The sequence below is a fragment of the Pituophis catenifer genome, unplaced genomic scaffold (genome assembly GCF_029215685.1).
Source record: "Pituophis catenifer annectens isolate HBS135680 unplaced genomic scaffold, rPitCat1.0.hap2 SCAF_18, whole genome shotgun sequence".
Taxonomy (NCBI): domain Eukaryota; kingdom Metazoa; phylum Chordata; class Lepidosauria; order Squamata; family Colubridae; genus Pituophis; species Pituophis catenifer.
In genome coordinates, this window is record NW_027256898.1 from 5,772,702 (window position 1) to 5,843,557 (window position 70,856).

At 45.6% G+C, this 70,856-nt stretch overlaps 2 protein-coding genes across 2 annotated transcripts; both read left to right on the forward strand.

Moving 5' to 3' along the window:
* Positions 1-17,982: 17,982 nt before the first annotated feature.
* H6PD (hexose-6-phosphate dehydrogenase/glucose 1-dehydrogenase) lies at positions 17,983-29,111 on the forward strand. Its single transcript, XM_070956171.1, has 4 exons — positions 17,983-18,615; positions 23,341-23,458; positions 25,354-25,623; positions 26,145-29,111. Exons 1-4 carry the CDS (start codon positions 17,986-17,988, stop codon positions 27,500-27,502), a joined length of 2,376 nt encoding a protein of 791 aa, XP_070812272.1. The 5' UTR covers positions 17,983-17,985; the 3' UTR covers positions 27,503-29,111.
* Positions 29,112-32,750: 3,639 nt separating this feature from the next.
* SPSB1 (splA/ryanodine receptor domain and SOCS box containing 1) lies at positions 32,751-54,135 on the forward strand. The gene is made up of 3 exons (XM_070956170.1): positions 32,751-32,915; positions 47,235-48,022; positions 52,108-54,135. Exons 2-3 carry the CDS (start codon positions 47,329-47,331, stop codon positions 52,233-52,235), a joined length of 822 nt encoding a protein of 273 aa, XP_070812271.1. The 5' UTR covers positions 32,751-32,915; positions 47,235-47,328; the 3' UTR covers positions 52,236-54,135.
* The last annotated feature ends 16,721 nt before the right edge of the window (positions 54,136-70,856 follow it).

Genomic DNA, 70,856 nt, shown 5'->3' on the forward strand with positions numbered 1-70,856 from the left:
CGCACTCAGCAAAATGCTCCCCCCACCTTCTCCTGGCTGGAGAGGAGCAGGGGAAGAGATCCAGGTGTTTTCACAGCTGCAAATGCAGCACCTCGGCTGCAAAGGACGTGACTCCCTCCCTGCGCGGTTTTGTCCCTTAAAAACTCTGGCGGGGCTGAATCCCGTCACCCTGAAAATTTAACAGAGTAGCAGAGCCGGAAGGGGCCCTGAAGGTCATCCAGTCCAGCCCGCTGCCTGAGCCAAACTGAATCTTTACTTATATGCATTTCTAACCTATATACCTACCTACGTACTATTTTATTTTTGAATTTTCTCATATCCTACAAGTCTATAATTAAACATTCCCCCCCCCAAAAAAAAAAGGTTTATGAAAAGATAACGCAGAGGGGTGCTCCATCACTGGAGGGTTGTTTTTTTGTTGTTGTTGTTTTTTTGAAGAAGAGACTGGTTTGAAATGGTATCTGGTTTCCTGCTTGAGAAGGGGGCTGGACTAGAAAGCCTCCGAGGTCCCTTCCCGCTCTGAAGATGAGGAGGATGGATGAGAGACCGCTAAGCAATTCTAAGTTATCCTGAATGTTCTGTTATTCTGAAAAAGGTTAGCCCTGCAAGGAAGTCTTGGTAGTACAGTGGTCTAAGGCACCCTGTTATTAAGCTGGTTATTAAGACCAGCTGCCTGCAATTACTCTTTTATAAAAGATTTTTAAAATTTTAAATATCTTTTAGTATTTATATATTCAATTTTAAATTGGTTTTAAAAGTTTGGGGTTTTAAATTTGTCAGGGCCAAAATTATTTAATTTGATTTTATTCTATTTTTTAAATTTTGTATTGCATGTGTTTTTATTGTTTGGCTGTGCACCGCCCTGAGTCCTTCGGGAGTAGGGCGGTATAGAAATCTAATAAATAAATAAATAAATAAAATAAATACTGCAGGTTCGAATCTCGCCAAGGCTCAAGGTTGACTCAGCCTTCCATCCTTTCTAAGGTAGGTAAATTGAGGACCCGGTTTGTGGGGGCAATAAGCTGACTTTGTATAAATATACAAAAGAATGAAGGCTATTGCTTAACGCATTGTAAGCCGCCCTGAGTCTCCGGAGAAGGGCGGCATATAAATCAAATTTTAAAAAAAAAGAAAAGAAAGAGAAAGAAGGAAGGAAGGAAAGGAAGGAAGGAAGGAAGGAAGAAAGAAAGAAAGGAAGGAAGAAAGGAAGAAAGAGAAGCTGACTTTGTATAAATATACAAAAGAATGAAGGCTATTGCTTAACGCATTGTAAGCCACCCTGAGTCTCCGGAGAAGGGCGGCATATAAATCAAATTTTTAAAAAAAAGAAAAGAAAGAGAAAGAAGGAAGGAAGGAAGAAAGAAAGAAAGAAAGAAAGAAAGAAAGAAAGAAAGAAAGAAAGAAAGAAAGAAAGAAAGAAAGAAAGAAAGAAAGAAAGAAAGAGAAGCTGACTTTGTATAAAATATACAAAAGTATGAAGGCTATTGCTTAGCGCATTGTAAGCCGCCCTGAGTCTCCGGAGAAGGGCGGCATATAAATCAAATTAAAAAAAAAAAAGTCAACTTGACAAGTCGGAACAATTAATCAGTGGAACAGCTTGCCACCAGAAATTGTGGGTGCTTCAACGCGGGAGGTTTTTTTTGAAGAGGAGACTGGACAGCCACTTGTCTGAAGTGGTATCGGGTATTGAGTCTTCGGAGAGGGGCGGCATATAAATTTAATTAATTAAATTAAGTTAAATTAAATTACTCTGGATTGGAAACTTTTGAGACGCGCAATCGAAATACGCGGAGAACAGCTACAATCGATTGCAACAGCTTCTTCGACTTACCACAGTTTGAAAGTTACGACAGCACTGAAAAAAAAAGGACCGCTTGTCACACTTACGACCGCTGCCACATCTCCATAGACCCGTGATCAAAATTCGAACGCTTGCCAAGTGGGGTTCATATTTACGACGGCTGCAAGCGTTCCGGGGGCGGGGGTCCTGTGATCCCCTTTTTAATGACCTTCTGACCAGCAAAAACTCCACGGGGGAATCTGGATTCCCTGAACCACCCACGAACAAACGCCAATGATTCCCTTTTAACGACGGTGGCACAAAACGTCGTAAAACGGAGCACAAAACTCACTGAAGAAAGGTTTCGCTCCGCAATATTAAATGTTGGGGCTCCATTCTGGTCGTAACTCGAGGACGAGCTGCAGCGAGCCAAGAAAGGACAGCCTTTGTCTCTTTATTAGGCCAATCCATCCGTTTGATAGGTAGTCCTCGACTTACGACCACAGTTGGGAACAAAACGTCCATCGCTAAGCGAGGCGAGTTGGTGAGTTGAGCTTTTTTCACCACTTTGGTTCGTTTTAACTACAATGAATCCAGGGGTGAAATCCAATTTACTACCGGTTCTGTGGGTCTGGTCTGGCTTGGTGGGCGTGGCTTGGTGGGCATGGCAGGGGAAGGATACTGCAAAATCCCCATTCCCTCCCCACTCCAGGGGAAGGATACTGCAAAATCTCCATTCCCACCCCACTCTGGGGCCAGCCAGAGGTGGTATTTGCCAGTTCTCTGAACTACTCAAAATTTCTGCTACCAGTTCGCCAGAACCTGTCAGAACCTGCTGGATTTCACCCCTGAATGAATCCCATGGTTATTGTGCAAATCTTGTCCCCACCATTGACTTTGCTTTGCCGGAAACCCTCTGGGAAGGTTGCAGGCAGGGATCAAGGGATCTCTGGATCTTGCAACCCTCATAAATTGGGTTGCCAAGGGCCTAAATTTTGATCACGTGATCGTGAGGATGCTACCCCCTGTTATAAGTGAAAGGAGCGGTTGCAAGCCGCCATAGATTGCATACACTATAACACTATGCGAGAATTAAAAGTTGCGTGCCCAGCAGGAAATCAATCAATCTTTCTCACACGGGGCAATTTTAAGACAGGTGGACTTCAACTCCCAGAAGTCCCCAGCCAGCCTGGAATTCTGGGAGTTGAAGTCCACCCGTCTTAACGTTGCCAAGTTTGAGAAATACGGCAAGCAACCATAGCTGGATATGGAAGGCGGTGTAAATCCAAGGACTGTTTACAAGCAAAGCTAGCGAGCTGTGGTTTATTCAGCAAACCACAATTTAGTGAAGTGCATCGTTGCGAGAGCCAGATCACTGTCTATTGATCTTTTCAGTCCGAGGAGATGCATGTAAAAAAGAGAGAGTGAGAGAGAGAGGGAGGGAGGGAGAGGGAGACAAAGAGAGAGAGGGAGGGAGGGAGACGGAGGAAGAGAGAGGGAGAGGAAGAAGGGAAGAAAGGAAGAAGGGAGAGGGAGAGGGGATAGAGAGAGGGAGGGAGAGAGAGGGAAAAAGGGAGGGAGAGAGAGAGAAGGGAGAGGGAGGGAGGGAAGAAGAGAGATGGAGGAATGGAGGGGGAGGGAGGGAAGGAGGAAGGGAGAAGGAGGGAGAGAGATAAAGAGGAATGGAGGGAGGGAGAGAGAGGAGGGAGGGAGGGGGAGGGAGGGAGGGAAGGAGGGAGGGAGAGGGAGAGTGGGGAGAGAGAGAGAGAGATGGAGGGAGAGAGGGAGAGGAGGAAAAGGGAGGGAGAGAGGGAGGGAGGGAAGAAGAGAGAGGGAGAGAGAGAGAGAGAGGAATGGAGGGAGGGAGAGGGAAGGGGAGAGGGAAAAAGGGAGGGAGGGAGAGAGAGGGAGGGAGGGAAGGAGGGAGGGAGAAGGAGAGGGGCGAGGGAGAGAGAGACAGAGAAATGGAGGGAGAGAGAGAGAGAAAGAGATGGAAAGATGGAGGGAAGAGGGAGGAGGGAGGGAGAGAGGGAGGGAAGAAGGGAGGGAGAGGGAGAGAGAGAGAGAGAGAAAGAAAGAATCTGCAAAGACCAGGTTAAAAAAAACCCTCACAGTTGATTTAATTAAAAAACTCAATTTCCTATCCCGAATCCCCCGCCCACCTATTGTCCCTGGGCACGGTGAAGAAATGCTTTATTTTTATTTTTTTTAAAAAAATAAACCCTGGTTTGTTGCAAGCATTGGATGCGCAGGCTTGTTCGCTGAGTTACGAAGGGGGGGGGAGAGAAAAAAATTGATCCCTTAGAATAAATGCGGTGGCTGAGAAACCCGGGGGGGGGGGGGGCTGGCTGAAAATTGAGACGGGCAGCCAATCCCTCCACGGGAAAGAAAAAGGCACACTTAACGTCCAGCGGGACGAAAAAACCCCACTTTGTGTCCGAGCACTCCTGGGCGAAGGCAGCAAGCCCGAGTGGGGAAGGATGGGAGGCTCTGTAAGAATTCGCCCTACTCTCCTTTTCTACAAATCAATTGGGAGTTTTGTTTTTATTTTGTTTTTTGTTTTTTCATTCCCCTTCTGGTGCTTTTAATGCATTTTTTTTTTTTTTAAATGTAATATCTGCTTTTTTTTCTTGTTAGGCTGTCCAGCCAAGCAGAGATCGCAACCTTACCAATCTCAGAGAGCTTTGGGTACATTTAATTTCGTTGTGGTGATGGCTGCTTTTTGCTTCCTTACCAATGCTTCCTTACCAACCGAATGATTTGACCTTCGGTGGGGGAACGGAACTGGTAAGATACCCGAGTAGGGTATGCGGGCGACACCGTGCCACGTATCACAGTTTGTGCAGAGTGGCCTGGCTAAGCCCACGAGAGCCTCCCTCCCACAATCAGGGCTTAATTCAACCCCAAACATGGTTAAAATGAGGCACGGCTTAAATTGCAACGTTGGCATCGGTCCGACGGATTTCTGGCTGGCAAAAGGGACGAACGAGGCCCGCCATCCCTGTGGGGGAAATTTAGGGGGTCATGGCTTAGCCTCGAACCCCAAATGGTGGCTTGCTGAAGAGCCTTGGGTGGCGCAGCAGACTAAAGTGCTGTTAAAGTAGCACTTAGCTGCCAGCTGCCTGCAATTACTGCGAGTTCAAATCTCACCAGGCTCAAGGTTGACTCAGCCTTCCATCCTTCCGAGGTAGGTAAAATGAGGACCCGGATTGTGGGGGGCAATAAGCTGACTTTGTATAAAAAAGAAGAACACCGCTTGGGGGGGGCCAAAAGCCCTACTAAACAGGTATATACAAAAGTATGAAGGCTATTGCTTAACGCATTGCAAGCCGCCCTGAGTCTCCGGAGAAGGGCGGCATATAAATCGAACCAATAAATAAATAAATAAATAAATAAATAAATAAATAAATAAATAAATAAATAAATAAATAAATAGCGGTTTTGGGGAGGACCTTGTGCAGGAATCCAGGAATGGATGAAGGGAGAGAAAAGCGGTTCAGTTTTAAGAGGGGTTTCTTAAAACGCTTTTTTGTCGCCCCGGTGCGCCCCCCCCCCAAAAAAACGGGATTTTTGAGAACGTGAGAAAAGCGGAGAAATAGGAAAAAAAAAAAAAAGGCCCAGATTTTTTTTCCCACTAAAATGTATAAGATGATGAGAAGGGGGGCGGAGGGAGAGAGAAAAAAAAATGGAGGGAATGAAAAACTCACTGATTTGAAGTTGTGACGGAATGGGGCAGCAGAAAAAGTGTGTGTGTGGGGGGGAAATATTTGCAGAGACGCACACACAATCCCACAGAAAAACCCAATCCCAAGCAGGGGAATTAACTTGAATCTTGAACATCGGAGCATCCTGGTAGACTGCCTCGGAATAAGGAGGCTCTACATAAGACTCTATTTGCACACTTAGGCATCCTATCCCCTTTTAAAGCCATTCGGCTACCAGCCCAGACCCAAAAGCTCCAGAAGGCCCCGTCCTATCCACACACACACACTTCTGATGCACCACTCTTCCTCCTGTTGGGGCTACATCTCCCATAATCCCCAGCCCCTCCCCTATTAAGAGTCCTAGAAAGACACACCCCTAGATGCCACTTTTCCCTCCCCCGAGTCCTGAGACCCCCCCCCAACAATCTTCACACGCCTGACTTTTCAACTGATTTTTCTCAAAAACTGCAAAAGATCCAGAAAGAAAAAAGGAAGAAAATAAAGAAGAAAAAAGGAAGAAGGGGAAAAAAAAAAACAAGTAAGAATAAATGGGCTGCTGGAGGACCCTGACTTTTTCCCCATCTTTATTTTTTATTTTATTTTATTTTATTAGTCCAATTTATATGCCGCCCTTCTCCGTAGACTCAGGGCGGCTTACAATGCATTATAGCAATAGCCTGCATACTTTTTTTGTATATACCTGCTTATTAGGGCTTTCGGGCCCCCCACTAAGCGGTGTTGTTCTCTACAAAGCTGGCTTATTGCCCCCACAATCCGGGTCCTCAATTTACCTACCTCGAAAGGATGGAAGGCTGAGTCAACCTTGAACCTGGTGAGATTCGAACTCGCACTAATTGCAGGCAGCTGGCAGCTAAGTGCTAGCACTTAACAGCACTTAGTCCGCTGCACAACCGAGGCTCCTATACTTGCATATATAAACATCTTCTTCATTTATCCCTAAATTCTAACAATTCATTCTTTTTTCCTAATATATTTATATTTGTATATAACTATACATAATCTCTTCTCTTCTCTCCTCCCTCCTTCCTTCCCTCCTTCTCTTCCTCCCTGCTTTTTTCTTTTCTTCCTTCCTTTTCTTTCTTTCTTTCTTTCTTTCTTTCTTTCTTTCTTTCTTTCTTTCTTTCTTTCTTTCTCTTTCTTTTTTTTCTTTCTTTCTCTCTCTGTCTCTCTCTTTCTGTCTCTCTCTCTCTCTCCCTCCCTCCCTCCCTCCCTCTCTTTCCTGCAAGCCAAATCTTGGTCATGCCTTCTGCTTCTGCAGCAATGGTATGTGGGGAGAGAAGTGTATGTGTGTAGGGTGTGTGAGTGTGTGTTTGTGTATTTGTGTGAGTGCTCTGCAGCTTCCCTTTCCCCTCTGCAGCGAGACTGCATCAAAAATCGGGGAGGGGGGGGGCTGGAGAGAATCAGCAAAACGGAGCCACAATTTCTCCCCGATGCTGTGGGAAGTGGGGGTGCTGATGGGGGGGGAAATTCCTTCAAAGCCGTCATCTCCCTCCCTCGAGAGAAAGTGGGGAGGGGGGGACAGGGTCTTCTGCCCGCAAAGCCCGCCCCTCAAGGTCAGCAAAAGTTGGCATTCAAAAAAAAAAAAAGGGGGGGGGGAAAGTAATTCAGATCCGAAGGATGAGTTGGTGGGTGTGTATGAGAGACTCCTGAAAACGAGAAGGAATCATCTAAAACAGGAGATAAGAAATTTGGGGCAGGGAGGGGGAGACACCAGGTCTAACCGACTGGCCTGGCCTGGATAAGTTTTTCGGGCATGAAACAAGGATGCCCGCAGCCTGCTCCCACCCACCCACTCACGCACCGGTACCCATCCCACTACCCCAATTACCTGCTTCCTCGTCGGGACACCGTTATCTTCTCTCTAACCGGATGCTTCAGAAGTTCCTGGGAGGCTGAAAAGGATTCCTCACGGTGATTGATAGCCAACTGAGGAAAATCGGAGGAGAATGGGAAAGGGGGGAAAAAAAAAAGGAGGAGGGAGGTATTAAATAGATTGAAAAAAAACTCTATTTTTGGAGAGGGAGGGGGGGATAATTGCTTCCGGTGAATGCCAAGAATCCTGCAATTGAAGCCGCATGCAGGATTTCCATCCACCTGTCCAACAAGGTTAAAAGTGGGATCACAGACTCTGCTCCTAAATCCTTATGTTCCCCTTACGCTGGGTAGCGCTTCTTCCTTCCTTTTTTTTCCAGAAGAGATTGGACAACCCTTTAGAACAGAATAGAGCTGGGAGGGCCCCTTGGAGGTCTTCTAATCCAGCCCCTTGCTGAAGCAGGAGAACTGGGGAATAGCTACATATAAGTTACTAACCACTTAAATCAGTTGTAATGGAGAAGAAGTTTCAACTAGCCAAAATAAAATATTTTGGGTATCATAAAGTATAGGTGGAAATGTGGAAGAAATTTTAAAGTGAATGGATTTTGAAATGTTTTTAAGAGAGGAGTAAAATATTTTACGTCGGTCTTTAGATGTGATTTTGAAGAAACGCGGATTTGATCCGGGTCTTTGAAGTAAGGAAAATATATGAAATACTGATTGTTAAAAGGATAGGATAGGATACGATAATTTTATTTCTATACCACCCCTCTCCCGAAGGACTCGGGGCGGTGTACAGCCAGGTAAAAACACAATACAAATATCACAAATTTAAATTTAAAAATTATTAAAAGTATTACATTCAAGGCCAATTAGCTAAAAAACCCAAAAATTTAAGAACTCCGAATTTAAAACTCAATTATGAAGCTAGCCCTGCCTGTCAGAAGAGCAGGGTCTTAAGAGCACAGCGGAAAACTGATAAATGATAAATGGATATTATAAAAAGTTGTTTAGATTTAGAATTTAAGATTTAGGGTGATATATAGTAGAATGTTAAATGCTAGACCAAAATGTTAGATTGAATGATAAGAATTGGGTTTAGATTTGTTCTCTTTTTTTCTTTCTTTTTCTTCTTTAAGATGTTAATGGATGAAATTTGGAATTTATACTTATTTTATACCGGATCAAACCTTTGCTCTAAAAAGATGTGTTTTATGTTTAAAAAAAAAAATTAAAAAAAAAATTTCTTTCTCCAGATCCTTTCTATGCATCTGGGGAGGGCGAAAACAGCCTTCCCCATCCTCTCGGAGACCTGAAACGGCCTGTTTCCCAACTTCTGGTTGGACAGGAAGTTACGTTTTTTGCTGTCCCCAGCCTCGAGAGACTCCGACGCATGCGCACCGGAGCTGAACTGGCGTGTCAGGTGACATGGCTCTGCGCGCCGCTTGTGGCACGCGTGCCATAGGTTCGCCATCACCTTAGTTGCTTGGTATGAAATGGTATCTATAGGCTTTTCCTGCCTGAGCAAGAAGTTGGATTAGAAGACCTCCAAGGTCCCTTCCAGAATATTCTGGTATTCTTCTCTTGTAGGCAACTTAAGCGGGTCTGGAACAGGGGTGTCAAACTCGATTTCATTGAGGGCCGCATCGGGGTTGTGTTTGACCTCGGGAGGGGCGTGGCCAGCTCGATGTCACTTGTGTCGGGGGCACCTGTGGTGGCTCGAGCGGCCTGCCTGCAAAAACGAACCCCAAATAATCCACCTCCCAATGAACTGGTGATCCTGGTTCTTGCTAGGATTGCCAGCGCAGAGAGAAAATAACAGAAATAGCAGAATAATAGAGTTGGAAGGGCCCTCGGAGGTCTTTTAGTCCAACCCCCTGCTTAGGCAGGAAACCCTACACCACTTCAGACAAATGGTTATCCAACATGTTTTTAAAAACTTCCAGGGTTGGAGCATTCACAACTTCTGGTGGCAAGTTGTTCCACTGGTCAATTGTTCTCACAGTCAGGAAATTTCTCCTTAGTTCTAAGTTGCTTCTCTCCTTGATTAGTTTCCATCCATTGCTTCTTGTCCTGCCCTCAGGTGCTTTGGAGAATAGTTTTGACTCCCTCTTCTTTGGGGCAGCCCCTTAAATATCGGAACGCTGCTATCGGGTCACCCCAAGTCCTTCTTTTCACTAGATTAGACGCTTAATCTCACAGTCAACCGTATATTTTAAACCGGACCTGGCATTGTTACCCGCCGACCGACTCCTTTCCATGGACCTGAGACAGGCAGGTGTGCTTGTCCGAGGGTGCGAGAGCTCTACGATTGTGATTTCCAGCTCCCGCACAACCAGAGTGTGCTTGTGATGCCTTAACCCCATCTAGAAATTGAAGGAGGCGGGAAGGACATATTTAATTCATTGTTACTATTATATATATATATATATATATATATATATATATATATATATATATATATATATATATATATATATGTATATTAACTATCCTGCTGGAACTGCAGCATTTCTGAGCTGCAGAGAATGCAGTTCTGGACATGTTAGCTGGCTGCGCAGTTCACTGCAGTCTGCTGCAGGCTGGTGGGGGGGGGAAGCTTGCAGGCCCACCGTCTCATTGCTGAAGAGGCTTTGGAGGTCAAACGGCTTTTGCGGTTCCTAAGAAGGACAGAGAAATGCAGGGCTAAGAATGCAAGGCTGTCCTTTGGCCACAAACCATCATCTATTGAGAGTTTGCATAATGCCCTGCACAAAACTGACTTTTGCGGCCGGCAAGCCACGGTTTAAGAAGGAATAACTTCTTCGGGAAGCCAATGCATTGTGGCTTGTTCTGTTAAAGGTGGTTAAATCAATCCCGGTTGGCACTGAGCTCAGCTTGTCCCCTTTTTCCCCCTAAATAAAGGAGAAATTAATCTGAATGCTCCATTTGGCGTTTGTTCACACAACGTTCCTTAAAGGTAGACCTGGGAATCCTACCTCTAGCACGGTCCACTTATTCCCTGTAGGGTTAAGTTACAGGGGCTTAGCTTGTTTTTTTAGTATCTGTCTGGCCCCAAATGATGGTTTGACGCCCACAGGGCTGTACTTAGCAATGCACTAGACCACAATGAGGCAGAGTTGCGTAAGTAGCAAATGTGAACGCAGCTAGTCATGCCAGTTCCTCAGAGCTGCTGCTAAATGCTTCTTGGAGAAATAGTAAGTAGTAAATACTAAGCCTGCACTACTATTAATCTTCCCATCGTTCCCACCACCCATCTCCTTCCACTTATGACTGCAGGACTGTAATTTTGTTGCTTGTATCCTTACGATTTATATTGATATTGTTTCCTGATTGCTAATTTGTACCCTATGACTATCATTAAGTATTGTACCTTATGATTCTTGACAAACGTATCTTTTATGTATACTGAGAGCGTATGCACCGAAGACAAATTCCTTGTGTGTCCAATCACACTTGGCCAATAAAAAATTCTATTCTATTCTATTCTATTCTATTCTATTCTATTTTATTTTCTATTCTATTCTGAATCCTATTCTATTCTTTTTTTTATTTTAAAAACAAACTTTATTGAGTTTAAAAAATTTAAAACACAAAAAATATACAAATTTTTCTCAATCATAAAATTACATATACAATACACAACCCCACAAACAAACTAAATATATGTAATTGTATGTACATACGTATATAAGAGTGATTTATTTCCTATTCTATCTACCTGACGGTGCTTATTTGTTACATTTGATTTTTCCTAAATTTGGTCTTTACCCTTTTTTCTTTTGGATTTATCCACTTACACCATCTATTCCATACTTTAAACTATTTTGAGTCTTCCTTATCTTTTAATTTTAAAGTCAATTTATCCATTTCTGCACATGCCTAAATTTTTTGAATTATCTCCTGGTCTGTTGGCAAGTGATCTCTCCCACCAACTGGAAGGCGCTCCCCCAAATCCCATAAACTATTCAGATCACCCGGGATTGGATTCCTAATTATAAACCCTTACCCCATGTGCTGGTGGATGATGGGACTTGGAACTCCATACCTGGCGTCTGGTTGGGAAGCCGAGAAGAGGGGATTGCTTTTACGTATAACTGCGCGGATAACTTCCATGTCGGGCCCAAGTTTATACTTTGTTGCCGCTGAAGAAATACACCGGGGGGAAATTCGGATGTGAAAATCAGAATAAAATAAGAAACAATTAGGAAGAAGACTTTGCTTCCTCCCCCGCCCGCTTCACAATCGGCCGCTCCGGCTCGACGCGAACCGCAAGCTTTTTTTCCCCCCCTCCCTCCTACTTGCCATTAGGAAGAAGAGGCGGAGCTGGCCGGCCGAGAGGAGGCGAGGGAGGAAATCTCCACGTTGGCGCCCGTCTCCCGTTTTCTCGGATTCCGCCTTTGGGCTTCTCCAACGGGAGGGAGGTGAGTGGGTCTTCTTTTCCCGCGTGGGCCGACAGCAAAAAGGCAGGGGGGGGTGGAAGGAGGGATGAGCTATCCAAGAGGGGAGGGGGGGGGCTTTCTACACCCTTTTCCTGTTGCAAAAATCCAATCTGAGCGTGCATTTTTCCCTTGCGCCCTTTTGCAACAAGGCGCCCGCTGGAAAAAAAATAAATAAAGGGGGGGGGGGACGCAACCAGCTTGCACGGCTGTGCTTTATTGGGGATCCGGTCCAAAAAAGCCACTCGCCAAGCCTGCTTCCGCCTTGCCAGCCAGCAGATCAGCTTGTTAGAGGGAGGGAGGGGGGGTAAAAGGAGAGGGGTGGATGGGGTGGTATAGATTGAGGTTGGGTGCCCCCCCTTTTTCTTCCAGGTTTGCACCCAGATCTGCCCCCCACCTTCCTCCTGGACTGGGGGAAGCCTGGACAATCCACCTCCACCCCCTTTTCCTGGCTTTGTACATGCAACCCCCAGCTTCCCGCACTTTGACCCTAAATTTGTCTTTTTCAACATTTGTTTTTTTTTTTTTAATTTGATTTATATGCCGCCCTTCTCCGGAGACTCAGGGCGGCTTACAATGTGCTAAGCAATAGCCTTTGTATATTTAATACAAAGTCAGCTTCTCTTCCCTTTCTTTCTTTCTTTCTTTCTTTCTTTCTTTCTTTCTTTCTTTCCTTCCTTCCTTCCTTCCTTCCTTCCTTCCTTCTCTTTCTTTTCTTTTTTTTTTAAATTTGATTTATATGCCGCCCTTCTCCGGAGACTCAGGGCGGCTTACAAAGTGCTAAGCAATAGCCTTCATCCTTTTGTATATTTATACAAAGTCAGCTTCTCTTTCTTTCTTTCTTTCTTTCTTTCTTTCTTTCTTTCTTTCTTTCTTTCTTTCTTTCTTTCTTTCTTTCTTTCTTTCTTTCTTTCCTTCCTTCCTTCCTTCCTTCCTTCCTTCCTTCCTTTCTCTTTCTTTTCTTTTTTTTTTTTAATTTGATTTATATGCCGCCCTTCTCCGGAGACTCAGGGCGGCTTACAATGTGCTAAGCAATAGCCTTCATCCTTTTGTATATTTATACAAAGTCAGCTTCTCTTTCTTTCTTTCTTTCTTTCTTTCTTTCTTTCTTTCTTTCTTTCTTTCCTTCCTTCCTTCCTTCCTTCCTTCCTTCCTTCCTTCCTTCCTTCTTTCTCTTTCTTTTCTTTTTTTTTTTTAATTTGATTTATATGCCGCCCTTCTCCGGAGACTCAGGGCGGCTTACAATGTGCTAAGCAATAGCCTTCATACTTTTGTATATTTAATACAAAGTCAGCTTCTCTTTCTTCCTTCCTTCCTTCTTTCTCTTTCTTTTCTTTTTTTTTTTAAATTTGATTTATATGCCGCCCTTCTCCGAGATTCAGGGCGGCTTACAATGCGTTAAGCAATAGCCTTCATACTTTTGTATATTTATACAAAGTCAGCTTATTGCCCCCACAAACTGGGTCCTCAATTTACCTACCTTAGAAAGGATGGAAGGCTGAGTCAACCTTGAGCCTTGGCGAGATTCGAACCTGCAGTCATTGCAAGCAGCTGGTCTTAATAACCGGCTTAATAACAGGGTGCCTTAGACCACTGTACTACCAAGGCTCTTAATTTCTTCCCCAAAGCTAGGAATTCCAGCCATCATCATCATCATCATCATCATTGACTGAGTTGACTTGAGTCAATTCAGTTGACTGAGTTCCATGTTTAATGAATAAAGCAGATGATGATGATGATGATGATGATGATAATAAGATCATTCACTGGAAATTGTGCCAGAAGTTTGGATTTGAGTACAGCAAAAACCCACTGGGAACATCAGGTGTGAGAAAGTTGTAGAGAATGAGAAACTCAAGTTCTTGTGGGACTTTAGGATTCAGACTGACAGGCACTTATTTATTTATTTATTTATTTATTTATTTATTTATTTATTTATTTATTTGTTTATCTTATTTATTTATTTTATTTTTTATTTATTTTATTTTATTTCCAATTTATATACCGCCCTTCTCCCTGAGGACTCAGGGCAGTGTACAGCCAAAATTAAGAACATGAAATACAAATATTAAAAAACAATGAATATATATATAAATTTGGCCCAAGAATTAAAAATCACAAACCAATTTAAAACTTTTAAAAATTTCTTCTTGAGCCAGCCCGGCTTGCTGGAAAAAGTGGGTTTTAGTGGGTTTTTTTATTTCTATACCGCCCTTCTCCTGAAGGACTCAGGGCAGTGTACAGCCGGATTAAAAGCACTAAGACAGACAAAATTTTAAAATAATTAAAATTATTAAATAATAGGCTCAATTATAAAACCCCGAATTTAAAATCCCATTTTTAAAACCAATTTAAAACCAATTAAAATCTTTACATTGATAGCCCGGCCTGGCGGAACAACAAGGTTTTGAGGGCACAGTGAAATACTGTAAGGTCGGAGATCTTACGAATTTCTGGGGGCAGTTCATTCCAAAGGGCAGGGGCTCCCACAGAGAAGGCCCTCCCCCTGGGTGTCGCCAGCCGACATAATTTGGCCGATGGCACCCTGAGGAGACCCTTCTCTGTGGGAGCGGACTGGCCGGTGGGAGGCTACTGGTGGCAGAAGACGGTCTCGAAGGTATCCAGGTCCTATGCCATGGAGCGCTTTAAAGGTGGTGACCAACTCCTTGAATCGCACCCGGAAGACCACTGGGAGCCAGTGCAGCTCGCGCAGGAGGGGTATCACGTGGGCACAACAAGTTGTGCCCATAACCACCCGCGCGGCCGCATTCTGGACCAGTTGGAGCCTCCGGGTGCTTTTCAATGGGAGCCCCACGTAGAGAGCATTACAGTAGTCCAGTTATTATTATTATTATTATTATTATTATTATTATTATTATTATTATTATTATTATTATTGACTGACAGGCACTTGGTCCACAACACACCTGACATAACAATAATTGAAAAGAAAAAAAATATGGTTCATTGACATTGCAATACCTGGTGATGCACGGATTGAAGATAAGAAAAAAATCACAAAGTACCGGGACTTGCAAATTGAAGTTGAGCGACTGTGGAAAAAGAAATTGTGTGTTGTCCCGATTGTAGTCGGAGCCCTTGGAGCAATACCCAAAGGGCTACCCCGCTATTTAGAAATTCTAAATTTGCCGGACTTGAACATTTTGACTCTACAAAAAACCACCTTACTCAGAACAGCTTACATCCTCCGACGATACCTTAACAGTTCCTAGGTCCTTGGTTAGGACTCGAGCTGCTGAGCTATTAACCAGCCTCAAAGGCTGTGAATCTCACTAAAGATTAACTAATAATAATAATAATAATAATAATAATAATAATAATAATAATAATAATGTGGCAGCAACCCCTATGAGCCATTAGTACCAGTCAATTATATTTGTGACACATTTTTAAATGTTCAGTTGACTTGAGTTTCATGTTGAATGAATAAAACGGGGAATAATAATAATAATATTTAAGAAGATACTTGGTTGATCCCTAGGACGCTGGCAGCAACCCGTATCAACCATTAGCATCAGTCAATGGTATTTGGGATGCATTTTTAAACGTTCAGCGGACTGAGTTTCATGTTGAATGAATAAAACAGGGAATAATAATAATATTTAAGAAGATACTTGGTTGATCCCTAGGATGCTGGCAGCAACCCGTATCAACCATTAGCACCAGTCAATGGTATTTGTGATGCATTTTTAAATATTCAGTTGACTTGAGTTTCATGTTTAATGAATAAAAGAATAATCATAAAAATTGGGGGGGGGAGGGAATTGTGTATTCTGGTTTCTATCAGAAACTTTGATGTGTAAACACACCTTGTGTGCTCCATTTAATATGTCAGCAATTAACCCAGCCATCCTCTTGGCATATCCTGGTGGATTTATTTGAACATCAGCAGAAAAGTGGCTCGCTCCAGCATGAAGTTTGGGACCTTGGGCAAGACCGAATAAACTGGTTTTTCTGCTCCGCTGAAAACGGGGAGGGAGCTTGAAAATTTCCAGTTTCAGCAAAAAAAAAAAAAAAAAAAAAAAAGCTACCGAATTTTTTTTTTCCCCAGACTTCCAAAAAATCACCCTCCGGTACCAGGCAGAAGATGCTTCAGGTCAGCCAGCTCGGCTCTTGCAAAACAGAGTTTGTTGAAGGCGTATGTTGCAGTCTGTGTGCTAAGCCAATCCCCTTCTCCGATATTGTGGGGTTGTGAATTGTGGTGAAATTGTGGTTGTGTGCCAAAACAGGCTGTATTTATTTATTTATTTATTTTGCGGCAACCCTTTCGCAACTGTCATTCTCAACCTTCGGCGCAAAAAGGCAGTTTTTCAATCCCGTGTCTAATGGCAAAAGTTGGTGCCCAACCCTTTTGCTAGCTCAGTCTCATTATACCGTGTTTCCCCGAAAATAAAACCGAGTCTTATATTAATTTTTGCTCCAAAAGATGCATTAGGGCTTATTTTTCTAGTTAGGTCTTATTTTGGGGGGAAAATACGGTACTAAATGCATCCATCTGGCTGACGATCTTAACTGGGGCTTATTTTAAGGGTAGGGATTATATTGGACTCTCTAACTCAGGGATGGCGAACCTATGGCACGCGTGCCACAGGTGGCACGCTGAGCCATATCGGTGGGCACCTGAGCGTTGCCCTAGCTTAGCTATGGCGTGCATGTGTGAGCCGGCCACCTGATTTTCGGGGTTCTGGGTTCACCGGAAGTCAGGAAATGGGCCGTTTCTGGCCTCCGGGAAGGTGGGGAAGGCTGTTTTTGCCCTCCCCAGATTCCAAGAAAGCCTTTAGAGTCTGGGGAGGGCAAAAAACGGGCCTACAGGCCCACCATGCCATTGCATGCCAAAAGCAGGGGGAGTGCAGGGGGGTCACGCGCGCATATGTGGGGGGGCCAGGGCGCATTGAATTATGGGTGTGGGCGCACGCACCGCGACCCCCCCCCCTGCACTCCCCCCACTTTTGGCACGCGATGGCAAAAAGGTTAGCCATCACTGCTCTAACTGCTGTTTAATCTATTTCTTTTCTTGGCCTTCCGAGAGGGTGACTTCTCGCACCAGGAAATGCCGATTTATTTATTTTTTTAATCTACGGGGTTTTTGTTTGACTAACCGTTGGACGGTTGTAGTGTTGAAAGCATTTTATCCCCGCTGTGGAAAACCAACTTGTCAAACAAGGAAGTACTAATTGCCAGTTTCTCTGTAAGGCTGACAAACCTGCCCTTTACGTAAATTCAAAATACATATAATATACAATTACAGGAAGGAGAGATTTTGATTGAACCTCAGTAGAGGTGTTGACAAGCTCCCGGAGAGGTAACAAACAAAGTTTGGACCTTAGCTAGTAAGGGATGATCCTGCCTTTTATTTCCTACATCGCATCTATGCCAGAGATGGTATTCAGCCGGTTCATACAAGTTCGGACGAGCCGGTTCGTACCGGTTCGGGAGAACCGATTTTGTAAATCGTTGGTGGATCTGCCCACCCGCCCCAGCTCTATGTTTCCTATTTAGGAAACCGGATCATGACTTAATGCGGACAAGACTGACCTTTTGCCCCCCAATCCCTCCCTTTCCGATCCCCAAATCTCTGCTTCTCATTGGCTATCTTCCAAGTCATTCTTCAGACTTCTTGTCTCGTCATTTCCCAGGAATGTTCCTCCCCCTCTTCATTTCCACGACAACCCGACTTCAAAGGGATTTAGCAGGCAAAAGTTCAGAGCTTATCTCTCTCTCTCTCTCTATGCCAGCGTTGAAGCGCTGACATCCCTTTTGCGACCTTCTGACCAGCCAAGTCAATGGGGAAGCCAGATTCACTTAACAACCAGTTGTTACTAAGTTAACAACTGCAATGATTTACTTAACCATTGTGGCAAGGTTTTAAAATGGGGCAAAACTCACTTAACTGCCGCGTTTAACGACAGAAATTTTGGGCTCCATTGTGGTCATAAGTCGAGGAAGCAAATTTTAATTAAAAAAAAAAAGAATATAAGCAGCGAAGCAGTGATAATCCTGCTATGTCCATTCCTAAAAGAGTTTGTGAGTGCAGTGAGCAGCGATGTGAAATCGTAGAGTTGCCTCATGGGGTACAAAGTTGATATTGAAACAGTCCGAAGCCTTACGGGCCAAAGGCGCAAATTCTGGTTTTTCCCCCTGACTTTTGAAAAAGACTTCACGTTCCATTCCTTCCCTTTCTTTCCAGTCTGACGCCGCTTCCAAGATGCTTTTTAAAGAGACCCTCGCCATAATTTTGCTTTGGGGCATTTTCCCCACCGAAACCAGGGAATCGCAGGGCCACGTTTCTGTCATCCTTCTGGGCGCCACTGGAGATTTAGCCAAAAAATACCTGTGGCAAAGCTTGTTCCAGCTTTACGTCGACGAAGTGTCGAACGGGCACACGTTCACTTTCTATGGGGCCTCTCAAAAGGAACTCGACGTGGGGCGAAAGCTGATGTATGATCCCTTGAAAAACCTGGCCTGCTCGCCGGAGGTGGCCCCCAACAGATGCGCCATGCTAAAGGACCAGTTCTTGAAATTAACGGAGTACCACCAACTTAAAGGAGAGGAAGACTACGCCAGTCTCAACCAGGGCATTAAAACCAGCCTGGCTCAGGAGGAACTTGTGGAAACCGGCCGTATCTTTTACCTGTCCGTGCCACCGTTCGCCTACGCCGAAATTGCCCGGCATATTAACAGCAGCTGCAGGCCGCCTTCCGGCGCCTGGTTACGTGTGGTGCTGGAGAAACCTTTTGGTCATGATTTATTGTCGGCTCAACAACTGGCAGACGAGCTCGCCACCGTCTTCCGTGAAGAGGAGATATACCGGGTGGATCATTACCTGGGGAAGCAGGTGAGGAGAATCTTAACAGGGTTTGAATTATCCACCGCAACATCTGGATCAGGGATGGGTTTTACTTACCTTTACAACCGGTTCGCAACGGGACTGTGCAGGAAGCTTCTGCATATGCGCAGATTGTTTTTGATGATGTCCGGCCGGGTGGGCGGAGCCTCCCGCTGCTTTTACTACCGGTTCGCAAGAACCGGACCAAACCGGGAGCAACCCACCACTGATCTGGATGGAAGAGAGGAGGGATCCTGATTTGATTGGCAGGGAACACAGCCACTGTGTTGTCACTTTTTAAGAGGGGTGACTGGCGGAGATATCTAAAGGCGTTGCGAGTTCAGCGCCCATCATCCCCAACCAGAGGTCCTCGTAGGGTGGTTAAGAGGTTTTAATGGGTATTTATTTATTTGGGCAATTGAGATTGCCGACTGCTTGCTCAAGGCAACTTACAGGAAATACAAACACAATATAAAAGAAATAATAATAATAATAAAATAATATCTCCCCACCCTGGCGACAACACACACTCATACTAGCCATTTAATGGGCTCACATTTTCAGGGCCTTCCAAAAAGTGTCAGTCTAATTTAGGGATGTCAAACTCAAGGCTGGATCCGGGCTGCGGGGGTACTTAGATCTGGCCTGCGGGGTCCCTCTGGAAATAGCGAAGGACCGGCCCGCAGTGGCTTAGCCAGTGAAAACGGAGCTCAGGTGGACCACGCACAGCCCTCCCAGGCTCCATTTTCACTAGCAGAGGGCTGCAGGAGGATCCCCCCCAGGCCACCACAGGTGCCCCCGACACGAATGACATTGAGCTGGCCATGCCCCCCCCCAGCCCCTCTCCGAAGTCAAACACAACCCTGATGCGGCCCTCGATGCAGTCGGGTTTCACACCCCTGGTGTAATTTCTGCAGGGATGTTGTTCCAGAGGGAGGGAGCCATCACAGAGAAGGCCCTTCTTTTAGGTCCCGCCAGATATACCTCCTTAGGGGATGGGACCCACAACATTCCTTGCCTCCCCACTCTGGTGGGTCAGGTGGATGTAACTGGCAAGAGAAGGTCCCTCAGATAGCCAGGTCCCAAGCCATGAAGGACTTAAAGGTGACAATCAACGCCTTGAATTGGACCCGGAAGCAAATCGGGAACCAACCCGCAGGAGTGGTGACAATGACAAATGGGCACACCGAGGTTTGCACGAAACCGAACGGGCCGCTGCCTTTGGGTTGGGAATGAAGAGAGGCCGTGCCACAAGGAAAGGAAGAGAATTGGGTTGGAAATGGGAGAAGAACAGAACAGAATAAACAGAGTTGGAAGGGACCTTAGAGGTCTTCTAATCCAGCCCCCTGCTCGAGCAGGAAATCCTATACCATGCCAGACAAGTGGTCAATGTCTTTTTTTGACCTTCTTAGAGTAGGAAAAATGTGGGTGGTTTTATTTAATTTGGGGTTAACTCCCCACGCTGGCGAGCTAACCTGCTGCAGTTGTGTGCGGGAGAGTGTGTCAGGGAGTGAGTGCGCAAAAAGACAGAACGGGAAACCAAACCGCCCTGCCAGGAATCCAAGGTTGTCACTTCAGTTTTGTTGAGTAAGGTGTTTTTTTTTTTATTTTATTTTATTTTTTCCTCGTCTCGGCCTCCCATCTCTGCTTGGCTGCCAAAATTTCCCCGCACGAGGCTTTTAATTTGATAAGCCGGCAGCGAGACATGCAATTTTCACTCCCCAGTTTTTCCCCCCTCTCCTCCCCCCGGTTTGAGAAGGATCCGTTGTTCTGCAAGGCAGGGAATCTTAGCAGATGGCCAGTGGTGGGTTGCTACCGGTTCGTACTGGATCGGGCGAATCGGTAGCGGCGGCGATGGGAGGCTCCGCCCACCTGCCCGGACGCTTCTGCGCATGCGCGAGTGTGTGCATGCCCACGAGCGAACCGGTAACGGTGGATTTTGAAACCCGCCCCTGCAGACAGGGATGGAAGGATATTACCGGATAATTTGGCTTTCTGGAGGGCCCAAAAATTGAGATTTCCACTGCTGTAGAAACCTAAAGAAAGCTGGGCCTCTGAGTACGTGCAGAGTGCATTTAGGATGAAAGGGAGGGGTTTGTTGAGCATAGATAATGGAAAAACGCTACAAAAGCTTGACATTTTCTGAATAACTTAAAAGAGTTTTCTCTTTTCTCCAAACACATACATAGATTTTTGTTTGTAGAGGTAGTCCTCGACTTACAACAGTTCACTTAATGAGCATTCAAAGTTGCAACAGCACTGAGAAAAGCGACCGATGTCCATTTTTCAGTTACATTTCCAGCATCCCCAGGATCATGGGACAAAAATTCAGATGCTTGGCAACTAATTCATATCTATGACCATGTTTTACACTTACAACCATTGCAGCATCCCTATGGTTATGCGATCAAAATTTGGACGCTTGGACACTGTCTCGTATTTACAACGTCCGCAGCATCCTGGGGTCACGCCTTTCGCAACCTTCTTTTTTTTTTTTTTTAATTGAAAAAGTTTTACAATTACATTTTCTCCCCAATTTCCCCCCCCAACCCTCCCTGACCCCCCCTAGCCCTCCCCTCCCCCCCCGGACTTCCACAAAATATAATCCAAATCAAAATCCCCTTTTTATAAAACTTGAACCCCTCCATCCCCTGTATATTTTTCACAGCTTCACAAAATTCAATTATTCTATCCCTATATAATACTTTCAGTTAAAAGCTATCTGATATTTCCTAGTTTGATATTTATTCTGCACATAATCTATCCACTTTTTCCACTCCCATACATAAGACTCTTGAGTTCGGTCTTTTAAATATGCTGAAATATTCGCCATCTCTGCAAAACTGGCCATCTTCAAAGTCCATTCTTCAATAGTGGGCATAGCATCATTTTTCCAATATTGACCTATCAGTAATCTCGCTGCTGTAATCATATACAATATCAGCTTTGTTTCACCCAAAGTGAAACCCTTAACTATACCCAATAAAAACAGTTGTGGAGAAAACTGAATTTTTTTCTTTAAAACATTCTGCATAACCCACCAAACTTTTATCCAAAAAGCCTTCACTTTCTTACAAGTCCACCACATATGATAATATGTGGCATCTAGGCAATCACATCTCCAGCATTTTGGTTGAACATTAGGATACATACACGATAATTTCTTAGGATCTAAATGCCACCTATAAAACATTTTATAAAAATTTTCCCTCAAATTCTGCGACTGTGTAAATTTAACATTCTGAACCCATATATTTTCCCATGTTTCCAACATCACTGGTTCTGCAAAATTTTGTGCCCACTTTATCATACAATCTTTAACCAATTCAGTTTCTGAATCCCTTTCTAGCAAAACATTATAAACCCTTTTAATATGCATTGGGCCTTTCTCTTTTATATGTCTAACCAGTTCTTCTTCATGCATCATTATACCAGTTTTTTTGGTCCTCTTTCCATCTCAATTGAAGTTGATTATACTGTAACCAAGATAAGTTAATTCCCTCTTCCAACAGCGTTTCTAATGTCTTCAGTTGCCATCTGCCCGCATCTGTAAAAAGAACTTCTTTATATAAACCCCCCCCCCCGAGTGACATATTTGTATTCCACATGATATGACCAAGATCCAGCCATAACGGTATTTTGTAATCCCATTTGAATCGGTGCTTCTTCCAAACTCTCAGCCTTTTGCAACCTTCTGACGGGAAGCCGGATTCACTTAACAACCAGGGTTGCTAACTGAACAACGGCGGTGACTCAGTTAACAACCGTGGCAAGAAAGGTTGAGAAAGCTCATTTAACGAACGCCTCGCTTAGCAACAGAAATGTTGGGCTCGATTGCGGTCGTAAATCGAGGACTACCTCTGATGGAGAAACTTAGCTTCCCCGAATGTTTGAATAAAGCTCCTAATTCATCGGGATCCAATTAGGTATATTTCTGATGGGGGAGTTAGGAAACCACTCGGCTAACTTTTGGTCCTCCAAATTTCATCCACAACTGCCTGGATTGAACCAAATGCAACTTTTATTGATAAAGACCTAATCCACAATTTGGGGCTCTGATATGATTAAATCATCGATTTAATTGAGGATTGGATGAGATCTCCGATTTAATTGAGGATTGGATGAGATCTCCGATTTAATTGAGGATTGGATGAGATCTCCAATTTAATTGAGGATTGGATGAGATCTCCAATTTAATTGAATCGCGAAATGGATCGGAGCTGGGTCTCTTAGAACTTTGGCACAATTTGTTGGCAAGACCCCCTAGAACAGGGATGGCGAACCTTTTTGGCACCAAGTGCCCAAACTGGAACGCATGCGTGTGCCGGAAACCCAAAGTTCAGCTGGTCGGCGCTCATGTCCGTGCCAGTCAGCTGGTCTTCGGGTTTCCGGCACGTGCATGCATTCCGGTCAGCTGGTCTTCGGGTGCACCGGACCACTGGAAATCTGAAGACCAGGTGGCCAGCGTGCACTTGTCTGTTTTTTTGTCGATTTTGGGTGTTTTGGGGGCCGTTTTAAGGCTGTTTGGGGGCCATTTTCAGGCCGATTTTCAGGCCGATTTCAGGGCTCCGGCGCCCTATTGGCCACGATGCGCGTGCCCACAGAGAGGGCTCTGTGCCATAGGTTCACCATCACAGCTCTACAAGAGAGAGGGGCCTCCGGTATGTTTTTATTTCCCCCCCCAAAAAATGGGGGTTTCTATAATTTTTTCCCCTTCTTTTCCCCCTCTTGAAGGCAGTGGCTCACATTTTACCTTTCCGGAATCAAAACCGAGAAAAATTGGATCCAGTCTGGAACCGCCATCACGTGGAGCGGGTGGAAATTGTTCTGAAAGAGACCGTGGATGTCAAAAGTACGTCAGCGTGAGTTTGGGTTGGGAGCGGTGGTGAAATCCAATTTTTTTTTACTACCGGTTCTGTGGGCGTGGCTTGGTGGGCGTGGCAGGGGAAGGAGACTGCAAAATCTCCATTCCCACCCCACTCCAGGGGAAGAATATTGCAAAATCTCCGTTCCCACCTCCCTCTGAGACCAGCCAGAGGTGGTATTTGCCGGTTCTCCGAACTACTCAAAATTTCCGCTACCGGTTCTCCAGAACCTGCTGGATTTCACCCCTGGTTGGGAGGAAGAATCAGAGAGAGGTAGACTTACGGTTTTATTATTAATGTAAACAAATTCTCCACAAGCAATCCTGATTTCCAATTTATTTATTTTTTTCTTCCGGACAGTTCGGGCTTTCCACATTGAAATTCCCTTAAGTTTTCAACTTAATTTCATTTTTTTTTTTTTTATTTAAGTTAAGTACCTGCAGTTTCGGGTCATCAATTAAACTTTTTTTATTATTATTTTCTCTCAATCTAGGAATAATCTTTTTTAGCAGCCCAAAAGAACTCCCCGACGACAAAAGCTGCGAAAACAAGTCCCGTGTTTTTTTATTTGATCGCCTTTTTTATTTTATTTTATGCATGCCGGTTGCTTTCCACGATCGATTGGAATTCCAGTGGCCTGAGTCCGTGAGAGGATATCCTGTGTGATTGTGGAAATCAGTCCTTTATTAAAAATGATGAGGACTAGTGACTTAACCTTAATTACACAGGAAGAGCCGCGGCTGAATGATAATGCGCCTTCATTGTGCACACAGAAAGTCGTCCATGGAGAAATAGCTTGAGAAACCTCGGAAAGTCACTGTTGTGGCTAAAACTCACAACGCTGCTGTGTTCCCACACCCGGCACCCAGCACTCACCTGATGTTAGCTTCCTTTTTTTCTGCAGCCTCAGAAATGCGCCTGGGCTGCGCACGGTGCCAGCAACACATTATGTTATTAAAAGCGACAATCGTCTGTTTCCTAAAATAATCATTTTAAGCTTGGCAAATTCCAGGTTTTTTTTTTTTCCCCTGGCCGAGGAACAAGGAGGAAATTCTTGGAGCGTTGCACACCGGTTTTGCTCGTGCGAGGGCTCGTTTCTAGAAAATGGGCCGGGCGTTTGCATGCAGTACCGGCCCTTAAAATGTTTTTCCTTTTTCTTTGAGTTGGAAAAACTAGTTGAGCATAAAAATCGCACCTTTTTTTCTTCCTGGTGTAGTACGAAGCAGTCAAAGCAAAAATGATTTTCTCGTCCTTGCCTGTAGGACACTGCAGCACCAGGAGAGTCTTAACTCCCCTGACTCGTTTCTCAGTCTTTACTGAGCTAGATGACCTTTGGGGTTCCCAAAGGCTAAGTAGGAATGGGCCCCCGGTACTGTAGTCCTTTGAACAGGAGGCCACCAGGTGATCCCTCACTAGGGCGCAGAGCAGCGGTGGGTTTCCAATATTCTATCCACCGATTCGCCGTGCGCACGCTCGCTTTGCGTGCACGCCATCCGCACATGCACCCGGCCTTCCGCGCATGTGCTTTGCTCGCACGCATGCCTTCCACGCATGTGGCCGGTCTCGAAAACGTGGCTAAATAGGACGGCATTACATCCAGGCGGGTGGGCGGGCCTACTCGCAGTCACTGCTACCGGTATGCACGAACCGGCTGAATCCCACCTCTGGTGAGAGGCCAAAGAATCATCTGGGATGACAGCTAGGGGGGGTGGGGTGAATAATGTTTCCTTGCCTGCTTAAGCGGGTCGAATAATTTTGCCGACGGTCGCCTAAGCGCGGCAAGCATTTAATTCTGCAGATTCATCGATAGATTAATCGATTCATCTCGACATAATTTTGGCTCTGGGAGGCTTCTCACGGCTGCTGTTCCTTCTTCGCCCAGATCGCACCGAGTTTTACGAACAGTACGGGGTCCTTCGCGACATGCACCAGAACCATCTCACCGAAATCCTGATGTCTCTCGCCATGGAGCTGCCGGCCAACCTCACCAACTCGGAAGAAGTCCTCCGGAGCAAACTTGGGGCTTTCTCCTGCTTGCGAAGCTTGGAAAAAAACAGCGCCGTGATTGGCCAGTACGAGGCGTACGGCGCCCACGTGAGGGAGGAGCTTCAGAAGGGGCAGGACTTTTTCACCAAGACGCCAACGTTTGCAGGTAAAATCTTGACACCCAAGGCAGGGGGTGGGGTCGGGTGTCACCTTCCTCTTATTTTGAGAGTGCCAGCAGAGGGGAAAAACCAAGTTTCTGGCAAGGGCCAGAATTTTCTCGAGCATCACAACAACCTTATAAGGTAGGCGCCGAGCTCCTGATCAGACCGCCAATTGCTCATGGAGCTTTCTGGCTCAAGGATGGATGGAGACAAGTAGGAATTCGAATTTGACTCTTCCCTCCTTATCTTATGGCAACGCCATTCACAGCCCTATAGAGACATAGGTACAGTCCTTGATAGGCAGCGAATGGAGTTGTTGGTTGGGGATGATGGGGTTTGTAGTTTGGAGAGTTTGGGGTCAGTTGAGCAAAATGGTGGTTTCTGCCTGGAAAAATTATGGTGCGGTTCATCAGCTGTGGTTAATTTTTGAGGCTAATCTATAACTCCCGTGCACCTGGTCTTCCCTGCCTTGGCGGGGAAGATGTGCATCTATGGGTCAGTAGCCACCCGTTTTCTATCATTTTAGGGGTGCTGGTTCATTTGGACAACCTACGCTGGGAAGGGGTACCATTCGTCCTGACGTCCGGCAAAGTCCTCGACGAACGGGCCAGCTACGTCCGCATCCTGTTCAAAAACCAGGCGCACTGCATCCAGACCGAGAGCGCCTGGGAGGCCGAACGCAGCCACTGCAAGCCGAAACAGATCGTCTTCTCCATTGTGCACGGAAAGCTGAACTCACCCACGATCCTAGTCAGCCGCAATCTCTTTAAGCCAGCCATGCCCCGCGGCGCCTGGAAAGAGTTCCGGGATCACCCGCAGCTGCGCCTTTGGGGGCAAAGTCTCTCCGATTATCACGTCTATGTCCCTGCAGCCCAGCGGGACGCTTATTCCTTCCTGCTCTCGGCGATCTACCATGGGAAAAAGGAATCCTTCATCACCACGGAGAACTTGCTGGCTTCGTGGGCGTTTTGGTCCCCGTTGCTGGATCACCTGAGCCACGAATCGCCCCGCCTGTATCCTGGAGGCCCAGAAAACGGGAACCTGTTAGATTTCGAGATGGTCGGCAAGGAAGTGGCTTTCATAGCAAGAGAGACGCTGGAGGTGATCGATCCCGAGGATAAACACACCGCCGACAGATTTCAGACCCTGCTTTCCACCTTTCGAGAGAGCCGGTTGGTTACCGCCTGGGCAGACGACCTCATTGGCCGTCTGGCATCCGACATAGAAACCGCGGCGCTCGACACCATCCGGAGGCGCGGAGAATTCCACTTGGCGCTTTCCGGCGGCTCGAGCCCCTTGGTCTTGTTCAGGCAACTCAGCAGGCATTGTTACGGCTTCCCGTGGAAGCAGACTCACTTATGGATGGTGGACGAGCGCTGCGTCCCGCTCGCCGATCCGGAATCGAATTTCGGCCACTTGCACCAGCACTTACTCCAACATATCCGGATTCCTTATTTCAACATCCATCCGATGCCGGTACATCTCAACCGTCGACTTTGCGTGGAAGAGGACCGAGGGCCGGAGTTGTACGCCAACGAGATCGGGGCCTTGGTGGCCAACTCCAGCTTCGACCTGGTTATCCTGGGAATGGGCACCGACGGACATACCGCCTCTCTCTTCCCATCCTCGGCCGGCCTAGAGGGGGATAAGGACGTCATCTTCGCCGAGAGCCCCACGAAACCTCACCAGCGTATGACGGTCACTCTGCCGCTTATCAACAAAGCCAGACAGGTGTCCGTCTTAGTGATGGGGAAAAGCAAACACGAGACTGTCTCTATTGTTAGTCGAGCAGGGAACGAGCCCCAGAAATGGCCAATATCGGGCGTAAAGCCCCAAAATGGGCAGGTTTCTTGGTACATCGACTATGAATCTTTAATGGGGTGATGTTTCTGAAGCTGTGGGTCGCTCACACACCCTCTGCCCCCAACCTGGCGTTTCTCAGCAGAAATCCTTCAATGTGTGGTGTGAAAATTGTCGGGGGAGGGTGAATTGAGGGGGAAAAATCCCGCCATTTTAAAAAAATATATTTAATGGATCACCGCAGGCTAGGCTGTTTTTCTCCTCATTAAATTGTCTTAATAACAGCCAGCCAGATTTTCTCCACCCAGGAAGTGGCTTACTGTTTGTCAGTAGCCGTGCTTCATTGAAACAACGTGCAGTGCGCTTCCTCCTCCCTTTATTAATTTATCAAATTCTTGTTAATTGAGCCATCAGAGAGGGCATTCATTACCACACCTTGTGGCGCTGAGTTCCACCGGCTAAGATTGGACTCTGGAACTTTTCAAGTGGGGAAATCGGGAGAGGTAGGAGATATTTTTTTTCAGTTCTTTGCTACCTTCCCAGTCAAGGGACAAAAGTTTGCTGTGTGCCTCAGTTTCCCCCTTCGGGAGTTATTTTAAAAAACCTCTGGAAGCTTCCAAGTGGAAAAGTGGGAGAGGTAGGAAATATTTTTTTTTTTTCAGTTCTTTGCTACCTTCCGGATCAAGGAACAACTTAGTGCTGTGTGCCTCAGTTTCCCCCCCTTCGGGAGTTATTTAAAACAAACTACCTCACAGAGTTCAAAATATATACAGTCTGCAAGACTTTCTACTTCCAGAAATTCAGTTTTGGGATAAAATTAAGCAGGTATATCGATGTTCCGGTGTGGACCAATATAGGTTCTGAGATTTTTTTTTGCTCCTTTTGGGTATGGAAAAAAGGCAGGTTGTTTTTGGCCTGTGGAGATTTGGGCTTAGAGGTACAAAAAAAATTGCATCTCTTAAGCAAGCAAAGTTTTGCTAACTTTGCTGTGGCGCCCCTCCGATTCAAATCGGCATAATCCTGCTCTAGATCGGAGATCTAGATCTTGCAATCTGGTTTTGATTTGGGGTCAAAACAGTTGCTAAAACGGGCTAAAATAGAGAAATGTAATTTTACCACCAGGTGGTGCCCTTTCCTAATTTTTAGAATTTTCAGGATAGAATGTTTTGCAAAAAAAAAAAATGAAAAACAGCAAAAGATGGCCGGGTGGGGGTGATAGGGACTGTAATTCTTTTAAACCCAGGAGGGCAGCCAATTACAGAAGTCTATGCTAGCATTAAAAAAAAAATGGGACAAATCATGTTTGTTTCTTCTGAATTTAAACTAGAGATGATCGATGTTTGACGGAATTATTGCAATAATAAGAAAGTGCCTTAAAGACCTATTTCCTGCTAAAGTGTTTTCAAGCTTGGCTACTTTAAGGGGTGTGTGGACTTCAACTCCCAGAATTCCCAAGCCAGCCTGGGGAATTCTGGGAGTTGAGGTCCACACCCCTTAAAGTGGCAGTGTTTGAAAAAAAAAAAAACCTCTTGATTTAAACCGATATTTTCCACTTGCCATTTTCAATACTACTGATATTTTTAAACTGAAATCTTCCTGTTTTGTCCAAAAGGATCGATGTTCGGTATTTATACGCCTGAAATAATAATTTTTTAAAAGAAATTTTTGTAAAAAGAAAATTGTAATAAATCGTTTGTTCTCTTGCATTCGCTGGCTTTTGCTCTTGGGGTTGGGCTTTTGCGATAGACTGCCTGCAGCCAAGGAGGCTCTTTTGGGGGGGGGGGGTTCTTGCGATTACCCCCCAATTGGGGTGTGAGTTGGGAATTTCCCTCCAATTGGAAACGATCCCCTGCAATGATTGGGGGATCGTTTCCGTTCCAACTAAGCCGGGGGTGTGAGTTGTGTTTCACGTTAAAGCAAGCCAGCTGTTGTGTCTCCAGTGTATGCAAAGCCGGTGCGGTGTTGCGTGGGCGGTTGCGTAGTTTTGACACACAAACACACACACACACACGCTTCTAGCTTGTGCAACAGTGGCGAAAATGTGAAGTCTGTTTTCAAAAAAAAAAAAAAAATGACGAAGAAGGTCAGGCAAAACTCTTGTTTTCCTTGAAACCGGATTGGCAGCTGTCGGTGGCATCCGTCACAAAAGAGCTTTTTGTTAGCGCGCTTGGGGTCTGGCCACGCAAGAAAACAACAAGCTTGAGTGGTACACAACACAACAGTCCTGAACACACAGCTGCTGGGAGATAAGGAAGAACAACCCATTTGTGCCGAAGGGAAGGCAAGAGACGATCTCTGACGCAGGGAAAACATTGGCTAATCGGTGGTGCACACAGCTACAGTGAGAAGACAGCCTCACTCTGTTAACGCCCCATCCATAAAATGGGCATAATATATCTCTTACTTCCCTGCCTAAGCAGGGGGTTGGACTAGAAGACCTCCTGCTAAGTGAAAGTTTTGCTAAGTGAATTTTGCCCCGTTTTACGACCTTCCTTGCCACCGTTGTTAAGTGAAACACCACAGCGGTTAAATTAGTTAACACGGGTGTTAAGTGAACCTGGTCCCTCCCCCCGTTGCCCCCCCAACTGACTTTGCTCATCAGAAGGCCACAAAAGGGAATCACACGATCCGGGGCCGTGGTAAATACGAATCATTGGCCAAGGTCCGAATTATGGTCATAAAAGTGTGAAAAACGGTCATCCCTTTTTTTTTCAATGCCGCTATAACTTTGAACGGTCACTAAACGGACTGTTGTAAGTCGAGGCATACCTGCGTCCCTGAGTAAACGGGGCCCGCCCGCCCTCCTCACACCGTCCCGATCTCACCGACAGTCCGTTGACATAATGTTGTGGCCCGTCAGCGGCCTGTGCAGCTAGTAGCTGATTCCGACAGCGAGGAGGCTGGTGTGGTGCTGCGCCAGCAGCCTGTGCAGCTGGCGCTCGAGTCGGACAGTGAGGAGGCTGGAGAAGATGTGGTGCCAGAGACGGGGATTCAGCCAGGGCCTTCAGAACCTCTAGAAGCTTCCATGGGTGAAGAGGACGAAGAGGAGGAGCCTCTTCTCGATGCACGAGCGCGCAGAGCTGCCAAAAGGCAGGAGTAGCTCCTCAGGAGGAGGTCTCCTCGAGAGTAAGACTTGAGGCTAATTGGCCACTCCCTTAGCCTATTTAAGGAAGAACGCCAACTGAAGCAATTTGCAGGGAACAACTTCGTTCATATTCTTTCACGTCTTGATCTTAGTTCTCTTTATCAGTTTCCTGCAAATTGCTTCTGGGCATTCTGCCAACCCTAGTAAGATTACGATTATTTTATTATTTGGATCCTTGTAGGCTGTTAAGAAAGCTAATTAACAGCCTTTGTTTGAAAAAGACTGATTTAATTTAGTAAACTAAAGTTTGTACAGACTTCGTGTGTGTTTCTTTCTTTGGGGTCCTTGGCCGGGGCAGAACACATATATGCTAAAACCTATGAAGAACAGTTGGCAGGAATTGGGTGTAATTTAAATATAGCTGCCAATGCACAACCAACCAACTGACCAATTGACAGCATTGGCACTCAAGACATTTATAAGCTAAGGAGAATAGGATCAGACAGTTCTACTGATGACGTTACCTAGACTGGTAACAAAACGTTCAGAAACTACATCGAAACAAGCTTGGGGAGCAAAATCTACAATATTTTCTAGTATTTCAAAGGAATTGGGTGTGTCTATTTTAACGAAAAGAAGGATTAGGGGGTGACACGATAGCCGGGTTCTGATATTTGAGGGGTTGTCAGAAAGAAGGAGGAGTCAAAGCTATTTTTCCAAACAGCCAGAAGGCAAGACAAGAAGCAAAAAGGGTGGAAACTAACCAGGGAGAGAACCAACCTGGAATTAAGGAGGAATTTCATCACTGGAGGCTTTTAAGAAAAGCCTGGATAAAAATGGTACAGGGTCTCCTGCTTGAGCAGCGGGGTTGGACTGGATGACCTCCGAGGTCCCCTCCAGCTCTATTTTCCGATGGTTTGATGGAACAGCTCGTCTGCCAGAAGTTGCAAGGGCTCCCATCACACTGGAGGCTTTTCTAAGAAGAGCCTGGATATCCACTTGTGTGAAAGGGTATAGATAGGGTCTCCTGCTTGAGCACGGGGTTCGATTGGATGACCTCCAAGGTCCCATCCGTCTCTTCTTTTCTGATGGTTTGATTGAACAGCTTGTCTGCCAGAAGTTGCAAGTGCTCCACCACCGGAGGCTTTCAAGAAGAGCCTGGACAGCCACTTGTCTGAAAGGTTATAGGCCAGGTCTGCTTAAGCAAGGGGTTGGACTGGATGACCTCGAAGGTTCCTTCCATCTCTTCTTTTCTGATGGTTTGATTGAACAAGCTCGTCTCCAGAAGTTGTGGGTGTGCTCCATTGCTGGAGGCTTTTATAAGAAGAGAAAGATGCCAGATTCAAAGCTGGAGGGGGAAAGAATGGACTGCCCTCCATCTGAAAAAGGTATAAGGGGTCTTCCTGCTTCAGCAAGGGATCAGACTAGATGTCCTCCAAGGTCCCCCTTCCATCTCTTTCTTTTCTGATGGGTTTGATTGAACAGTTTGCCTCCAGAAAGTTGTGAATGCTCCATCACTGGAGGCTTTCAAAAAGAGCCTGGATAGAAATGGCACAGGGTCTCCTTGCTTGAGCAAGTGGGGGTCGGACTGGATGACCTCCCAAGGTCCCTTCCATCTCTTTCTTTTCCGATGGGTTTGATTGAACAGCTCGCCTCCAGAAAGTTGTGGGTGTGCTCCATCCTGCTGGAGGCTTTTATAAGAAGAGCCTGGACAGAAATGGCACTGTTTGAGTAAAAGGGGGGGGGGTTGGACTGGATGACCTCCCAAGGTCCCTTCCATCTCTTATGGTTTGATTGAACAGCTCGTCTCCAGAAGTTGCAAGTGCTCCACCACCGGAGGCTTTCAAGAAGAGCCTGGACAACCAGTTGTCTGAAAGGGTATAGGCCAGGTCTGCTTAAGCAAGGGGTTGGACTGGATGACCTCCCAAGGTCCCTTCCATCTCTTATTTTCTGATGGTTTGATTGAACAAGCTCACCTCCAGAAGTTGTGGGTGTGCTCCATCACTGGAGACCCTGGATAGAAATGGCACAGAGTCTCCTGCTTAAGCAAGGGGAGGTGGGGTTGGACTGGATGACCTCCCAAGGTCCCCCATTTCCATCTCTTCCTTCTTGATGGCAGAAGAGCTATTCGGCCGGTCGCCCTTAAGAAGGAGGAGCGGAGCCGGAGCTTGGGCGGGTTCGGCGGCTCATGTGATGGGGCGACGCGCTTGCTATTAGAGCGCTCGGCGCCCCCGCGGCGGACTCCGGCCTGCGGGCGAACCGCGGGGATCGATTCTGCTGCTTTCCCGCCGCGTTCTCACGACCCGGGTCAACCCGAACGCGAGTTTAAAGGAAAGAGTTGCGGGGTCGGGAGGCTCTTCTTGCAAAACCGAGGCTCCAGTGGCAGATCTTGGCCAGGAGAGAAGGAGAGGGGTAGGTTGGGGGTCGGCGTTGCAGCCCGGCGAAGGTGCGCGTTTTGCAAGCTCTGATCCGGATGAAGCGAGTGGGTGAGCTGGAGGTGCAATTGGGGAAGGGGCGCTCCCGACTGGAGGAGGAAGAGGAGGAGTGGCGGGGGGGGAGAGGATTGATTCACAATGAGCAATCTCTCTTCTTTCCCTCCCCACCGCTATGGACCTCTGGATCTCTTGGCCCGGCTTTGGATCGCGACTAACTTTGCGCGCTTGCTTCTGCTGGGGGCTTTTGCCTATGGGAGCGCAAACGCGCGTGCCTGCCGATTTTTTTGGGTAGGTGGGGGGGGTTGGTGGGGGAGGGAGGCTATTTTGCCAGCCCTGCAAGGTAGGCCTGTGGGGAAAGGGGGCTTTTCTCCATTAGAAAATAAAGAGGTGGAAGGGACCTTGGGAGGTCATCCAGGCTGACCCCCACACTCAAGCATTAATTAATTCATTAATTAATTTGTATACCGCCCTTCTCCTTTCGGATTCAGGGCGCTGAACAGCCGAAATAAAAACATTGGTACACAAAAGTTAAAATAATGATTTCAAACTGATTAAATAGAATCTGGCCCATAATTTCAAACTATCAATTAAATTAGGCCCTGTGCCATTTCTATTATTATTATTATTATTTATTTATTTATTTATTTTATTAAATTTTGTATGCCGCCCTTCTCCTTTCGGACTCAGGGCGGTGCGCAGCCAAAAAAAAAAAAAACCAATACAAAATTGAAAATTGGTTAAAAGAATGACACAACTTTGGCCCAAAATTTAAAACATCCCAATTTTCCGAACTGCCCTAAAGACGTTTTTGTTTCATCAAGCCGGGCTGGCCTGACCTACTCTTTTTAAAAAGAATTGTTTTAAAAAATTAGGGGTTTTAATATAGAGCTTTTAACTATGGGCCAAATTGATTTAATTGGATTTTAATATTGTTTTAAATTTTGTATCTGTGTATTTTATTTGCTGGCTGTTCACCGCCCCAGTCGCTCGGGAGAGAGGGTGGTATATAAATATAATAAACTATATAACTATAACTATAAAACCCATAGGCAATTAAAAATCTAACATCTCAAAAGAGCTATCCGGGCTCTTATAAAAGCCTCCGGTGGGATGGAGCACACCCACAACTTTCTGGAGGCAGAGAGCTGTTCAATCAAACCCATCAGAAAAGAAAGAGGTGGAAGGGACCTTGGGAGGTCATCCAGTCTGACCCCCCCACTTGCTCAAGCAAGGAGAACCCTGTGCCATTTCTATCCAGGCTCTTTTTGAAAGCCTCCAGGGATGGAGCATTCACAACTTTCTGGAGGCGAGCTTGTTCAATCAAACCCATCAGAAAACAAGAGGTGGAAGGGGGACCTTGGAGGACATCTAGTCTGACCCCTTGCTTAAGCAGGAAGACCCTTATACCCTTTTCAGACGGAGGGCAGTCCATTCTTTCCCCCCCCCCTCCTCTAGCTTTTGAATCCTGCATCTTTCTGGGTTTTCACCACCTTTCATCGGCGCTGGGTTGCAAACTCAGTGGGTGGAGGTCTGATGGGCTTACAAAATGAACCCCCCATCCAGGGTTCACACAACTGTTGTGTTGAGATACACGCGCACACACACACACACTGCAAGCCGGAGGAGAAACAAACTTGGTAAATCCACCATTGGAGATTGGTTCGTTTGCAAAAGTTCTGCCAAAATAATAATGATGATGATGATGATGATGATGATGATAAATCTGCACTGGGGTGGGGCTTGGAAGCTTTTTTTTAAAGAGTGGGGATAAAGAGCTAAATCAGCATTTTTAGGGCCATGCAGAGGTTTTTAAAAGCAGCCAAAAGTCTTGATATTCCATTGAGCAAAAAGAAAAAAGCTCATTTGCATTATTTAGGGAAGGAGGGAGATTAAAACCTGCCTGTTGTGCCTCTGATTGAGTTCCTGGGTGAGACTACTAAGGGAGTAATGGAGTTGTTCCTTGTTTGCGTAACCTTGCTTTTTTGTTTGCATCACTCTTCTTAATCCCTGTGTTCGGGACCCTATTTTGGAGAGGGGGGGTGTTTCTGGACTTTAGGTTTAGCAGCCCCTGTGAATAAAAGGAAAAAAAAAGGAATATTTTTCCCCCCTAAAATTTGGAAATTTCTCTGATCTGCTGCCTTTTCAAAGCTATTAAAACCATTTTTAAAAAAATCTTGAAAAGCCTAATGGTTAGAATATTTAATATAGAGCTGGTACCCCTTTAAAATAGGACTGCTAATAATTAGCTTTTCCAGAGCTGCATCGGTGACTAAGATAGGAAGTAGCAAGCCAGCAGTTTAAACCAGCCTCACCCATATTTGTCGTGCCGCGACCAGCTGGTTTATAGCAGCTTGCTGTGTCCAGTACAATAACCCTGTAAGGTAGGCCGCGAAGTATTTTTTGTTTTCATAATGCAAAGTTAACAAACAACTCTGTGCCTGAAATGGGATACTTCTTGCTCATTTGGGAGCCTACTCATTATGGTTTATTCAGCAAACCATGATTGAAAGCTGGGTGAAGGCGTCTCGGCTTCTTGGTCAAATGATGGTTGAAAATGAGCTGTGTGATGGGTGGGCCCCTCTGATTGTGGCTTATTCAGCAACCTTGTGTGTGGGGTGGGTAGGTTTAAATCTAGCCAGTTCTGCTTCTCCCAACAAGCCATGTTCAGAATAAACCATGGTTTTCCGTGCTGGCTGAACCCGACTTCTGTTTTAAAGCTTGCATTTGATTTTCTAATATTTCTAATTTCTTATATATTTTTATAGGATGGGTGGGATTGACACAAGTGGTTTTTCCTTTTGAGTTACGAAACTTACAAGCCTGTCTTTTTTTGCTTCTTGAGCCTCTTGTTTACTACAATTTCCATCATTCCCAGCCAGTGGGACCCTCCTCTACGACACGTTTCCTACAGATGGAAAAACTGCCCTCTTCATAGCACACAGCAAAGAAAAAAAAAACATTTTAGTTTAAGTTAACTGAATTAAGTTAATCCCCGCTGCATGCTAAACCATGGTTTACAAAGACAGCTAAACAAGCCATGATATCCTGCAGTCCCATTCGCTGAGGGCCAAACCAGTGCAATGTTGTGGGGAGAGTCGCCTCTCTGTAGGAGTCCCTGTTCTGTTCCCTGTTTTGCAAGTGGGGAAATGAAGGGTGGATTTGATCCTTGGGCTGAAAGAACTGAGGGTAGGGAAACTGAGGACATTGGATGGCAGGGAATGATGGGGGTTGGAGTCCTGCAGCACCAGGGCAGGTGGAATGTGGCCGGTCAGGTTCTCGATGTTCTCCTTTCAGAACCGAAACATGGATTAAAATGTGAAGTTTGTTGCGAGAGGATAGGCCGAGAAAATATCCTGCAAATCCACATTGGCAAACCCCGTGTGGACCGCATTCTGGTTTGGGGTGGGCAAAATCCTAGTTTAAAGAGCCTGTGTGGACTTTCCTAGGTTATCTTCTGGGGCCTGCATTTTGGGGGGACCGAAGGGGGTAAATGCAATGGATGGATTTTTTTGTTTGTTTGTTTGTTTGTTGCAATAAACAGGTCTAGAAAATCACAAATAATATCGGTGTCATTAAACAGTTTGTAAAGTAAAGCGGAGGGAAAATGCATTGTTTTGGCCTAAATTGCATTGGGTAATGCCAGGTTTCCGAACCTTGGCAAACTCGAAGGCGTGTGAACTACAACTCCCAGAATCCCTCTGGGGATTAAAAACACTGGAAGTTTTTAAGAGGTTCTATTCTATTCTATTCTATTCTATTCTATTCTATTCTATTCTATTCTATTCTATTCTATTCTCCTCCTCTATTCTACTCTACTCTACTCTACTCTACTCTACTCTTCTACTCTACTCTACTCTACTCTACTCTACTCTACTCTACTCTACTATTCTATTCTCCTCTCCTCCTCTACTCTACTCTACTCTACTCTACTCTACTCTACTCTACTCTACTCTACTTTACTCTTCTACTCTTCTCTTCTCTTCTCTGCTCTGCTCTGCTCTGCTCTGCTCTGCTCTGCTCTGCTCTGCTCTGCTCTGCTCTGCTCTGTCTGACTTAAGAGAAATTTCACCTTAGCATCCAGCCAGCAAAATATTCTATTCTAAATATTGGAATATTTTATTGTGTTATTTTTATTCTGGGAGTTGTAATCCACACGCCTCTTGAGTTGCCAAGGTTAGGAAACCTGCCCGTAATTTGCCAGTTGGTGCAACTTTTAAGCCAGGCATTTGTTAAAGTTAGTCAACTGCTGTTTTTTTTTTTTTTTAAAGGGATATCTTGCAATCTGGCAAACCGGCACGATGTTTTTATTACAGTGTTTGCCCTTGATTGCAGCTTTCCTTGGGAAGAATTGGATATTTTTTTAAAAAAAAATTTGGAGGACTAATAATGCAGGCCCCTTGAGGTTCAACCCGGTGGAATTTCAGCAGAAAGTTCTTTTTTAAAAATTGAAATTTGGGAGGCAGGGAAAGGAGGGGGGGGGAGTGAGAGAGAGTCTTCCCTTCAAGCCAATTCACTCCATCCCAATATTGATCTTGATTTAATTTGGCTATTTCAGAGGTCGTTCTCTCCTTTCCCAATTCTATTGTCTCCTTAGTTTCACAACTGTTTGCTGTTAAGTTGTGGTACGACAGCAAAACATCGTTATGCAATTATTATCTTTTTGATAGCACGTGAGCGCATTTTGTTCTGTTTTCTTTTAGGGTTTTTTTTTTTTTTTTTTTTTGCTTTGGAAGGTGGCATAATTTGGCGTAGTCGGTTTGAGGTTTCAAACTCTTGTCTGGCAGCCAGCCGGAAGTTTTGCTGAATAATTTGCACCCTGCCCCAGGCCTTTTTCCCCCAAACAGATTTTGGTCACCTGCCACAAAGGAAACTCAGAATCAAATATTTCCATTTAGCTGGGAAGGCCAAGCCCTTTTCATAACCAACCTGATTTAAATGAGAATATGTGAACATGGTAACCGAGCCTGAAATGTTGAGGATCAAAAGCTAGGAATGGTGGTTTGGGGGGTGGGGAGGAGAGATAAGAAGCAAGCTGTGGCTCCAAAAGTATAAAATCCAAAATATTTAATAATTTTAAGGGATTTTTAATATTTGTATTATCTGTATTTTATCTTGGCTGTTCACCGCCCTGAGTCCTTCGGGAGTAGGGCGGTATAGAAATTTGATTAAATAAATAAATAAATCCAACCTTAGCCAGATGTTCCTGGACTACACTTCCCAACATGCCTTGAAAAGCATAAAGGATGCTGGGAGTTTTTTGTTAGGTAAGAAAAGTGGCGAGGCATTTCTGGGACGATCCTAGCTGATTTTAGTAAAACGTGGTTGAAGGTAAAAAATTGTGAATCTATTCACAAAAAGGGGTGGAGGAAAGGATAACCATTAAACTAGGATAAAACCTAGGTTTGTGGAAAGCTTTTAGCCATACTGAGCCTTCCTCTGTTGTGTGTTATTTTCCAACAATAATTGAATTTATAGTCCGTCTCTTGAATTCGTTTTGCATGCAAAATGATTCTTCTCTTTAAAATCAATTGGGGATTCCATTCCTTTAGTTTAGATTATGAATCAGTCAGAATATAAACATGAATGTAGGAAGGCGGCCTTTGGAAATCACTGGGTTGAGCAAGGCTCGATTAACATAAGATTGTTATCTCATGGGAGGCAGGAATTTCCTAGGCACCTTGGCAGGGTGTCCTGCTTTAAAAGTTTTAAAACTTGAGCCATGATTTAAAACAAAAAAATAAATAAATAAAATAAAATAAACAACCCTGGTTAAAAATCTGTTTTTCCTTAAAACAGTTTTCCGCTTCCTCTTTTTTTTTTGTGAATGGGGCTTTGCGGAGGCGGAGAAATTGAGCTCCACCCTACACGGGAAGTTCCTCCAGATTTTTAATTTTTTGCAAAATCTCTTCCCTTTTGCAGTCACTTAAGGACTAGCCACTTCAATTGAAAAACAAAACAAACGATGGAGATAATGGTGATCGATCTTCCTGCATTGGCAAACAAAATCCAGCCTGCCTGGGGATATATGATGGTTCCCCCACCTTTTGAGCATCACACAAAGACCATCCTGGGCTTAACAGTAGGAAGCAGGGAATAAATTGTAGAAATTTTGACAGTATGATAGAATTTAAAGGGGCTTTGAAGGTCAGCTAGTCCAACCCCCTGCTCAAGCAGGAAACCATATATCCGTGATGGCGACCCACCCGGGCATGTAAGCGTTGCCCTTGGTCAGCTCCAGCGCACCAGCCAACTGATTTTTGGGCCTTCCGAGCCCACCAGAAGTTGGGAAATTGGCTGTTTCCGGCCTCCAGGGCGGTGGGGAAGGCTGTTTTTGTCCTCCCCAGGCTCCAAAAAAGCCTCCAGAGCCTGGGGAGGGCGAAAAATGAGCTACTGGGCCCATCGGTCACCTTTTTGCCGTCGTGTGCCAAAAGTGGGGGAAGCAGGGGGGGAGGGGTTGCGTGCACATGCACAGGGGGGTGGGGCTTGGGGGGCATTGAATCATGGGTGTGGGCACACACATGCACGACCCCCCCCTGCACACCCCCTGCTTTTGGCACACGACAGCGAAAAGGGTTCATCATTGCCATATACCATTCTGGATAAACGGTTCTCCAATCTCTTCTTAAAAGCTTCCGGTGATGGAGCTCCCACAAATTTCTGGTGGCATGTAGTTCCACTGGTTAATTGTTCTCACTGCAAGGAAGTTTCTCCTTAGTTCTAGGTTGGTTCTCTCCTTGCTTAGTTTCCATCCATTGTTTCTTGTTCTGCTTTCAGGTGCTGGACACATGAGACAAATGGAAGCAAGTACTGGCATTGGTTGTTTCCAGAAACGAGCCAAAAAAATAAAATAAAAGAGAGAATTTTGAATTGCTTGTTGGGATGACAACCCTCCTCTCCCGGAGTAGTCTATCTCACTTAAAAATTTGCATCCATTTGTTTTTGAAATGCCTGAGAAAGCAGCAGTGGGTTTGCATTTTATTACTACCAGTTTGCCGAATACTACCTCTGCGAGAAAGTGTAAAATATCTTAGGAGATGCTTGTTCTCATCCACACAACTTCCAAGTCTTTTGGCAGTTTGTTAGAAGGCAGTTATAACTTAAAACACTCCGGGGGTGGGTGAATTGGGGAATTCCATAAGAGATATACTGAGGACTAGAAACTTCATTTTGACCTACATAGCCAGACAGGAGAGGCATTTGCTTTCAGTGGTTAACATTTCAACGTTTAGGAGGACGCAACTGTGCTCAGAGAGTTGGCTTGCTTGGATCAAAAGCCCGAACTCGGTTTGATGCAGGTGGAAATTAAACCAGGATGCTTCTATAATCCGTTTCATCCCCAAATCATTGCTTGGAGGGTTGGAAGACTGAGATGCGTTTGATTTAAGTCCAAATTTTCTCCTGCATCCTATTATTATTATTATTATTATTAACTTGATATGTAGGAAAACTCAAATCTAGGAAGTTTTATCTTCCTTTTTTTGCCAACTCATGTTGGCGGAGGTGATATAACTGGTGCCTTTTTAAAAATGCTACTAAACGGGTTAAGCTTTTGATGTGCAAACACTTTTTTTTTTTTTTAATTATGTAACTGAACTCTTGTGGTTAAGGTGCCACAAGGTTCAGCTTTGAGTTTAAAGTGGGGGCGGGGGACACAATGGTTTAAGTTGAAAGAAGAGAGTAGATTGAAATGATGATTTGGAGATTTAAAAAGACCAAAGAAGATGGAGGAAAAATATTCTCGAGAAAGGAAGGCAGAACATATAAATATATGTTTATTTTTTATACCGTCTTTCTTTTTCTCATATATATATATTACTGTATTGAAAGAATACATCCTATCTATCTATTTATCTGTCTGTCTGTCTGTCTGTCTGTCTATCTGTCTATATCCATCCGCCCACCCATCTATCTATCTATCTATCTATCTATCTATCTATCTATTTATCTTCCTACCAGAAGGGACGCGGTGGCTCAGTGGGTAATCTTGTCGATCAAAAGGTCCGCAATTCAGCAGTTCGAGTCCCGAGTGCTGCATAACCGAGTGAGCTCCTGTGACTTGTCCCGGCTTCTGTCAACCTAGAAGTTCGAAAGCAGGTAAAAAATGCAAGTAGAAAAAATAGGGACCCCCTTTGGTGGGAAGGGAACAGCGTTCCGTGCGCCTTTGGCGTTGAGTCATGCCGGCCACATGACCACGGAGGCGTCTTCGGACAGCGCTGGCTCTTCGGCTTTGAAACGGAGATGAGCATCGCCCCCTAGAGTCAGGAACAACTAGCACAGATGTGCGAGGGGGAACCTTTACCTATCTATCGTGTTTCCCCCAAAATTAAGCCTTACACCAAAAATAAGTCCTAGTGCTTATTTTGTCACCCCCAAAAATATAAGACCGGGTCTTATTTTCGGGAAAAACATGTGGGGGGGCACACACTAAACAAGGCAGGACTGGTTACATGCATAGAATTTTTACAACCTTATTCAGGAAAACCATGCGCTTTGGGCCCAGGCAAGAAAACAACACATTGCCCATCATCCCCTGCCAAATCAGGTTTGACCACGCATCCACGCCTATCCTTGGAACATAGTTTTAAGGGATGCAGTGGGCTGCAGAGCATTTGATAGGCAAATGGCTGGTGTTATTGTGGCCTTCGCATGCTTATTTGTGTGGCTCGGCAAACGGGTAGCGCGCCATAGTTTCCCACGGCTTCCAGGATGTCGGCGAGCGAGCCCAGCCACGAGAAGGTGCATTCCGTGTGTGGGAATGAGCCGGGAAACCCTGTGGTCAGGCTTGAGAAATGAGAGGCAGATATTAGAAATAATCATTATTGATGGCAATCCTGATCATGTGTTTGGGAGTTGAGCCTTAATATGGGACTAGCATCCCATTAATTATCTAAGGAGGCCAACTACATTTCTGCATAATGAAAAAATGGGGAATGAGAGGTAATATTAGGACATTATCCTGCTCAACCTCCCATGTTTCTAGTTTTAAAAGTGGGGGAGAGAACTTTAGGCCTTTAAGCCAAAGATGATGGAGAATGCTGGCGCCTTTAGGACTTGCGGACTTCAACTCCCAGAATTCCTGAGCCAGCAGGAATTCTGGGAGTTGAAGTCCACAACTCATAACCAGCTTTAAGCCATGTTTCTCCATTTTGCAACTTGAAGAGGCCTGGACTTCAACTCCCAGAATTCCCTAGCCAGCCGATTTAAGCCATGTTTCTCCATTTTGCAACTTGAAGAAGCGTGGACTTCAATTCCCAGAATTCCCTAGCCAGCCGATTTAAGCCATGTTTCTCCATTTTGCAACTTGAAGAAGCGTGGACTTCAACTCCCAGAATTCCCTAGCTGGCCTAGGATTATGCTTTGTGGCTAGGGAACTTCTTGGTCTATTTCTTAGTCAATTATTTCCCCTCGAGGTTTAAAAGCTGGTTTTGGGGTGCTGGTTATACCCTGGGATTAGAAACGGGGGTGTAATTCTTTTCCTTTGCAAATTGATCCATTCGGGGGAAAGTTAACATTAGCAGAGATTTATCTGAAATTTAGAAAGAAGGGAAGGGGTTGGTGGCTTTAGAAGGGTCTGGCCTACGTTTCCCAGCATTCTTTGCTCCTGGCAGGGGCTCCTGGGACTTGTAGTGCAACATCTGGCCAGTGACAATGTCCTGGGTGCGCAGTCCAGGAAGCTGAGGTGCCTGAACGTCAAGCAGGAGAAGGGAGACATGGATGCAAAGAATGAAAAATGACAATATTTGGAAATAAATTAGCAAAAGGAAAGGCGGGAGGTGACATATATAGGGGCCGTCCACCTGACATACATATCTGTTTGAACTTGTGATTAAAAATATAGGTAGTTCTCGACTTACCACCACAATTGAGCCCAATAGGTATATGTTGCTCGTGAGAAATTTGTTAAGTGAGTTTTTCTCCTCCTTTCGACTTTTCCTGCCATGTTTGTTAAGTGATCCACTTCAGTTTTTCAATTACTGTGTTTCCCCAAAAAATAAGACCAGGTCTTATATTAATTTTTTTGCTCCAAAAGATGCATTAGGTCTTATATTCTGGTTAGGTCTTATTTTTTGGGGGGGAAATACGGTACTAAATGCACCCATCTGGCTGACAATCTTAACTGGGGCTTATTTTGGGGGTAGGGCTTATATTACGAGCATCCTGAAAAATCATGCTAGGGCTTATTTTCTGGTTCGGTCTTATTTTGGGGAAAATACGGTACTAAATGCATCCATCTGGCTGACAATCTTAACTGAGGCTTATTTTGGGGGGTAAGGCTTATATTACGAGCATCCTGAAAAATCATGCTAGGGCTTATTTTCTGGTTGGGTCTTATTTTGGGGGGAAATACGGTACTAAATGCATCCATCTGGCTGACAATCTTAACTGGGTCTTATTTTGGGGGTAGGGCTTATATTACGGGCATCCTGAAAAATCATGCTAGGGCTTATTTTCCGGTTGGGTCTTATTTTCGGGGAAACACGGTAGTAACATCTTACAATATTCACCGGACCACTGTCTCGCTTAGCAACACAGATGTTGGGGCTCTGTTGTGGTCGTAAGTTGAGGACTACCTGTTTCAAAGCTGCCTTGCATTCTGGGTCTTCCAATGGGTTTGGTCTTGCAGGTGAGTTTGGCATGCCCACCTGATGGGCATGGCCCCCTGTTTCCCCCCCACTCTGGGCTGCCTCCAAAGGCCCCCGCTCTTTCGAGGAAGGCATTGCCAATTCATCCTAAAAACATAAGATTATTGGGGTTTGTTTGTTTTGCTGGCCTGTTATAATTATTTGGATCTGTTTTTACGGCTGGGGAGGAAGCGGCTTGGGCACGTCGGAGTGTGAGAACGAGATCTGAAGCCTCTTCCCAAAGCTTTGCACAGGGAATTAAATCGCCAGCCAGTGAGTCACCCTGATTCAACGGCCGTTAACCCTCTCCTGCTTTGGCTTTTTCCCAGCCACCGAAAACCACCTTGCCTAGTTGGGCCTGTGGAACTCCCCGCCACAAGAATGAGGAGCAGAGCTCTGGATTCACCAAGCCACAGCTATTGGTGAATGCTGGTGATGATGGGATTTGTAGTAACTGTGGTTTTAGAGCCTCTTGGTGGCCGAGAGTGTTTTAAGCGCAAGGCTCGGCTATCTCAGGGAGCCAAAAGCCAGTCCTCGTTTCCTTTCGTTCGAGCTAGCTGCGAGGAAACCAGATTATGAGAGAAGCCAGCATCAAGGGAGAAATTGCATATCTGTTCCCTCTGAAACAACAACTCGGGCATCTTCGTTAGCGGAAACGCAGCTTGCAAAACGGTTAGTTATGTAATAAACCCAGGGCAGATTTTCCTGACCCGTTTTGGTCTTCTTTTTTTTTTTTTTCTATTTTTCCAAAGAACAGCATGTTCTGAATAGAGGAAGAGTCAGTGGCGTTTTTCCTTCCTCAACCAGATTTTGTCTCAGCCTGCAGCGTTTCTCGCGTGTCTCAGCCCGTCTTCCCTGCATGTAGAAAGTGTGTCTCCTGGGGGGGAAAAAAACGGCAGCAAAAAAAAAACTTGGCGTAATCTTTTGGAGTGCCGGGAAGGGGAGCCTCGAAATTTGAATTTGGCTGCCCCAAAATTTGCCTTTCGATCACTAGAGTAGAAAAGATTTTTTTCCCTCTTTCTTGGGACTTTGAAAAACAAAAGTTTGCTTTTGCGTGACTTAGTTTTCGGGGTTTTGAACATCAGGTTGCGTGTGCGTTTTCACCCCAAAAAGTTTCCTTGCTCCCAAGGGGTTTTGATTGTTAATGTATTTTGCACTATATATGATATTATATTTATAAGGTAAAGGTAAAGGTTCTCCTCGCACATACGTGCTAGTCGTTCCCGACTCTAGGGGGCGGTGCTCCTCTCCATTTCAAAGCCAAAGAGCCAGCGCTGTCCGAAGACGTCTCCGTGGTCATGTGGCCGGCATGACTCAATGCCAAAGGCCCACGGAACGCTGTTCCCTTCCCACCAAAGGGGGTCCCTATTTTTCTACTTGCATTTTTTACGTGCTTTCGAACTGCTAGGTTAGAAGAAGCTGGGACAAGTAATGCTGAGTTGGAGGACCGAGTTCGGGTCCGTACAAGTCCGTTTGTAACGTAGAAAAAAGCAGTACAGGTAATCCTCGACTTACGACCGCCATCGAGGGCAAAATTTCCCTCGCTAAGCGAGAACGGCGGTGAAGCGAGCGTTGCCCCGTTTTACGACCTTTTTTGACGCAGTGGTTTAAACGAAGCGCCGCCGTTGTTAAGTTAGTAACCTGGTTGTTAAGTTGAATCCAGCTTCTCCATTGACTATGCTGGTCGTAAAAGGAGATCACGTTACCCCGGGACATTGCAACTGTCATAAATACGAGTCAATTGCCAGATTTTTCTTATTTTGATCACGTGACTATGGAGAAGGCCGCAACGGTCTTAAGTGTGAAAAAGGGTCGTAACTCACTTTTTTCAGGGCCGCTGTAACTCTGAACGGTTGCTAAATGGATCGTTATAAGTCGAGGACTAGCTGTATCATCATAATCCAAGCCATCCTATGTCCGGTAGGATTAATATTATTATTTTAAGGGTGCATCTCGGAGTTAGTATTCAGCCGGTTTGTATCGATTCGGTCAAACTGGTAGCGGCAACTGTAATGCCATCCTATTTAGCCACGTTTTCGAGGCCGGGCGCATGCCTGGAAGGCACGACGCTGGGTAGATTAATCCAATCCTGCCCTTTTAAAAAGCTATAAACTATAACTGAAGGGGAAAATGCGTGATCCCGAAATATTTATATTTGATATGCCGTCGCATGAGATTAAATTACCCATTGTCCGTTTGCTCCCACGGCGCACTTTTTCCAGCCTTAGGTTCTTATATATACACATCTGTGCGTGTTGTGTAAGCTTTTACACAAAACCTGATTCACACCCTGTTTTTTTTCTCTTCTCTTTTTTTTTTTTTTTCCCCTTTCCTTTCCATGACTAACCAGTCTGCGGCTGGCAGGACTTCAGTGGGGCAGTTCGTCTTTTAAAACATGTTTCTTAGAAAGCGACTTCCCACCATTTCCATTTTTTTAAAAAAAGGGACTGGCAGATTTTCCCCTGCTGGAAAGGTGGATCTTTCCTCAATGATCCCCGTGTTTGGGATTGGTGGTGGGATCGTTTTGTGGAAATTTCTCCTTAGTTCTAAGTTGCTTCTCTCCTTGGTTAGTTTCCATCCGTTGCTTCTTGTCCTGCCTTCAAGTGCTTTGGAGAATAGGTGGATCCCCTCCTCTCTGTGACAGTCCCTCAAATATTGGAAGACTGCTATCATGTCACCCCTAGTCCTTCTTTTTATTTTAAAATTTTATTTTAAATTTCTGGGATTTTAATTGGAGCCTAATTATTTAATGATTTTAAATTTTGTTCTGTGTTTTTAAATAGGCTGTACACCGCCCTGAGACCTTTGGGAGAAGGGCGGTATAGAAATAAAATTATTATTATTATTATTATTATTATTATTATTATTATTATTATTATTATTATTATTATTATTATTATTTTCATTAAACTAGACATACCCTGCAACCGTTCTTCATATGTTTTAGCCTCCAGTCTCCTAATCACCTTAGTTGCTCTTCTCTGCACTCTTTCTAGAGTCTCCGCATCTTTTTTATAATATGGCGACCAAAACTGGATGCAGCTTTCTAAGTGTGGCCTTACCAAGGCTTTATAAAGTGGTACAAATAGATGCTTGCCTCTCGTCAGTAGAAAGGTCTAAAATATCTTGAAGTACTTGAAGCATGTGCAGAGTGCATCTTGGTTAGAGCCAGGAGAGGTCTGCATAAATGAAATCAAAACCTCTCACGATGGCGTGGGGAGATCAAACCATCACCTCCAGGCGAAATCGTGGGAGGGGAGGTACTTTAGTTCAGATGTCCCCCCCACTTCCCCCAGTTGAAAGCCATTACTTCTGCGTCCTCCTGGAAAGGGATGATGGGGCTCGTAGTCCAGAGCAACCTCTCTTTTTCCCCCTTCCTCTTCCCAGCGTTGATGAACGCAGAACCTGGAACTTCGGAACGTGGCATGAAAGGCATTCAACCTCAGAACATCTGGAGGCTTCCGATAGATGCCGGGGCCAGATGTTCCGTTCTGTTAAGGCCTGTTGTCTTCTCCTTTTCATCCCAGGATCGCTGGTGGTGGTGGTGGTGGTGGGATAAACATCTGTCTTTCTTCGCTGTCCCCAGAGGTTCCGCCACGCCCAAACCGCTGCCCTCGCAAAGCCACCTGTTTCAATGTTTAACTCACCCCTTGTTTTCCTTTCCACCCAATCAGGTGCTGCTGACGGCCGTAAGCGACGTCTGCGCGAAGTCTCGGAGCGGCGGGCTGACGCACCGGATGCCCATCGCCGAGCGGTGGGCCTTGAACCATGGGGCAAAAAGTGACAGGGGGGTTCAAAACGGTGGACATGCGAGATGCAGTCTGCCGGCCGCTGAAGCAGGAGCTCCAAGGGCTGGATTACAACAAGCCGGCTCGGCTCGACCTCCTGCTGGACATGCCGGCTGTCTCCTATGACGTCCAGCTGCTCCATTCGTGGAACAACGACGACCGCTCGCTCAACGTCTTCGTGAAAGAGGACAACAAGTTGATATTTCACCGGCATCCGGTGGCCCAGAGTACCGACGCCATCCGGGGCAAAGTGGGGTACACCCGCGGGCTCCACGTGTGGCAGATCACCTGGGCCATGAGGCAGCGGGGGACGCACGCCGTGGTGGGCGTGGCCACGGCCGAGGCCCCCTTGCACTCGGTGGGTTACACCACTCTCATCGGGAACAACCTCGAATCCTGGGGATGGGATCTGGGGCGCAACCGGCTGTACCACGATGGGAAAAACCAGGCCAGCAAAACTTACCCGACGTTTCTGGAGACGGACGAGACCTTCATCGTGCCGGATTCATTCTTGGTGGTGCTGGACATGGACGACGGTACCCTCAGCTTCATCGTGGACGGACAGTACATGGGAGTGGCCTTTCGGGGGCTGAAAGGGAAAAAACTCTACCCCGTAGTGAGCGCCGTGTGGGGCCACTGTGAAATCCAGATGCGATACTTGAATGGCCTCGACCGTAAGTCTCTCTTATTTTTCTTGGTCTTCAGTGGTCAACCTTCTTAGGAATGTCCTTCAAAGTTGGCCTCTGTTGTTGAGGATAATTAAAAATCCATTCGTTATTTTTTTACCCCCCTTTTAACCTTTCCCCCCCCACCCCCCAAAGGAGGCCGCCTGTTGCTTCTCTGCATGAGTTCTCGTTCCTTGCTACAGGTAACGACCACGATTTGAGTCCAAAATTTCGGTTGCTGTGCGAGGCAGTGGTTGAGTGAGCTTTGCCCCCCCCCCCATTTGAATGACCCTTCTCGCCCTGGTTGTTAAGTGAGGAACGTGGTTGTTAAGGGGGAATCCGGCTTCCCCATTGACTTGGCTGTGGTAGAAGGGGATTGCGGGACGGCGGTTGATCCGTTTGCAACCGCCATAAATTGCCACGCCTCTTGAGTTTTGATCACGTGACTGCGGGAACGCTGCAGCAGTGTTAAGCGGGGAAAACAGTCATAAGTCACTTCAAGCGGTCTCTAAATGAACTGGTGTAAATCAAGGACTACATGTGCTCCCTTTCAACCATCATTTATTGATTTGATTGGTTTGCCGCCAATCTCGCATCCTGTCACACACCGGGTGCGATGGGCACCTTGTGTGACTTCTGGGGAAACGAACTGATTTCTGTGCTGATTTCTACACAATTTGCTCTTTGAAGCTCATCTCTCTACCCGCTGAAACTCACAGATTATGTGGGAAATCGATGCTGGCTTGATTTTCTTGCTGCTTTCGGAGTGGGGGGGGGTGTTCCTTGCAAACCAGGGCTTCCCCATTTTCAGGAGAGAAGAGAAGCCGGTTTTGCCGAGAAGCGGTTACACAAAGAAATGCACTTTTTTCTAAAATCCTGCCATCTGTGTTGTTTTTTTGTTTTTTTTTTAAAATGAAGACACAGTTTTTAAAAAATGCAGCAGCCGGTGTTGGCTTATCTGGAAGCAGACAGTTAAAATTCCCATTAATGACAAACGAGTTTTAAGACCACTTGCTGAGTCATAATTCTCCAAAATCTGCCTATTTTTTGTTGGGTTTTTTTTTTTATTTTTGGCATCTGTCTCTCCTCCGATTCCTGGTGGGGTGGCACAATCTTGGTTGGTCGGGGGGCAGGTTCTGGAGAACCGGTAGCAGAAATTTTGAGTGCCACCTCTGGCTGGCCCCAGAGTGGGGCGGGAATGGAGATTTTGCAATATCCTTCCCCTGGAATGAGGTGGGAATGGAGATTTTGCAGTATCCTTCCCCTGGAGTGGGATGGGAATGGGGATTTTGCAATATCCTTCCCCTGGAGTGGGGTGGGAATGGGGATTTTGCGGTATCCTTCCCCTGGAGTGGGGTTGGGAACTGGGATTTTTCAGTATCCTTCCCTTGGAGTGGGGTGGGAATGGGGATTTTGCTGTATCCTTCCCCTGCCACGCCCACCAAAGCCACGCCACGCCCAGAGAACCAGTCGTTTAAAAAAATAGAATTTCACCACCAGGTTGTACCTTGGGATTTGCATCCACCACACGGGCGAGCTTTTGCAAGGCCGGTTTCTTAAAAGGCAAATCAAGGAATCTGTCCTTCAATTTCGGATTAATCGGTTTGCCTTTTAAAGGCAAATCAAGAAATCGCCCGGTTCTTAAAAGCCAATCAAGGAATTGATGGATGGATGGATGGATGGGAGGAGGTTTTGCAGACCTTCCAAGCCATAATAAATGCTGTTGGTTGGTTTATTTATTTATTTATTTATTGGTAGGGTAGCATTTAGTGGTGGTATACGGACAGTTCTATCCGGTTCGGACGAATCTGTAGCGGCGGCTGCAGGAAGCTCTACCCACACGCCCGGATGTAATAACCAGGGGTGGGTTCTACTTATCTTTACTACCGGTTCGCATCGCGCCCGCGCATTCACAGATCACCTGTGATGACATCCGGGTCAGTGGGCGGAGCCTCCCGCCGGTTTTACTACCAGTTCTTGCGAACCGGTCTGAACCGAGGGCAACCCACCACTGGTAATAACGTCCCGTTTTTGACGTTCAGCGCATGCGCGGGAGGCCCTGCGCGATCACATTCGCGAACCGGTAGCGAAGGTAATGCCCCCGGTAGCATTGCATTTCCTGGTTAATTCAGAACAGCCTGCTGATCTGCTCACCTTGGGCGAATAAGACACTTGCCCAAGGAGGGAGCAAGTGCCAGGATCGGTTTTCTTCCAACTCGCCTTGAGATCTAGTAACTTGGTTTTCCCCTCTTGGAGGTTCGGTCTCAAGCTTGGACCAGTTGTCCGCGTCCTCGTTTTATAACATAGCAATCCCCTGTTCAGCGCTGGCAACTCTATATATTCAGATCGGCTCCTGCGCAAACAAATCGTCTCGACTTACATTCGTTTAGTGACTGTTCGAAGGTACAATGGCACTGAAAAAAAGTAACTTAGGACCGGTTTTCGCACTTAATGACCGTTGCAGCATTTCCCCACAGTCACGTGATCCACATGTAGGCATTTTTGGCCACTGGCATGTATTTAAGGCAGTTGCGCCATCTCTGGGGTGACGTAATCCTGGCTGGCTAGGTGGCTCAGTGGCTAAGACGCTGAGCTTGTCAATCAGAAAGGTCGGCGGTTAGAATCCCAGGAGTATAGGTCTCCTGCATGAGCAGGGGGTTGGACTAGATGACCTCCAAGGTCCCTTCCAACTCTGTGACTGTTATTATAATCAATATTTGCAACCTTCCCACCCGGCTACTGACCAGAATTAAAGCCAGATTCGCTTAATGGCCGCATGATTCAATTCGCTTAACAACTGCAGTGCAGTGATTCCGTTAAGCGTGGCCCAAAAAGTTATAAAACGCAGCAAAACTCAACGACCAGCCTTGCCTTAGCACATCCAGCAAACTTTGGGTTCCATTGTGGTCGCTAAGTGATGATTTCCAAACAACGACGGAATTTCAGGCAAGAAAAGTTAAGAGAAATATTCTCCAACGGGTTTTCCCCAATTCCTTTAATCCAGAATTTCTGAATCCGGGAGGTTTGGCGGTACAGTTTTCGGCCCCGCTTGCCATCCATGTGGGGGGAGGGGCCCCCGATTCTGACACCCACGAAAATGTGTGCACCTGGTGCTCTTCCGTGCGTGATTGAGGCCTTCGGCGTTGGCAGCCAACTTTGGAAAAATCTGCCTGAGGAGGAAACGGCAGCTGGGAGAAATAAGTCACTGCAAAAAAAAAAAGAGGTTTAATTGCCGATATTTGTGACGTGTTCTTGCAGGTGCTGCTTTTAAGTGGGATGAGTGAGGCAAATTTAGTCAACAGGATGAAATTTTTCTCAGGAATGGGAAGGTCAAAATTGGCTTCTGCTACCATGCAACTGTGTTTTTTTTTCCCTTCTTGACTCCGCTAAATTTCCAACTCGGTGTTGTAGACAAAACTTTACTTGCCAGATAGAGCTTACTTCATATATATATATATATAAAAATATCATCTTAGCTTGCTTTGAAAGTCGGGGATTTGTGAGGAGACGCCCAAGCCGGGGGAGTGGGGGGGGGTGACCGATTCCTCCTGTGGCAACCTAGAAGTTTTCTGGGTCTAGCAGACGAGGGATTTGGGGTAATTTAAGAAAAAAACAAATATGCATTTCTCAAAAGGAATTCTTAATTGGAAATTTGATGTTGTACTAACTAACGTCAGCGTTTCTCAATCGCAGCACCTTTTAAAAACGCCTGGACTTCAATTCCCAGAATTCCCTTTCCAAGAGGGTGAGGACTTCAACTCCCAGAATTCTGCATTGCTGGCTGGGGAATTCTGGGAGTTGAAGTCCAGACATCTTAAAAGGTGCCGAGATTGAGAAACGCGGGCCTTAGATCGAAGCCAAGTCTCATTCCAGCAAATTTAAATGAAGAATTCGGCCTCTGCGGTCGATCGTCGTCTTAAAACGAGCAAAGCCATTTTGCTCCAAGGCTGTCCGTTTTTATTACATCCAGGATACAGCTGGGCTCACTGAAAGAGCTCGACGTGTCTGTGCACGTCAAACTGCCGGTTGAATTTGGACTGTTCTTCATTTCAGGTCTGCAAACGATGCTAATTTTCGATCTGTTTCCCTTTTAGCCGAACCTTTACCGCTGATGGACCTGTGCCGGCGTTCGGTGCGCCTCGCTTTGGGCAAGAACCGGCTGAGTGAGATCTCGACGCTGCCTTTACCCAAATCTCTCAAAAATTACCTTCTTTACCAATGACCCCTCTTGGAACACCGGAAGGACAGACTTTTGCTAGGAATGAATTGTGTTGGATTCACTGAGTCAAAAACTTGGGGGACGGGGTGGGGAGGTGTCGTCCTTTCTTGCGTGTTTTGAAAGAAATCTGTTCCACGTCCCATCCCTGGGCCATGCCGCAAGTGGAAAAGCTCCTTTTACAAGATCAACCCCCCTTCTGTGGGATTATTTTTCCAGGAAAAAATCTAGTTTCTTGCGTCCACGTTTGAGTTTCCCGCTCGTCCGTCAACCACGAAAAGGTGGGCCGGTCCTGTGGAGTTTTGTCAAGCGGGGGGACGCCTCTGCGCGTGGCTGGCTCATCCGTGTTGGGAGATGGCACCGGGTGCAAGCATCGGACGACGTGGCCCAACTTTTGGATGCGGGAAAGGGATGGATTGGATTGGTGGCCTTGAGGAATGAAGCGAGCTACCGCCTCCACATATTTTTCCCCTGCCTTCACCACCGTGCCTTGGTGCCCACCAAATCGGCCGGGCCTCACTGCTGCATAGCTCACCTCCCCGTCTTTTTGCTGGAGAAAATACTTGAAATGAAAATTGGGGGTGTAAAGATCATTTGAGGGGGGTGGAGGGAAGGGAGAGGGATGCCCTAATCCGGCCCCGTAGCAAGAAAGAATCATTTTTCTTCATTCGTCCTTGCCATGGGATGGAGGAATGGGCACCATGTGGATTCCCCCCCCCCACGCAGCCAGTTAGGAATTTGGGGTGCCAGAAACCTCAGACTCCCAATAGTAGGGAAAAGAGGGTCTTGAAATTGTGGGAAAGGTAGTTAAGCTGGCTAGCCAAGTTCCATCATGGATTCCTTGTTTGCGATCCACTTAGTCAGGCTCAAATTCAGCTGGCTGACCCAGAATCCGGTTCTCGGGCGGGGGGGGGGGGCTCAATCCTAAATCCCTCCCTCCACTTCCTGGGCTGGTTGGGCATCGTAGGATTCCCCCCCCCCCCCCAAATGTGATAATCGAGACTGGCAAATATCCTTGATGATCCAACCAGCAGGGGGAACAAAAAAAAAAACCCTTTATTTTCGATACTGCCTTCCAAGGGATTTTGATTTGCACATATTTTATTAACCTTAAATGGAGGTGGGGAAAAACCTTTTGTGTTTTTTTCTTGTCCCTCCCACCCAATAACCTCTAACAGGTGTGTTCTTTTTGTTCGATGTGTGTTGGTACAGGGGGCGTCTCTATACGGAGGGGGAAATGTTAATATATATAGATACCGAGTGTGTATGTGTGTGTATGTATACATTTTGCATTGTTTTGAATGTTAAAAGGCTGGATTGTTGTTGTTGTTATTTTTTTGTTGATGTTTTTAAGTCATGCTGCTGTAGAAAAATTGGAGTTAAGTTTGTTTTAAATGAAGAAGAGACAAATAGGTTAAGAGGTTTATTTTTTTTTTTTTGTTTTAAGCACACAACTTGGTGCCAAAGTTAGTTTTTTTGGGAGGCGATCTTTCTTCGTGTCTCTTGTTATTATTATTATTATTATTTTTTTAAATTGAAAAATAAAACCAAAACTTCTTTTTTCAAGTGGAACACTTTAAAAAAAATTGCACATAAAAGGATTTTAATGTGTGCAGAGCCAAGCATTTTTAATTGTCCTTGGTCCCCGTTTCCCACACACACCAGAAATTCAGGCACATATGTGGTTTCTTTCTTTTTTTTTGGTTTTTATTATCTTGAATATTTCATTTCCCCTTCCTTCCTTTGGTGCACATTGTTGGTGTGTCTGGCTTGTACAATTTTTATTTTTAAAAGAAAAAAAAAACCTCTCACTGGTTTCCCTCCCCCCCCCCTTTGTGGATTGTAGATGATTAGGACCCCGATGAAAGCGAAAGAGAACGAAAATAAAAATGTATTAATAGAACAAGTCTGTGGCTGTCAATCTCGCAAACGGTTTATGAATCTTGAGCGACACATTTTCCATTCCAAAAAAAAAAAATAATGATATTCTCTGGTGCTGGATTGCTGGAAGACGAGGAGGGACGGGGCAGTTTCCGATGACTAAAGGATGAAAATATGGATTTGCACATTTGGAGAAAGAAAGAAAAAAAGAAAGGGATGGAAGTTTGTTGAAAGCTGACACTCCCATGCCGAGGTTGGATTGTTTCTGCAGGTGGTTCTCGACTTACAACAGTTTCATTTAGCGACCGTTCCAAGTTACGATTTATGGCCGTTTTTCACACTTACGACCATTGCAGTAGCCCCTTGGTAGGGTGATCAAAATTCAGATGCTTGGCACCTGATTCATAGTTATGACCAGGGGTGGTAGTCACTAACCTTCCCTACCGGTTCGCAAATGTGAGCGTGCACGCTCCACGCATAGGCGCCCGGCCTTCTATGCATGTGCTTTGCTGGCACGCGTGCCTTCCGCGCATTCGCCTGGCCTCCAAAATATACCTAAATAGTATGGCATAGAGCCGGGACAGCTGGGTAGGCCCACCTGTGATTTCCGCAACCGGTTCGGGCGAACCGATCTGAACCGGCTGAATGCTACCTCTGGTTATGACGCTTGCAACGACCCTGCGATCCTCTTTTTTCCGACCCCCTGACAAGCAAAGTCAACGGGGAAGCCAGATTCACTTAACAACCGGGTTAGTAGCATAACGCCTGCAGTGATTCCCTTAACAACTGGGCCAAAAAATAGGGTTGCAAAATGGGGCAAAAACTCCCTGAACAAAAGGTCTCGCTTAAGAACTGAAATTTTCGGCCTTCCTCGCTGTCGTAAGTCGAGGATTACCTGTACTTCATGGGACAAAGTCAGGATGTTAAAAGACCGACAAGCGAAGGAAACTAGGGCCTTGTCTGGCTGTTTCTCCCACCAGGCCGAGCGTATTCATCGCGGCTTGCAAACCCCCCCCCCCAAAAAAAAATACGGTTGGCAGCCAAGCGAACTCCCTCACCTCGGGCGTCTTCTGCAATCTGTGTTAAGCAACGGGCCAACCCAGTTTTCGTCTTCCCCAAATGAGGAAGCGAGCGAGCTGGATAAGAAATATATATATATATATTTTACAGTTTTTGCAAGAAAACTTGAGAGGCGCCGGGCTCTTGTTCTTTGCAAATCCCCCCTCCGGTTTGCGAAGAAATATTTTGCTCGGTTTCTATGCAACCGCTTTTTTTCAAAAAATAAAATAATAAAATTCCTTAAGGTTCTTTTTTCTTTTTTCTTTCCCCTCCTCCTTCGATATTTGCAAGAGTGGTATCCATCAAAAGGGGGAGAGGGATTCATGGAGCAGGGATGAACTTCCAGGGTGGGTGGGGGGCTTACGAAGCCGCCGCTGTCCGTAGGAGGCCTTTTCCTTTCCAACTGGCCGATGGAATGTGTTTTTTCGTTCAGGGGCTGTCGAAGGCCCCGGGAAAAATAATTTCGGCGGGGTGGCGAGGGGTGAGGGAGAGCGAATATTTTATCGGTCTTCCTTTCCAGACACCCAAACATGCGGGACAGCCAGCAAAAATGAAAGAATTCAGCTTTTGCCTCGTGGGGTGTGTTTATGTACAAAACCATGGCAACCCCCCCCTCCCCCGACCGGGGATGTGGTGAGGCACTAAACAGTTGCCAACAACTGTTGTGTGTCAGCTGGCCTTGGGTATAGGGGAAGTGTGTGATGCTTTTATGCAAGCTTGCAACATTGCCGGAGGCCCCCCCCCAAAAAAAAATTGCAATGGCGGCTCCCAAGGAACTAAAGACTCACAATTCACCCCCCAACACCCCCCCCTCCTTTTATTTATTTATCTGCTGCTCTTTACATTTCTGCAAAAGGGACGGGAGGTGGAATTTCTCCTTGGGGAAATAATTCGGAGATCTGCAGTTCCTAGAAAGCCCCTGGAGCCTGGGGAGGGCGAAAAAACGGGCCTTCCGATCCCAACGGAAGTCGGGAAACGGGCCATTTCTGGTCTCCGGGGCGGGGGAGAAGGCCGTTTTCGCCCTCCCCAGGCTCCAGGGGCTTTCTAGGAACTGCAGAGCCTGGGGAGGGCGAAAAAACAGGCCTACCGGGTCCACTGTGCCATAAGCTGAGGGAGCACCGGGGGGGGGGGTCGTGTGTGCATGCAAGGGGGGAAGGGCGCATTGAATTATGGGTATGGGCACGCGCACAAACGACCCCTCACCCCCCCCCCTGTTTTTTGGCACGTGACGGCAAAAAATTTAGCCATCGCTGCCCTAAACCATTTCAGACAAGTGGCCGTCCAGGTTCTTTTTGAAAGCCTCCACAGTGTTGGGACCATTCAGAAATTACTGGAGGCCAGCTGTTCACTCAAGCCATCAAAATAGAACTGGAAGGGACCTTAGAGGTCTTCTAGTCCAACCCCCCTGGACAGCCATTTCAGACAAAATGGTTGTCCAGTCTCTTCTCAAAACACCTCCAGTGATGGAGCAACCACAACTTCTGGAGGCAAGTTGTTCCGCCGATTAATTGTTCTCGCTGTCAGGAATTTTCTCCTCAATTCCAGGTTGCTTCTCTCCTTGGTTAGTTTCCATCCATTGTTTCTTGTCTTGCCTTCTTGATGCTTTAGAGCAGTGGTCCCCAACCTTTTTATCGCCGCGGACCAATCAGCCTTTGATAATTTTACCGTGGCCCGCTGAGCGCGCGCAGTGGTGGGGGCTTTGGGCCACACGTGCGTACCTGCGCGGGGCTCTCTTCCCTGGAGCCTTTGCGCACGGCCCAGGAGCTTTTGCGCACGGCCCAGGAGCCTTTGCGCTGCAGCGTTCATGTCCCCCGGCCGCTGCGTGGCCCAGTGCCAGGTACTCCACGGCCCGGCACCGGTCCGCGGACCGGGGGTTGGGGACCACTGCTTTAGAGAATAGATTGATCTCGTGTTCTTTGTGGCAGCCCCTCAAATACTGGAATACTGCTATCGTATCAGCTAGTCAGAGGAGTCACTTACCTTCCCTACCAGTTCGCAAATGTGAGCGCGAGCATCTTCTACGCGTGCTCTGCCGTCCTCACATGCTCTTTGCTCTCGCGCGTGCCTTCCGCGCATGCGTACAGCCTCCAAAACGTGGCAAAATAGGACAGCATTACGCCCAGGCGGGTGGGCATGGCCTACCTCAGTTGCCGCTACCGGTTTTCCCGAACCGGCTGAATCCCACCACTGCACCTAGTCCTTCTTTTCATCAAACTGGCCATGTCCAATTCCAGCAAACGTTCTTCATATGTTTTAGTCTCCAGTCCCCTAATCACCTTTGTCGCTCTTCTCTGCGCCCTTTCCAATCGGGAACACGTCGGGCTGTTAAAGCATCTCTCAGTTATCAAAACTGGGAGTCGTGGCGTCCGATTGGTCTGAATTAATTATAGACATACACACACACACACACCGGCCATCTCCAAACGCCAATATTGGTTCACACATGAGCTGATCTTTGAATTCTGATAGGATTTGTTTGCTTTGGCCCCAAAGCACATTCAATATTTATCCAGGGCAAACAATCTCGAGCTTGGAAGGATCCGGAGACGAGGCTGAGATTAAATAAGGGCAACTTGTTCCGTTCTTAACCAGCACACTGGCGGTTTGACACGTCCTCCTGCAAGGACCGAATTCAGACAACGGTCGCCGCCTCCCCCTGGGGGGGGGTCATGTGATTCCCTTTGGTGACCTCCGGACGAGCAAAGTCGACGGGGGAAACCAGATTCACTTAACAACCATGTTGACTAATTTAACCAATGCGGCAGGGGTGAAATGCTACCGGTTCGCTCCAGTTCATGGGAATCGGTAGTGATAAAAACTACCGGTTCAGTCAAATCAGTAGCTAAAAAAATCTACTGATTCGTCCGAACCCATATTTCCAACAATCAGCTGTGCCACGCGGTTTATTATCGGTAGACAGCAGGAAATGCTGCTGCTGTTCTGCCCCAGCTATGGACCCCAAAGAACGCAGCACACACAAAGTCCAAAGAAACCTTAAGTTTACTAATTAAGGACTACTAATGAGCTTTCTTAGTAGTTGTTTGAACACAAGTACAGTTTAAATCAGTCTTTTCTGAACAAGGGCTGTTAATTTAACTTCATTAACAGCCGACAGGAATCCAAAGAATAATAACTCAGTTCTGAGGCACAGTATTTCAGATAACCGTAATCTTACTGTAGTTGGCAGAATGCCCAGAAGCAATTTGCAGGAAAACTGACAAGAGAGAAACAAGAGCCGAATCAAACGTTTCTGGAATCAAGACGCGAAGGAATATGAACGAAGTTGTTTCCTGCAAATTGCATCAGTCGGCGTCCTTCCTTAAATAGGCTAGGGGAGTGGCCAATTAGCCCCAGCCTTACTCTCGAGGAGACCTCCTCTTGAGGAGCCACTCCTGCCTTTTAACAGCTCTGCGCGCTCGTGCATCGAGAAGAGGCTCCTCCTCTTTTTCTTCTTCACTTATGAGAGCTTCTGGAGGTTCTGAAGGCCCTGGCTGAATCCCCGCCTCTGGCACCACATCTTCTCCAGCCCTCCTCATTGTCTGACTCGAGCGCCAGCTGCACAGGCTGTTGGCACAGCACCACACCAGCTTCCTCGCTGTCAGAATCAGCTACTAACTGCACAGGCCGCTGACGGGCCACAACAGCTGTCTAGCAAAGCTAAATCACGCGGCACAGCTGTTCCCCCCCCTCGCTATTCTACTTACCTAGTGAAGTCTTCTTTTTCCACGCGAAGCACGTATTTGGCGCACACTGCGTGTGCGCACGCAGCAAACCGGTGGCAATCCGCGGAGGATTTCACCGCTGCACTTTGGTGATTCCCCTAAGAAATGTGGCAGGAAGAAAAAAAAAATGCAAGTAAACCAGGAATCTGGCTGGCATATAAATTGAAAAAGGAGAAAGGAAGGAAATTGGTACTCCAATTAATGGATGATGAAGGAACTCTTCACCATCAAAATGACGATAAAAAGAAAGTGATTCAAAACCATTACGGAAAACTCTTATGATCAGGAGACAATTTCAGAAGATAAAGTAAAACAATAAGAAATGTGGCAGGAAATGTCATAAAACAGGCCAAAATCCACTTGACAAACATTTGGGGCTCAGTTGTGATCATAAGTTGAGGACTACCTGTATTTTAGGCATGCCAAATCCTTGGCTTTGTGTGCAGAGCTATTCTGGGTTACTACGGCAATGTGCCGGGTGCGAATCCCAAGTGCAGCATGGATTGATATTTTCCTGGGATGGGAAAAGTGACTTTACGACCGTCACTCGCCCTTACGACCGTCGCTGCATCCTCATTGTGCTCACGTGATCAAAATTTGAGCAAGGACGAATGACGGTCATAAGACACTTTTCCCACAATTTTCCACGGGAAAACCCCCAGTTTTTGGGAAAAGCGATGTTTGTGTGACACGCTTTTTTTTCTGGGTTTAATGTTCTCATTAGCTCCAAGTCAACGCTGGTTGGCTGTAAGTGAACTCTTGATATCTAATATCCCGGAGAATAGCGTGCGATGCTTTTCCCACCCTTTTAAAATTATTATTATTATTATTATTATTTTAGTTCGGATTGCGGCCGACGGCGGAGTTTAGACGTGCCGGCGAGCATTTCAACCGATCCGGAGAGTTTTCCCCGCGGGAACAAACGGGCAGTCGCTTTTTCCAGCGAAAACATGTGCCTTCTTGATGCAGGTTTTTTCAAAAAGAGATTCCAGCAACTTTGCTTTTAAAAATAGAAAAAAAGCCAGCGCTTCCTAAGAGGTATGTGAGATAACCCCGCTCGCTAGGAAAGTTGTAGGTTGCTGATCAGAGAAGAATCCAGAACTGGATCTTATTTTTAACGCTGTTTATTCCCAAGAAAGCTCTTTTGGGGATTGATTGCAACCCACAGTTTTCAGACGTTTTCAGTGTGTTTGGGGAAGGAAAAACAGCTACTGGGAGTCCTTGACTTACAACGAGCTGAAAATTTCCACGGTTGAGCGAACCGGTTGTTAAGTGAGGTTTGCCCCATCTTACGACCTTCCTTGCAACCGCTCTTAAGCGAATCACTGCCGCAGTTAAGTGCCCATTGCTAAGCTAAACGGTTCTTAGAGTTGTGCCTGATTTTGTGAGCTTTTTTTTGGGGGGGGGAGGCACAGTCGTTAAGCGAATCTGGCTTTCCCCACTGACTTTGGAAGTTGGACAGGCGGCTGGGAAGGTTGCCAACGGGAATCACGATCACAACGTCACAATGCCCAAAGGGCCAAATGTTGACCACACGAGCAATGAGGATGCAGCGACGGTCGTAAGGGCGAGCGACGGTCGTAAGTCACTCTTTTCAGTGCTGTTGAAACTTCGCACAGCCACTAAAAGGTTGTACGTCGAAGACTATCGAATATTGAATACTGCCTATGGGTCTGCTTGTCTGCTTTTCTCAAACAGGAGGGCGTCCAGGAATGGTATTCAGCCGGTTCGAGAAAACCAGTAGCGGAGATTGCAGGTGGGCCCGTCCTGGCTCTATGCTGTCCTATTTACCGTATTTTTTGGAGTATAAGACACACCGGAGTATAAGACGCACCTTAGTTTTTGGGGAGGAAAATAAGAAAAAAGCTGATTGGCAGGTGGATTGGCCTCCCGGAATACCCCCAATCAGCTGTTCCCAGAGGTGAATTTTAGCAACAGGTTCCTTGGTTGTGAGCTCTGTGCCTTGCTTTTTTTTTTTTTTTGCTTTTTTTTCTGCCTCTGAAAGCCTCTGAAACAGAGCTTCGCTTCTGAAGCTCTGTTTGGAGGCTTTTTTTCTGAAGTTTGGAGGCTTTTTTTCTGAAGCTCTGTTTGGAGGCTTCTTTTCTGAAGCTCTGTTTGGAGGCTTTTTTTCTGAAGCTCTGTTTGGAGGCTTCTTTTCTGAAGCTCTGGAGGCTTTTTTTCTGAAGCTCTGTTTGGGGGCTTCTTTTCTGAAGCTTCGTTTCTGATGCTTTTTTCAGCCTCTGAAACCTCTGTTTGAGAAGCTGGACGGGACTACATTCAGAGTATAAGATGCACCCAGATTTTCACCCTCTTTTTTGGGGGGGAAAAGGTGCGTTTTATACTCCAAAAAATACGGTAGGCATGTTTTCGAGGCCGGGCATATGTGTGGAAGGCATGTGCGTGTGGCGAACCGGTGATAAGCATATTGGAAACCCACCACTAAGGGTGTTTCAATATGGCGGCTTGGAACTCCCAGAATTCTTAGCAACCATTTGTTGGATGAGGAATTCTGGGAAAATGTGCAGCCCGTCTGGGAAAAACTTTCCGATTAAGGAAAGAGGGAGACTAGGCCTCTGAGAAGGCCCAAATGTTATTTCCCATTCTTTGTTTTAATTGCTCTGGAATGCACGCCAAAAATAAAATTATAAAATGTTTCCCGTCATAGATTATCAGGGACTGGGAGATTCAGCATTAACAAACATCAGAGGGTTTTTTTTGTGTTTATTTTTTACCCCTTTTTTGTGGGTTCCCGGATTACGTGCACCACAGGCAGGCTTGGCTTTCGTCTGGCGCTCAGCCAAAAACATAACGCATGAAAAGCAAAGAGGGGAGTGAAAAAACTTAAAAGACCCAGAGGAGTATTTTTAGGGATGATCCCGTCATCAGACAGCTGGCAGAGTCTCCGAGGCGGGCCTGGAATTTGCAAAGAGAGATTGGCTGCATTCAAGGGGGGGAAAGGAAATAAATTGCATTTGTTGTTTCGTTGTGTTGTTGTTTTGTTTTGTTTTGTTTTGTTTTGTTTTGTTTTGTTATTCTTCTATTCTATTCTATTCTATTCTATTCTATTCTATTCTATTCTTCTATTCTATTCTATTCTATTCTATTCTATTCTATTCTATTCTATTCTATTCTATCATTCTATTATCCTATCCTATCCTATCCAAGCGGTCGATTTAGCCATCTCTGCCAACTCCATCAACTTTGGCAGCCATTGTGGGAATTGAAGTGTCCTTCCGTTTTTGCGCATAACATAATCTTGCTGCCATCAACATATATAGCGTCAGGGGTGGGCTTCTAAAATTTTAGCAAGGGTTCCCTGCCCGGTTGCTGGGTGGGCGTGGCCAAGGTGGGCGCGGCCTAGTCGGCCTACTGCACCACGGCGGAGGAGGTGTTTTTGCCCTCCCCAGGCTCTGGAGGCCTTTCCTCGAGCCTCCAGGAGGGCGAAAACAGCCTCCCCAGGCTCCGGAGGCCCTCTGGAGGCTGGAAACGGGCCCGTTTCCAGCCTTCCTGATCTTCCGGTAGGTCCGTTTTTCACCCTCCCGGAGCCTCCATGCACGCCCTGCACTTACCTGCATCCAAAACGGGCCGTGTGGGGACTCCTGGGAAGGGAGGGGAGGCGAAAGGTGGGGCCAGCCAGGAGTGGGATTTGGGGGTTCTCCGAACTGCACAGAATCGTATTTATTTATTTATTTATTTATTTTATTATATTTCTATACCGCCCTTCTCCTGCGGGACTCAGGGCGGTGTACAGCCAGGATAAAACATAGCATATAAAATTTAAAAACATTTTAAAAAACAATTAAATAATTTTGGCCCGAATTAGAGGTTCGCCCAAACCTCCAGCAGCCCCCACCCCTGGATTTCTCCTTGTTTTGTATCAGCAGCGTGAGAAAGACACACACACACGCATAAAGAAATACCGAGAGAGATTTCTGGGAATTTTTCTGCCTGTCTCCTTGTCTGGATTTGACCGAATGACAGGATGAGGCTTGGCTAGGCAGGAAGCTGTCACACCTGACGTTTGAGAACAGCTCGGATCTCACTTAGAACAATAGTCTGCGACCGTTTCTGTCTGATCCTTAACCTCCTTTGTTCAACAAACCTGGATATTTTTCCTGTTCCGTGTCCCAGACTTTTTTTTCAGAGACAAATTTAAAAAAAAAAAAAAACTTTTTTTTTTCACGGCGGCTTCATGGAAGTGAGCAAAATTCTCGTCTCTGCAAGCCAGATTTTTTTTTTGGTTAATGTTTCTTATTTTTTTTTGCTTCTGGTTATCCTTGATCCGAGTTCCCCCCCCCTCCCAAAAAAAAAAGGCTGAGTGAGTGGATAATAGCCCTCTCTGCGTTTGATTTTTTTTTTAACAGCTGGTCCTCCACTTACGACCACAACGGAGCCCAGGATTTCTGCTGCTAAGCGAGACATTGGTGAAGTGAATTTTAACGGATGGAAACTGATCGAGGAGAGATTCAACCTGAAAACGAGGAGGAATTTTCTGACGGTGAGAACAATCAACCCATGGATCAAGAAGTTGTGGGAGCTTCATCCCTGGAGGCTTTCGAGAAGAGACTGGACTGCCATCAGTCAGAAATGGTGTAGGGTCTCCTGCTTGGGGTGGGGGTGGGACTAGATGACCTCCAAGGTCCCTTCCGACTCTGTTAATCTGTATCTCTCTTGCTAAGAATGACCCCCATCAAGGAAAGAAAGAAATCTCACAAAATCTCTTCCCCCCCCAACCCCCAACTTCATGGGCATTTAAATTTAAACGCTTGGATTGACGCAGAGAAACCCCTGGCCGATAACAAACGTCCAAAAACGAACTGTTCTGTTTAGGCCATTCGGTTTCTTGGGAGGAAAGAAAGGGGAGAAACGTTCAGATTTTGTCCGTGTCCCGTATGAGCGAGTGTGTTTGTGTTTCTCCTCGCTTAGCAACCGAAAAAACGGCCTCGACGGGAAAGCTGGCATTGTTGTTACGATTGGGCTGAGTGTCCTTGGATGGCAATTCTGTTAAGCGAAGCTATTTCCAACTCACTGGGGCTGTTTGGCTTGCATCTCTCCCTCTCTCTCTCTCTCTCTCTCTCTCTCTCTCTCTCTCTCTCTCTCTCTCTCTCTCTCTTCTCTCTCTCTCTTTCCCTCCCTCCCTCTTTCTCTTTCTCTTTCTCTCTCTCTCTCTCTCTCTCTCTCTCTCTCCTTCTCTCTCTCTCTCTTTCCCTCCCTCCCTCTTTCTCTTTCTCTTTCTCTCTCTCTCTCTCTCTCTCCCTCCCTCTTTCTCTCTCTCTCTCTCTCTCTCTCTCCCTCCCTCTCTCTCTCCCTCTCTCTCTCTTTTTAAGCCTGGAAAATATAAATATATATATGAACACCATCACGCAAAATGCGGTAGATTGTAAGAATGACCACTTGATCTAACAATGTAATTTTAATAGCAGTTAACACTGATTGGGTAGATGCAGGGGCGACATTATAATATAATTTTAATTATATTTAAATGGTACTTTAAATTATTGTATTTTATCCCGATTTTATTTTAGATCGTATTTTATTCTAATTGTATTTTAATTACGAGTTATTCCAATCTTACTTAATTTGTTTTACCAAACCTTTGTAATGATTTGTCTTTGTAATTCTGCACTTGATATGGCCCAAAGGGCTAATCAATAAATAAAATTGAATTGAAAAATTGAATTCCCCACCATCCTGTCAGAACTGAAGAAGCTTCTTGGATGAGAAGCGAAATGTCTCCAAAGAAAAACAAGGAAGTTCTGTTGCCTCCTGCAAAAAGCACCTTTGGGACAACCATGACCTGGATGACCTGAGAACCTCTACAGATCTTCAATGTTTCTTCTGGGTTTCGTCTCTTTTCTTCACCGCTTTCCGACTTCTGCTCACCCACTTCCTCTCCAGGGTAGGTCGTTGGTCCATGAAGTTCTCATATCTTCATCCTCTTGCAATCGAGAGAGAGATTTTTGGTGGCTTCCATCCACCAGTAGAAGAAGAAGATGGATCTGGTGGTTCCATCTTTGGTTGCCGGGCTGATGAAGAGCTGAGGTCACCTGGTGGGGGGGCTTTGTTTTGAAAAACAAGAGTGGGGTGGCTTGATTAGGATCGTGGTTTTTTTTAAGACAAACATGAACCAGGATTGTAGATGAGCCAAAGCATTTCGGAAAAGTTCCAGAGCAGCAGGGACTCTTCCCATCACTATGAAGAGTGGTGGACAACGTTTGAAAGTCTGGTCCTTCAAGAAACAGAGAAGGAGCCAAGTTTGAAGGCCTTCAAGTCCTATCCACTTTGTGTGACAAAATTTATGGAGTCAAGTGTCAAGTTCTCTTTGCTCCAAACTCAGTTAGGTATTATTGGTGCCCTCTGAGCTTGTTTGTTTTCTTGTAGACGTTTCATGACCCAAGTAGGTAACATAATCAGTGCTAGTAAGGAGTGCAGTTTGGTGTCAGCAACTAATGATGTTACCTAGTACAGGTAATGAAATATCTGCAAAAAATCAAGCAAGCTCAGAGGGCATCACGTCAACCCTGAGCTACAAATATTCTCCTTTCGTAGTATTAGTTAGCTATTGCTAACAAGCCCAGCTCCGATGTCTTCCTGCTCCCAGTCCATCTTCTCCACCGTCCAAAATAAACTCCGCCAACTCTGTGCGCTCAGCTTCTTGGCTTAGAAGGTGCTCCACCCTTCTGATGTTGGAAGCTGGTGGAGATATCCTCCAGGATTCAGGAACTGGGCTTGAAGGAACAGGCTCTGGCCGGCCAACAATGCTACTTCTTGGACGGGTCTCCTGCTATGGAAAGATCCTGGAAGGACTGAGCTTGCTGTCGGCAAAAATTAGCCAGGATCCTCTTATAATGGCCTTTTCTCCGAGGTCGTGCTGGGTTCCTGATGTGCCAACTGGGCTGAAGGGAGTTGGGAAGAGTTTCAGAAGTCATGCTGGAATCTCTTAATTCAGAAGTCTGCAACCTTAAACACTCAAAGAGCCATTTGGATCCGTTTCCCACAGAAAAGAAAACACCGGGAGCCACAAAAAACTTCCGGTGCCTGATTATTTCCTGAGCGCCCACAAAACTAGCATATGTAGTCGAATTAAATGTTCTGTTTTCTTCTGAAATTTTTTTTTTCTTGGATTTATCCATGGTTGGCCTACTGGGGGTTGAAAAGCTCAATAAATCACGTGCCGGCGGGTGTCGCACATTGGCGGTTGTGACGCATATTTTGAATGACAGGGAGCCGCAGCAGAGGGGTGAAAGAGCCACATGCGGCTCCAGAGCCGCAGGTTGCTGACCCCTGTCCTAGTTGAAATCAAGGATAACTTTTCCTAGGGGATGGTGGTGGTTTAACCAACAGATTTCGACCAATCGGAGAAGACGCATCGGGTGCGAAGGACCAGGTAGGTTATATTTAACTGATTCATTGCTAAAAGCTCATGCACAGAATCTTCCCAACTAATAGTTAGCACTTGGTCAGAGTCAGATAAGGGTCAAGAGCAGTCACGAAGTTGAATTTATTTTGTTTGTGTCTATGTAGGGATTCTAGGCTGATCCCTCGTTTGATGCCTCCCCCTGGCTCTGCCAGTCCTTTTACAAGATGGGAGATGCAGGGCAGGTGGTTCTCCTTCCCATATTTTCGGAGAAGGGAGGGATATTATGAGTCTTGGTGGCGCAGCAGACTAAAGCACTGTTAAGTAACACCAGCTGCCTGCAATTACTGCAAGTTCGAATCTCACCAGGCTCAAGGTTGATTCAGCCTTCCATCTTTTCGAGGTAGGTAAAATGAGGACCAGGATTGTGGGGGGAAATAAACTGATTTTGAATAAAAAAGAACACCGCTTGGGGGGGGGGGCGAAAGCCCTACTAAGCAGGTATATACAAAAGCATGAAGGCTATTGCTTAACGCATTGTAAGCCGCCCTGGGTCTCCGGAGAAGGGTGGCATATAAATCAAACCAATAAATAAATAAATAAATTTCTCCCTGTGTTTTTCCTTGGCGTGCTAACTTTCTTGCTGAAATGAAAAATCTGGTCTGGAAATCTGGAAGTCCTGTTATTCACTGGGCGTTCTCTTCCTGAATTTCGCATGCAAAAAAATTAAAATCATCATCATCATCTTGCTTTGACAAAGTTTGGCAACGGGCTAAGGAACGTTTTCCTCAAATTAACATGGAAAAGCCCAGAATTGACCTGTTTGGCTTTCTCTCTGCAGACTGCCTGTTCTTAAAGCTGCATCTTGCAACAGCTGTTCGGCTCAGACGCCGTAGGGCTGCCGACGGTTTCCAGGAACTGTTTCCAGCTGCGGCTTCCTTCTCGTACATCTCATCCCAGACAGACAGACAGACAGAGGGAGTGACTAACCCACCGCAAGCTTCACGGATGAGTCTTGCTGCCGGCTTTTGATTTCCTTGGTAGTGGATGGCGAAACTGTGTTTCCTGCCCTGGCTGGCACACCGACGTGGGACATGCACAGTGAAGTTTGAAATCAAGGAAGCCACAAAAGGCCCCAAGGTCAGCTTGATGGGTTGCGGAGTCGTGCTCCGCCAGAAAATGCAACTTCTGCATCTGATGCTCTTCAAGCCAACCTTCGAGCAGGTGTTGTTGTTACACCGACAAGGGTCTCTTTTAGAGCTCAGCATGAGGGCTGAACCCCTTGGATAAAAAGTTGGGTCTACACATTGGCAATCACCTTCCTTAGGATCACAGGTGGTATTCAGCCGGTTCAGACCGGTTTGCCTGAGCCGGTTCAGACCAGTTCGGCCGAGCCGGTTCAGACTGGTTCGCCTGAGCCAGTTTAGACCGGTTCGCCCGAGCCGGTTCAGACCAGTTTGGCCGAGCCGGTTCAGACCGGTTCGCCCGAGCCGGTTCAGACCGGTTCGCCCTAGTTTAACTCTGTTGAAAGGACAACTCAAGCAACGTTTTTCAGAGGTGGGGGGTACACGACGGCAGTGGAGCGGGATGCCTGCACGCGAGGCCCCTGTCTCGGCTTCTGATGAGACAACCTTGGCAGCAGGCCACCCATTGAATTGAAAAAGGTCTTGGTGACACCGGCTACCTATTTATAGTTCCCTTTTTATTGTGGAGTGACGCAGCCGGCGGCGTCTAAACCAGACCGGAAAAAAAAAGTCATCCACTTATTATTTTTTGTTGGCCAGGGCAAGGCAGGACAGGCTGTTCGTGGGCTCCACCAGCCTGCAAGTGTCCTGCATAGTCTCTGGGACTTGGGCTGTGGGCTTCCCCCCCCCTCCACCTCACCCCAGCTTGTAAATCAGGGAAGGCTGCCTGGTAGGGAGCAATTTTGCAGTATTTTCTTTCTTTCTTTTTTTTTTTTGACTTTTTAAAACAAAACTTTATTAAATCTTAAAAACATTTAAAATTATACAAGTTTCTCTTAATCAAAAACAAATTTACATATACAGTACACAACTTCACCTACTGACTAATTTCTATGATTATATATACATATATATACATACACACAGTGACTTATTACCTATTCTATGCATCTGACAGTGCTGTTTTTAATTTGTGTTGATTTCTTCTGGATTTCATCTTTACCCATTTTTCCCCCTCCTCTGATTTGTCCACTGCTACCATCTATTCCATATTGTAAAATATTTTGAGTCTTCCTTGTCCTTTAACTCTAAAGTTAATTTGTCCATTTCTGCACATGTGTAGATTTTTTGTATTAGCTCCTGGTCGGTTGGCAAACGATCTATTTTCCAAAGTTGTGCTAACGCTAATCTAGCCGCCGTAATTATGTGAAGTATTAAATATTTTATATCATTTCTAATATTCCCTTTGATCATGCCTAATAAAAATTTTGCAGTATTTTCATTCAGTGGTGAAATCCAATTTTTTTTACTACCGGTTCTGTGGGCGTGGCTTGGTGGGCATGGCTTGGTGGGCGTGGCAGGAGAAGGATACTGCAAAATCCCCATTCCCACCTCACTCCAGGGGAAGGCTACTGCAAAATCCCCATTCCCTCTCCACTCCTGGAGGAAGGATATTGCAAAATTCCCATTCCCTCCCCACTCCTGGGGGAAGGATACTGCAAAATTCCCATTCCCACCCCACTCCTGGGGGAAGGATATTGCAAAATCCCCATTCCCTCCCCACTCCTGGGGGAAGGATACTGCAAAATCCCCATTCCCTCCCCACTCCTGGAGGAAGGATATTGCAAAATTCCCATTCCCTCCCCACTCCTGGGGGAAGGATACTGCAAAATTCCCATTCCCACCCCACTCCTGGGGGAAGGATACTGCAAAATCCCCATTCCCACCCCACTCTGGGGCCAGCCAGAGGTGGTATTTGCCAGTTCTCTGAACTACTCAAAATTTCCACTACCGGTTCTCCGAACCGCCGACCTTTCTGATCCACAAGCTCAGTGTCTTAGCCACTGATCCACCTAGTCAGACTAACTTGCACGGAGCGTGTAACAGAATAATAGAGTCAAAAGGGACCTTGGAGGTCTTCTAGTCGAACCCCTTGCTCAGGTAGGAAACCCTATAGCATTCCAGATGGGTAGTTGTTCAGTCTCTTCTTTTAGCCTTCAGTGATGGAGCACCCACAACTCCTGGTGGCAAGCTGTTCCACGGGTTAATTGACCTCACTGTCAAGAAATTTCTCCTTAATTCCAGGTTGCTTCTCCTCTTGGATTACTTTCCACCCGTTGCTTCTCGTCCTGCCTTCAGGTGTTTTGGAAAATAAATTGACCTTCTCTTCTTTGTCGCAGCCCCTCAAATACTGGAATACTGTTATCATGTCACTGCTAGTCCTTTTTTTCCCATTAGATTAGATATACTTAATTCCTGCAACTGTTCGTCATATGTTTTAGCCTCCAGGCTCCTAATTATCTTTATTGCTCTTCTCTGCACTCTTTCCAGAGTCTCAACATCTTTTTTTTTTATATTGTGGTGACCAAAACTGCTACTGTCACTTCCAACAGTCGTTAAACAACTACATGGTTGTAAGTTGAGGACTACCTGTCTTGTTCTTCAGCTTGACGTTGAATGGAAGAAGAAGGGAAGACGTTCCATTCTTCCAGACACCATCAAGTCAACCTGCTTTTCCTTTTGCAACAAATCAATTTAAATGCAAACTCGTTTCTTTAAGCAAGCCAATTTTTTTTTTTTAATCTTTTGTGGCTCCAGGAGGGCGTCCCACCCATTGCTCCCCTCCTTATTTTCTTTCTTCACAGCTCTTGTCGGTTAAGTCAGTTTGAGAAGACTGACGCAATCTAGAACTTAGCACATGGGCACAAATGGAAATATATCGGCCCCGGATAAATTGAGTGAGAATATTTTAATCCTGCTTTTCGTTTTGCGATCTTCGGCTTTCCCCTTCCATCTGATGCATAAACATAGAAAATTTATAAAAGTATAAAAGTAGTATAAAAGTATAAAAGTATTATAAAAGTATAAAAGTATAAAAGTATAAAAAAAGTATAAAAGTATAAAAAAGTATTAAAGTATTAAAGTATTAAAAGCATAAAAGCATAGAAGCATAAAAGCATAAAAAAGTATAAAAGTATAAAAAAGTATAAAAAAGTATTAAAGTATTAAAGTATTAAAAGCATAAAAGCATAAAAAAGTATAAAAGTATAAAAAAGCATAAAAGCATAAAAGCATAAAAAGTATAAAAAGTATAAAAAGTATTAAAGTATTAAAGTATTAAAGTATTAAAAGCATAAAAGCATAAAAAGTATAAAAGTATAAAAGTATAAAAAAGTATAAAAAGCATAAAAGTATAAAAGTATAAAAGCATAAAAGCATAAAAAAGTATAAAAGTATAAAAAAAGCATAAAAGCATAAAAGCATAAAAAAGTATAAAAGTATAAAAAAAAGCATAAAAGTATATAAGTATAAAAAAGTATTAAAGTATTAAAGTATTAAAAGCATAAAAGCATAAAAAGTATAAAAGTATAAAAGTATAAAAGTATAAAAGTATAAAAAGTATAAAAGCATAAAAGTATAAAAA

Bases quoted from the DNA above. Each gene is read 5' to 3' on its own strand.
- H6PD (XM_070956171.1), top strand. From the start codon at position 17,986: ATGCTTTTTAAAGAGACCCTCGCCATAATTTTGCTTTGGGGCATTTTC. The intron at 23,459-25,353 runs GTACGTCAGCGT...TTCTTCGCCCAG, and splicing joins AGAGACCGTGGATGTCAAAA to ATCGCACCGAGTTTTACGAA. The intron at 25,624-26,144 runs GTAAAATCTTGA...CTATCATTTTAG, and splicing joins CAAGACGCCAACGTTTGCAG to GGGTGCTGGTTCATTTGGAC.
- SPSB1 (XM_070956170.1), top strand. From the start codon at position 47,329: ATGGGGCAAAAAGTGACAGGGGGGTTCAAAACGGTGGACATGCGAGAT. The intron at 48,023-52,107 runs GTAAGTCTCTCT...TTTCCCTTTTAG, and splicing joins ATACTTGAATGGCCTCGACC to CCGAACCTTTACCGCTGATG.